This window comes from Heptranchias perlo, chromosome 15 (assembly GCF_035084215.1).
Source record: "Heptranchias perlo isolate sHepPer1 chromosome 15, sHepPer1.hap1, whole genome shotgun sequence".
NCBI lineage: Eukaryota > Metazoa > Chordata > Chondrichthyes > Hexanchiformes > Hexanchidae > Heptranchias > Heptranchias perlo.
In genome coordinates this window covers 52,480,714-52,552,802 of record NC_090339.1, presented here as the reverse complement: position 1 = coordinate 52,552,802, position 72,089 = coordinate 52,480,714, and the positions used below count along the sequence as shown (strand labels likewise).

Below are 72,089 nucleotides of genomic sequence, written 5' to 3'. Positions count from 1 at the left end.
TTCTCCAATCTCTCCACATAACTGAAGTCCCTCATCCATGGTATCATCCTGGTAAACCTCCTCTGAACCCTCTGCAAGGCCTTGACAGCCTTCCTAAAGTGTGATGCCCAGAATTGTACACAATACTCCCAACTGAGGCCTAACAAGTGATTTGTAAAGGTTTAGCATGACTTCTTTGTTTTTGTATTCAATGCCCCTATTTACAAAGCCAAGTACCCCATATGCTTTCTTAACTTCCTTTTGCCAACTTGTCCTGCACCTTCGAAGATTTGTGAATATATACCTCCAGCTCCCTCTCCTCCTGCACTTCCCTCAAAATAATACCATTTAGATTATACTGCCTCTCCATATTGTTCCTCCCAAAGTGCATCACTTCACAATTATCCGCATTAAATTGCATTTGCCAGCTGTTTGCCCATTTCACCAGCCTATTTATGTCCTCCTGAAGTCTGCTACTATCCTGATTACTATTTACCACGTTGCCAAGTTTTGAATCATGAGCAAACTTCTAAATTGTACTCCCTATACCCAGGTCCAGGTCATTTATACATAACAAGGAAAGCAATGGTCTCAATATCAACCCCTGGGAGACCCCACTGCATACCTTGTCAGAAAAATACTCCAGTCAGAAAAACATCCGTTCACCACTACTCTCTGCGTCCTATCACTTAGCCAATTATGTACCAAAGTTACCACCGTCCCTTTAATCCCACGTGCTTCTATTTTCTGAATAAGTCTGTTATGTGGTACTTTACCAAATGCCTTATGAAAGTCCATATATACAACATCTACTGCACTACCTTCATCAACCCTCACTATTACTTCATCAAAGAACTCAATCAGGTTCGTCAGACACGATTTGCCTTTAACAAATCTATGCTGGCTGTCTCTTATTAAGCCATGCTTCTTCAAGTGAGAATTAATTTTGGTAATGGTCTCTAATAGTTTTCCCACCATTGATGTTAGACTGACTGGCCTATAGTTACCAGGTTTATCCCTCTCCCCTTTTTTTGAACGGGGGTGTAACATTTGCAATCCTCCAGTCCTCTGGCACAACTCCCATATTCAAGGAGGATTGAAAGATTGTGGTCAGAGCTTCTACTATCACCACCCTAGCTTCCCTCAGCAACCTAGGATGCATCCCATCTGGACTGGGTGACTTGTTAACTTTGAGTGATGCAACCCTATTTAGCACCTCTTTTCTATCTATTTTTATCCTATCCAATATCTCTACTCGCTCCTCCTCTACTGCAACATTAACATCATTCTCTTCTTTTGTGAAGATAGATGCAAAGTATTCATTCAGTACCTCAGTCATGCCCTCTGCCACCACAAGAAGATTTCCTTTTTGGTCCCTAATTGGCCCCGCCATTCCTTTAATCATCCTTTTATCCTTTTACTTTTTAAATGTTTATAAAAGATTTTTGGGTTCCCTTTTATATCACCCGCTAATCTTTTCTCATGCTCCCTTTTTGCCCTCCTTATATCCTTTTTCAATTTCCCCTGCACTCTCTGCCTGGTTTTCTACTGTATTCTGTATAGAATCATAGAATCATAGAAGTTACATCATGGAAACAGGCCCTTCGGCCCAACATGTCCATGTCGCCCAGTTTATACCACTAAGCTAGTCCCAATTGCCTGCACTTGGCCCATATCCCTCTATACCCATCTTACCCATGTAACTGTCCAAATGCTTTTTAAAAGACAAAATTGTACCCGCCTCTACTACTGCCTCTGGCAGCTCGTTCCAGACACTCACCACCCTTTGAGTGAAAAAATTGCCCCTCTGGACCCTTTTGTATCTCTCCCCTCTCACCTTAAATCTATGCCCCCTCGTTATAGACTCCCCTACCTTTGGGAAAAGATTTTGACTATCGACCTTATCTATGCCCCTCATTATTTTATAGACTTCTATAAGATCACCCCTTAACCTCCTACTCTCCAGGGAAAAAAGTCCCAGTCTGTCTAACCTCTCCCTGTAAGTCAAACCATCAAGTCCCGGTAGCATCCGAGTAAATCTTTTCTGCACTCTTTCTAGTTTAATAATATCCTTTCTATAATAGGGTGACCAGAACTGTACACAGTACTCCAAGTGTGGCCTCACCAATGCCCTGTACAACTTCAACAAGACATCCCAACTCCTGCATTCAATGTTCTGACCAATGAAACCAAGCATGCGGAATGCCTTCTTCACCACCCTATCTACCTGTGACTCCACTTTCAAGGAGCTATGAATCTGTACTCCCAGATCTCTTTGTTCTATAACTCTCCCCAACGCCCTACCATTAACGGAGTAGGTCCTGGCCCGATTCGATCTATGATCAAAGCTCTGCAGTCCTGCCACATCCAGTCGTGAATGGTGGTGGACAATTAAACAACTAACGGGAGGAGGAGGCTCTGCAAACATCCCCATTCTCAATGATGGCGGAGTCCAGCACGTGAGTGCAAAAGACAAGGCTGAAGCGTTTGCAACCATCTTCAGCCAGAAGTGCCGAGTGGATAATCCATCTCAGCCTCCTCCCGATATCCCCACCATCACGGAAGCCAGTCTTCGGCCAATTCGATTCACTCCACGTGATATCAAGAAACGGCTGAGTGCACTGGATACAGCAAAGGCTATGGGCCCTGACAACATCCCAGCTGCAGTGCTGAAGACTTGTGCTCCAGAACTAGCTGCGCCTCTAGCCAAGCTGTTCCAGTACAGCTACAACACTGGCATCCACCCGACAATGTGGAAAATTGCCCAGGTATGTCCTGTCCACAAAAAGCAGGACAAATCCAATCCGGCCAATTACCGCCCCATCAGTCTACTCTCAATCATCAGCAAAGTGATGGAAGATGTCATCGACAGTGCTATCAAGTGGCACTTACTCACCAATAACCTGCTCACCGATGCTCAGTTTGGGTTCCGCCAGGACCACTCGGCTCCAGACCTCATTACAGCCTTGGTCCAAACATGGACAAAAGAGCTGAATTCCAGAGGTGAGGTGAGAGTGACTGCCCTTGACATCAAGGCAGCATTTGACCGAGTGTGGCACCAAGGAGCCCTAGTAAAATTGAAGTCAATGGGAATCAGGGGGAAAACTCTCCAGTGGCTGGAGTCATACCTAGCACAAAGGAAGATGGTAGTGGTTGTTGGAGGCCAATCATCACAGCCCCAGGACATTGCTGCAGGAGTTCTTCAGGGCAGTGTCCTGGGCCCAACCATCTTCTGCTGCTTCATCAATGACCTTCCCTCCATCATAAGGTCAGAAATGGGGATGTTCGCTGATGACTGTACAGTGTTCAGTTCCATTCGCAAACCCTCAAATAATGAAGCAGTCCGAGCCCGCATGCAGCAAGACCTGGACAACGTCCAGGCTTGGGCTCATAAGTGGCAAGTAACATTCGCGCCAGATAAGTGCCAGGCAATGACCATCTCCAACAAGAGAGAGTCTAACCACCTCCCCCTGACATTCAGTGGCATTACCATCACCGAATCCCCCACCATCAACATCCTGGGGGTCACCATTGACCAGAAACTTAACTGGAACAGCCATATAAATACTGTGGCTACGAGAGCAGGTCAGAGGCTGGGTATCCTGCGGCGAGTGACTCACCTCCTGACTCCCCAAAGCCTTTCCACCATCTACAAGGCACAAGTCAGGAGTGTGATGGAATACTCTCCACTTGCTTGGATGAGTGCAGCTCCAACAACACTCAAGAAGCTCGACACCATCCAAGATAAAGCAGCCCGCTTGATCGGCACCCCATCCACCACCCTAAACATTCATTCCCTTCACCACCGGCGCACTGTGGCTGCAGTGTGTACCATCCACAGGATGCACTGCAGCAACTCACCAAGGCTTCTTCGACAGCACCTCCCAAACCCGCGACCTCTACCACCTAGAAGGACAAGAGCAGCAGGCACATGGGAACAACACCACCTGCATGTTCCCCTCCAAGTCACACACCATCCCGACTTGGAAATATATCGCCGTTCCTTCATCGTCGCTGGGTCAAAATCCTGGAACTCCCTACCTAACAGCACTGTGGGAGAACCATCACCACACGGACTGCAGCGGTTCAAGAAGGCGGCTCACCACCACCTTCTCGAGAGCAATTAGGGATGGGCAATAAATGCTGGCCTCGCCAGCGACGCCCACATCCCGTGAACGAATAAAAAAAAAAATTCTGTACCTGGCATTTGCCATAAACCTCCTGTTTCTGTTTTGTTTTAACCTCTATTTCCTTTGTCATCCAGGGAGCCCCAGCTTTGGATGACCTATCTTTCCTCCTTATGGGAATATCCTTGGTTTGTACCAAACTATCTCCACCTTGAAAGCCTGCCATTGCTCATTTATTGTTTTATTGGCCAATGTTTGTTTCCAGTCCACCTGTTCTAGATCCCTTCTCAAATCATTAAAATTGGCACTCTTCCAGTTGGGTATTTTCACCGTTGATTTTTCTTTGTCCCTTTCCGTAACTACTTTCAACCTAATTATATTATGATCACTATTACCCAGATGTTCTCCCACTGAAACACATTCTACGTCATTCCCTAGAACTAGGTCCAGCACTGATTCCTTCCTCGTTGGACTAGAAACATACTGATTAAGAAAGTTCTCCTGTACACATTTTATCTTCACCCTCCTTGCCCTTTACACTGTATCTTTTTCAATATTTATTAGGGTAATTGAAGTCCACAACTATTACTGCTCTATTATTTTTACATTTCTCTGAAATTTGCTGAAAAATTTGCTCCTCCATCTCCTTCTCACTATTTGGGGGTCTATAATAAACAGCCAGCAATGTCACAGCTCCTTTTCTGTTCCTTAACTCTAACCAAATAGATTCAGTCTTTGAACCCTCCAGTATATCGTCCCTCTATAGTACTGTAATATTATCCTTGATCAATACTGTCAGCCTCCCTCCTTTCTTTTTTCCTTCCCTATCCCTCCTGAATACATTGTAGCCAGTAATGTTTAGCTCCCATTCCTGCCCATGTTTGAGCCAGGTCTCCGTTGTAGCCACTATATCATAACCCCGTGTGGTAACTTGTGCCTGCAGCTCATCAACCTTATTTGTAACACTCCACGCATTAACACACATGCATTCCAACACCACGCTAGTCTGCTTTCCTTTTTTCCTCCATCTAATTCCTGCTCTTTCTACGCTATTCTTTAATCTATTGCTATTTGTCCCTCCTAGTTTTCTATACACCTTGGGGTGATTTTACACCCTAAGAACGGGTGGGTTGGGGGCGGGTGGGAGTTGAAAATAGTTGTTTCTTTGGTTGGCAACCGCAAAATTTTCGGACTTTGCATTCCCAGTGGGAAGCCTGTACTTTTATGTGCTGACATTAAACCCAGAAATAAAGCCGGGTTGCGGTCGCGACCCAAAAAGCGACTATTTTCAACCGCCACCCGCCCCCAACCCACCCATTCTTGGGGTTTAAAATCACCCCCCTTGTCTCTCGTCTCTGCTGCTATGTCCTGGTTCCCCTCCCCCCCACCAAATTAGATTAAACCCTCCCCCACAGCACTTGTTAACCTCCCCGCGAGGACATAGGTCCCAGCTCTGATCAGGTGCAACCCATCTGGCTTGTACAGGTGCCTCCTGCCCCAGAACTGGTCCCAATGCCCCAGGAATCTGATGCCCTCCCTCCTGCACCACTTCTTCAGCCATGCATTCACCTGCACTATCTTCCTGTTTCTGTACTCACTCGCACGTGGCACTGGGAGTAATCCAGAGATTACCACCTTTGAGGGCCTGTTCTTTAATCTTTTTCCCAGTCCCTGAAACTCAACCCTTTTCCTACCTATGTCATTAATTCCAACATGGACTACCACTTCTGAGTGTTCCCCTTCCTCTCGCAGAATGTCCTGCACCAGTTCATTAATGTCTTTTAGCCTGGCACCAGGGAGGCAGAACACCATTTGGGACTCAAGTCTGCGGTTGCAGAAACACCTGTCTATTCCCCTATCGAATCCCCTATAACAACTGCATTTCTACACTTTCTTGTGCCCCCCCCCCAACCCCTGTGCAGCTGAGTCTCCCACGGTGCTGTGGATTTTCTCCTGACTGCACTCCCCCGAGGTGTCATCACTCTCACTGGTATTCAACACTGAATCACTGAATACCGGTTTGTAAGTGCCACACTCCCAGTGCATTCCTACACTGCCTGCCTGTTCCTCCTAATCTGCCTGGTGGTCACCCACTCCCTCTCCTCCTGAACTCTCCGTAGCTGCGGAATGACAAACTCCTGAAATGTGCTATCCATGAAACTCTCAGCTTCCCATACTGACAGCACCGTAGTGACACCAGCCAACCCTCAAGCTCTGAAACTCTGAGCTCAAGCTCAAGCAGTTGGCGGCACTTCCTGCACATGTGGTTTTCCAGGACACACAAAGTGTTCTGGAGTTCCCACATGGCACAGGATGCGTAGGCGATGTGCCCCAGCTGTCCTGCCATATTAGCTAACAGTTATTTAAAACTGTTTGTTTGGCTTTAAGGCTATTTAACTGTTTAGCTAACAGTAAAATACTAACACTCCAACCACTAAAAAAAACTCTAACCACCAAAAAAAAAACTCTAACCACTAAAAACACTAACCACCAAAAACACTAACCAATAAATTAAATACTTATCTGTAACTTACCCCCGCGGCTCCAGACCTCATTACAGCTTTGGTCCAAACATGAACAGACGAGCTGAATTCCAGAGGTGAGGTGAGAGTGACTGCCCTTAACATCAAGGCAGCATTTGACCGAGTGTGGCATCAAGGAGCCCTAGTAAAATTGAAGTCAATGGGAATCAGGGGGAAAACTCTCCAGTGGCTGGAGTCATACCTAGCACAAAGGAAGATGGTAGTGGTTGTTGGAGGCCAATCATCTCAGCCCCAGGACATTGCTGCAGGAGTTCTTCAGGGCAGTGTCCTATGCCCAACCACCTTCAGCTGTTTCATCAATGACCTTCCCTCCATCATAAGATCAGAAATGGGGATGTTCGCTGATGATTGCACAGTGTTCAGTTCCATTTGCAACCCCTCAGATAATGAAGCAGTCCGTGCCCACATGCAGCAAGACCTGGATAACATCCAGGCTTGGGCTGATAAGTGGTAAGTAACATTCGCGCCAGACAAGTGCCAGGCAATGTCCATCTCCAACAAGAAAGAGTCTAACCACCTCCCCTTGACATTCAACAGCATTACCATTGCCGAATCCCCCACCATCAACATCCTGGGGGTCACCATTGACCAGAAACTTAACTGGACCAGCCATATAAATACTGTGGCTACAAGAGCAGGTCAGAAGCTGGGTATTCTTTTTTTTTATTCGTTCACGGGATGTGGGCGTCGCTGGCAAGGCCGGCATTTATTGCCCATCCCTAATTGCCCTTGAGAAGGTGGTGGTGAGCTGCCTTCTTGAACCGCTGCAGTCTGTGTGGTGATGGTTCTCCCACAGTGCTGTTAGGAAGGGAGTTCCAGGATTTTGACCCAGCGACAATGAAGGCCGGTGCCTAGTGGTCCGATGCCGGGTGGTCCGTCCGGTTTTATTCTTATTATGACTTTTCGTAGCGAGATTTTACAACTGAGTGGCTTGCTAGGCCATTTCAGAGGGCAATTAAGAATCAACCACATTGCTGTGGGTCTGGAGTCACATATAGGCCAGACCGGGTAAGGGCGGCAGGCTTCCTTCCCTGAAGGACATTAGTGAACCAGATGGGTTTTTACGACAATCCGGTAGTTTCATGGCCATCATTACTGATACTAGTATTTTAATTCCAGATTTTTATTTAATTGAATTTTAAAAAAAAAATTAATTAATTGAATTTAAATTCGCCAGCTGCCGTGGCAGGATTTGAACTCCTGACTTTGGATTTTAGTCCAGGCCTCTGGATTACTAGCCCAGTAACATAACCACTATGCTACCGTACCCGGTGAGTGACTCACTTCCTGACTCCCCAAAGCCTTTCCACCATCTACAAGGAACAAGTCAGGAGTGTGATGGAATAGTTTCCATTTGCCTGGGTGAGTACAGCTCCAACAAAACTCAACAAGCTCGACACCATCCAGGACAAAGCAGCCTGCTTGATTGGCACCCCATCCACCACCCTAAACATTCATTCCCTTCACGACCAGCGCATCGTGGCTGCAGTATGTACCATCTACAGGATGCACTGCAGCAACTCGTCAAAGCTTCTTCGACAGCACCTCCCAAACCCGTGCCCTCTACCACCTAGAAGGACAAGGGCAGCAGGCACATGGGAACAACATAACAAGAGAGGAAGTACTAGAGGGACTGGAATCCTTGAAAGTTGATAAGTCACCAGGGCCAGATGGATTGTTTCCTTGGCTATTGAAGGAAACCAGAGAGGAAATAGCGGATGCTCTGAGGCTCATTTTCCAATCCTCACCAGATACTGGGGAGGTACCGGAGGACTGGAAGACTGCAAACATAGTACTATTGTTTAAAAAGGGTATGAGGGAAAGGCCAAACAATTATAGACCGGTCAGTCTTAACCTCGATGGTTGGCAAACTCTTAGAATCAATACTGAGAGATAGGATAAACTGTCATTTGGAAAGGCATGGTTTAATCAGGGACAGTCAGCATGGATTTGTTCAGGGAAGGTCAGCCTTACAAATCTGATTGAATTCTTTGAGGAAGTGACAAGGAGGATTGATGAGGGTAGTGCAGTGGATGTTGTCTACATGGATTTTAGTAAGGCATTTGACAAGGTCCCACATGGCAGACTGGTCAGAAAGGTAAAAGGCCATGGGATACAGGGAAATGTGGTGAATTGGATCCAAAATTGGCTCAGTCACAGGAAACAAAGGGTAAAAGTCGATGGATGTCTGCGAAAGGAAATCCGTTTCCAGTGGTGTGCCACAGGGCTCAGTGTTGGGTCCCTTGCTGTTTGTGGTATATATTAATGATTTGGACTTGAATGTAGGGGGCATGATTGGCAAATTTGCAGATGACACAAAAATTGGCTGTGTAGTTGATAGTGAAGAGGATAGCTGTGGACTCCAAGAAGATATCAATGGGTTGGTGGAGTGGGCGGAAAAGTGGCAAATGGAGTTCAACCCGGAGAAGTGTGAGGTAATGCACTTAGGGAGGGCAAACAATAAAAGGGAATACGCTGTAAACGGGAATATATTGAGAGGGGTAGAGGAAGTGAGAGACCTTGGAGTGCATGTGCACAGGTCCCTGAAGGTGGCAGTACAGGAAGATAAGGTTGTTAAGAGGGCATACGGAATGTTCTCCGTTATTAGCCGAGGTACAGAATACAAAAGCAGGGATGTAATGATGGAGCTGTATAGAACACTGGTAAGGCCACAGCTGGAGTATTGTGCGCAGTTCTGGTCACCACATTACAGGAAGGACGTAATTGCTCTGGAGAGAGTGCAGAGAAGATTTACAAGAATGTTGCCAGGGCTTGAAAATTGCATCAATGTGGAGGGATTGGATAGGCTGGGGTTGTTTTCCTGGGAGCAGAGGAGGCTGAGGGGAGACTTGATTGAGGTGTACAAAATTATGAGGGCCCTAGATAGAGTAGACAGGAAGTACCTGTTTCCCCGAGCAGAGGACATAGATTTTAGCTGATTGGCGGAAGGATTAGTGGGGACATGAGGAAAAACTTTTTTACCCAGAGGGTGGTGGGTGTATGGAATTCTCTGCCCGATTTGGTACCGGAAGGTGGGATTAGAATGGGCACCTGGTTGTTCTTCGAGCCGGCGCGGACACGATGGGCCGAATGGCCCCCTTCTGTGCTGTATCTTTTCTATGGTTCTATGGTTCTATGGTTCGAATACCACCTGCACTTTCCCCTCCAAGTCACACACCATCCCGACTTGGAAATATATCGCCGTTTCTTCATCGTCGTTGGGTCAAAATCCTGGAACTCCCTACCTAACAGCACTGTGGGAGAACCTTCACCACATGGACTGCAGCGGTTCAAGAAGGCGGCTCATCACCACCTTCCTAAGGGCAATTAGGGATGGGCAATAAATGCTGGCCTTGCCAGCGATGCCCACATCCCATGAACGAACAAAAAAAATTTATATGGTGCCTTTCATGACCTCAGGACGTCCCAAAGCACTTTACAGCCAATTAAGTACTTTTGAAGTGTAGTTACAGTTGTAGTGTAGAACTCCCCTTCTCTTCTTCGAATCGTGTCATGGGATCTTTTACATCCACCTAAGAGGACTGATGGGCTCTCGGTTTAACATTTTAATACAAAAGCAGGGATGTAATGATGGAGCTGTATAAAACGCTGGTAAGGCCACAGCTGGAGTATTGTGCGCAGTTCTGGTCACATTACAGGAAGGACGTAATTGCTCTGGAGAGAGTGCAGAAAAGATTTACAAGAATGTTGCCAGGGCTTGAAAATTGCAGCTATGTGGAGGGATTGGATCGGCTGGGGTTGTTTTCCTTAGAGCAGAGGAGGCTGAGGGGAGACTTAATTGAGATGTACAAAATTATGAGGGCCCTAGATAGAGTCGACAGGAAGTACCTGTTTCCCCTAGCGGAGAGTTTCTCATCCGAAAGACAGCACCTCTGACAGTGCAGCAATCCCTCAGTACTGCACTGAGAGTGTCAGCCTGGATTTAGTGCTCAGGTCTCTGGAGTCGGACTTGAACCCACAACCTTCAGAGGCAAGAGTGCTACCACTGAGCCACAGCTGACACATGTGGCCATCAAAAAATACTTTTGCCCCCTAGCACAAATCAGCACCTTCAGGAAAGCAGGGGAACAGAATTGAAGGGTGAACAAAGCTTTCATGAGGAGCATGAGGCCCCTAATTAAGGCTGCACATTTTTCTCGTTTATTGGAACCTGGTATAAGGGCGCATAATTTAAGCAATTGTTTAATAGTAAAGGAAACAGTTGGATTTCAGGATAAATTAGATCTTCCATCAGCCACTGAATTATGCTGCATTATATTGCAATATTTCAGATCAGTTTGACAACAAGGAGATGGTATCTTTCCAATGTTCTTAAAAACAATGACTGCAAATCTGTACTGCATTGAATAATGTGCAGACTAGCCACTAAGCCTGTCCTTCAACCCTGCAATACCAAAACTTGTAGATACGATTACTTCACAATCAAAACAAGGTCTCAAGTGAAAGAAAATGGCATAGGACCTTGATTTAGAATTTCTCAATGTGAAACATTAGCTTGGAAATTAAACTGAGAGGACCACTGTGTGAATTCTTAAAGCTTTTATTTGAAGTGGGTTCACGTCATCGTTAAAATAGTGGACTATGAATTTAAGGGGAATGCTTTAAACATTTGTGTTCATTTTTGCACAGCATAATTTCAAGGCCCAAGCCGATATTGTCCTCCCTCCAAAGAAACTTAAGGGGCTGAATTTCCGTGGGGGTTTGTCCCGATCGTTAGCCTCAACTTCAGTGGGAAGAGCCGCGGAAACCCCAGGAAAATGGCGTAAAAAGGCATTGTTGCCATTTCTTTGGGGTTTCCATAGCACTTCTGCCGATGTTCTGTTGAACAATGTGGAGAACCCTCGCGGAAATTCACCCATTTACAGTCTGTTATTTCTTTTCTAGACTCTTCCCTTCTTGGTTGTATTTGCTCTTTATGTATGAATGCATGGAAAGGGAATGTTACTCAGCTCTTTAAATCTACCCTTTCTACAGATCTACCTCTTATGTTAACTCTTGATTTCAGAAGTGCAGAATGCCTTATCTCCCTCAGTTTTTCTTCATCCTTTAAGCAGCAGATTTTTGGAAACCCAAGCTTGTCATTGGTTAGCCAATACTTCCTGATCTTTCTTGTCTTTGGTCCGAATCTTTTTAACCTTGGTACTGACCTGCTCTGTAGGCCCTGGCCATTCACCTAGGTTTATTAATTTTAAAAGATAGACAGTCCGCTTTGTTGTGTACCCTACCACTCTTACTTAATTGTCTGCGAGTGTTATCTCCCTGATATCAATGGGATGAAAATAGGGTGGGTTGTACAACATGCAAGCAATCTGCTCTGCCAGTCTCTCCTACTTTATCTTATTTTTTCCCATGACCTCTAAACAATGGAACTCCTACCTCAGTCTTCCTTTCCTTTACAATCTAGAGGGTTTAAAACTGAAGCTTTGCGTCATCTAATGGCTATACTTTGATTTAGCTCAGCTTCTCTACCAATCTTTTCAACTTTGGTGGTATAATACAACAACAACTTGCATTTATATAGCGCCTTTAACGTAGTAAAACATCCCAAGGTGCTTCACAGGAGCGTTACCTAACAAAATTTGACACCGAGCCACATAAGGAGCTATTAGGACAGGTCAAAGAGGTAGGTTTTAAGGAACATCTTAAGGAAGAAGAGTGAGGTAGAGAGGTGGAGAGGTTTAGGGCGGGAATTCCAGAGCTTAGGGCCTAGGCAGCTGAAGGCACAGCCGCCAGTGGTGGAATGATTAAAATCGGGGATGAGCAAGAGGCTAGAATTGGAGGAGCGCAGAGATCTCGGAGGGTTGTAGGGCTGGAGGAGGTTACAGACATAGGGAGGGGCGAGGCCATGCAGGGATTTGAAAACAATCATGGGTATTGCCCCTTCACTCAGTTTATTCAATAATATATGAAAAGAATGCCAGATTTGTGCCGCAACAAGTACAAGGTTACAACCCTAGTTTCGTTGCCTGCATCTGGTTGAATATGTGTCACTGCTGACATGAAAAGAAAGCCATTGCATGGTAATGGAATAACCAGTCTCATTAAAGGCAGGGGATAGAGGATTGTGAGACCTGTGTGATCCTCTTTGGCTTGTATCAATTTGACAATAGTGGGTGTTATTGTTTCATTAAAGGCTGTTTACATTGGCTGAGGGAGATCTCCGTGTCTCAGTTCTTTGCTCATGTTTTGGTGTCTGTCATGTCCTTTGAGTAACCTTCAATTAATAAAATAAATTATAGTTACATTAGAAAATTGTCAGGCTAAGGCTTGCTAGCAATTTCTGTCAGTTATTTTTTTCAAATAATTTTTCAAAAGCCTACCCTTTGCAATCAGTCACAAAAAAATGCAGGGGTAGAAATCAGTCCTCATTGCACCCATTTTCCGGCCAGAAAATTGGGGTAATATGGACTGATTCTGGGGCACAATGTCCCGCGCTGGATCTGCATCTGCATTACGGGCGCCTCCATAATGGTGAGGCAGCTTTGCAGGCATCTTGCACGGCCACCCAAAACAGACGTTAGACTCCTTGCATTTGTTAAAGAGGGATCTAACGCCTGTTTTTAGGACCCTTCTGCCAACGTGAACTGCCCTCAGCCGTACAGGCCTGAGGGCCCCAGGTTTTCCAGTCCCGGACGCGGCCTAGCAAGCGGCTGCCACCAAGAAGGTAAGTTCTTTTTCCTCACAGCTTGACGTGGAGCCAGGTGGAACGGGAGCGCTCCTCCTGGCTCCACATCACTCCCGAGGGCCGCTGCCGGTCCATGAATGTCCCCCCCCCCCCTTCCCCATTGTCCGCTTCCGCCACCTCCCCCTCCAACTGGGATTTACCTGAGGGCTGCCGTCACTGAGGCAAGCGGCCTGAAATTGATCTCGATGAGCTGCCTCTCAAGGCGCAACAGGCCTGCATCAGCTTGACAATAGTGGGTGTTACCGTTTCATTAAAGGCTGTTTACATTGGCTGAGGGAGATCTCCGTGTCTCGGTCCTTTGCTCATGTTTTGGTGTCTGTCATGTCCTTCAGGTAACCTTCAATTAATAAAATAAATGATAGTTACATTAGAAAATTGTCAGGCTATGGCTTGCTAGCAAAATTCTGCCAGTTATTTTTTTCAAATAATTTTTCAAAAGCCTGCCCTTTGCAATCGGTCACAATAAAATACAGGGGTAGAAATCAGTCCTCGTTGCACCCATTTTCTGGGTGGAAAATTGGGGTAATATGGACTGATTCTGGATGATTGAAATGAGGCCTGAGGCCTAATACGGGTGGGCTTCGGGCCTCCCAGTTGGGGTGCGCGCTAAGGGTATGCTGTTGGTTATACATCCAAAAACCAACTTCTACCCCATTTGTTCAAGCAGCATTGTCAGCGTTCTTCTGAAACCTTAGTGGGTAAATCCTATATCTGTAACCTCCTCCAGCCCTGCAACCCTCTGAAGTCTGTTCACTTCTCCAATTATGTCCTCTTGTGCATCCCCGATTTTCATCGCTCCACCATTGGCTGCCGTGCCTTCAGCTGCCTAGGCCCTAAGCTTTGGAATTCCCTCCCTAAACCTCTCCGCCTCTCGACTACTCTCTCCTCCTTCATGACGCTCCCTAAAACTTGCCTCTTTACCTCTTTTTGACCAGGCTTTTGGTCACCTGTCCTAATATCTCCTTATGTGGCTCGGTGGCAAATTTTGTTTGTTAATCGCTCCTGTGAAGTGTTTTACTACATTAAAGGTGCTATATAAATGCAAGTTGTTGTTGTTGTAAATGCAGTATGACATGTGGTACATTGCCTAACAGATCCAAAGATCTTGGGTTCAATCACTGGGTTGTCCCAAGTTAGATGAATTCAATCAGGGTAACTGTTGGCATCCTACAGCCTCTTCGGGTTAGAGAGGGAAAACATTTGTTAGAGCTCCCAAACCTGATTGCTATCAAGTGACCCCCCCCCTCTTGAAAATGGGCATGTATGTGTTGCTTAAGGACAGAATCAAGCTTAGCTGCAATGACTGAACTCAACAACAACAACAACTTGCATTTATATATCGCTTTTAACGTAGTAAAATGTCCCAAGGCACTTCACAGGAGTGTTATCAAACAAAATTTGACACCGAGCCACATAATGAGATATTAGGACAGGTGACCAAAAACTTGGTCAAAGAGGTAGGTTTTAAGGAGCATCTTAAAGGAAGAGAGAGAGTTAGAGAGGTGGAGAGGTTTAGGGTGGGAATTCCAGAGTTTAGGACCTAGGCGGCTGAAGGCACGGCCACCAATGGTGGAGCAGAGGAAATCAGGGATGCGCAAGAGGCGAGAATTGGAGGAGCGCAGAGATCTCAGAGGGTTGTAGGTCACCTGAAGCTGCTGGTGCCTGTGAAACCTTACCCCAGCAAGTGTCATTGCCTCAGGAGAATTATGTCACTGGGCGTATCATGCAACCCATGATATAACATCAGATTTATATTCAGACAGGTTAAAGCAAAACACACCATGCATAATTGATTCTCCTGCATATGCAGAGTGCCAATTTACACAAAGGCACAAATGAAACCACACTGGCAGGAATCAGCAGGCAGCCAGCGACCAGCCTGGGCAAAGTGTGGACCATGCTACTGGACACTGGCCGGTGACATTTTTCTTTTATTTATTATTAATTTCCAATGCTAGATAAAGTACAGATGGAAAATAAAGGAAAAGTATGTGAGAAGGTTACTAATGCTGGGTACTACTTGTCACTTGTGATTATTCTTTCAGATGTCAGAGTCTACGAGCTATTCTGAACCATGAATTCAGTTTGAATCTGAGCAAAAAATTATCAGCTACTGACAGACTAGGGGAGGCGCTCCTGCTTTGATTTGGGAAGAGGAGGGGCCAGAATAGAGAAAGCCTTATTCTGGAGGGAAAAACTTACTTGACCTCGTCCTCACCAATCTACCTGTCGCAAATGCATCTGTCCATGACAGTATTGGTAGGAGTGACCACCGCACAGTCCTCGTGGAGATGAAATCCCGTCTTCGCACTGAGGACACCATCCAACGTGTTGTGTGGCACTACCACCGTGCTAAATGGGATAGATTCAGAACAGATCTAGCAGCTCAAAACTGGGCATCCATGAGGCGCTGTGGGCCATCAGCAGCAGCAGAATTGTATTCTAGCACAATCTGTAACCTCATGGCCCGGCATATTCCTCACTCTACCATTACCAACAAGCCAGGGGATCAACCCTGGTTCAATGAGGAGTGTAGAAGAGCATGCCAGGAGCAGCACCAGGCGTACCTAAAAATGAGGTGCCAACCTGGTGAAGCTACAACTCAGGACTACATGCATGCTAAACAGCGGAAGCAACATGCTATAGACAGAGCTAAGCGATTCCACAACCAACGGATCAGATCAAAGCTCTGCAGTCCTGCCACATCCAGTCGTGAATGGTGGTGGACAATTAAACAACTAACGGGAGGAGGAGGCTCTGCAAACATCCCCATTCTCAATGATGGCGGAGTCCAGCACGTGAGTGCAAAAGACAAGGCTGAAGCGTTTGCAACCATCTTCAGCCAGAAGTGCCGAGTGGATAATCCATCTCAGCCTCCTCCCGATATCCCCACCATCACGGAAGCCAGTCTTCGGCCAATTCGATTCACTCCACGTGATATCAAGAAACGGCTGAGTGCACTGGATACAGCAAAGGCTATGGGCCCTGACAACATCCCAGCTGCAGTGCTGAAGACTTGTGCTCCAGAACTAGCTGCGCCTCTAGCCAAGCTGTTCCAGTACAGCTACAACACTGGCATCCACCCGACAATGTGGAAAATTGCCCAGGTATGTCCTGTCCACAAAAAGCAGGACAAATCCAATCCGGCCAATTACCGCCCCATCAGTCTACTCTCAATCATCAGCAAAGTGATGGAAGGTGTCGTCGACAGTGCAATCAAGTGGCACTTACTCACCAATAACCTGCTCACCGATGCTCAGTTTGGGTTCCGCCAGGACCACTCGGCTCCAGACCTCATTACAGCCTTGGTCCAAACATGGACAAAAGAGCTGTATTCCAGAGGTGAGGTGAGAGTGACTGCCCTTGACATCAAGGCAGCATTTGACCGAGTGTGGCACCAAGGAGCCCTAGTAAAATTGAAGTCAATGGGAATCAGGGGGAAAACTCTCCAGTGGCTGGAGTCATACCTAGCACAAAGGAAGATGGTAGTGGTTGTTGGAGGCCAATCATCTCAGCCCCAGGGCATTGCTGCAGGAGTTCCTCAGGGCAGTGTCCTAGGGCCAACCATCTTCTGCTGCTTCATCAATGACCTTCCCTCCATCATAAGGTCAGAAATGGGGATGTTCGCTGATGACTGCACAGTGTTCAGTTCCATTCGCAACCCCTCAGATAATGAAGCAGTCCGAGCCCGCATGCAGCAAGACCTGGACAACATCCAGGCTTGGGCTGATAAGTGGCAAGTAACATTCGCGCCAGATAAGTGCCAGGCAATGACCATCTCCAACAAGAGAGTGTCTAACCACCTCCCCTTGACATTCAATGGCATTACCATCGCCGAATCCCCCACCATCAACATCCTGGGGGTCACCATTGACCAGAAACTTAACTGGACCAGCCATATAAATACTGTGGCTACAAGAGCAGGTCAGAGGCTGGGTATTCTGCGGCGAGTGACTCACCTCCTGACTCCCCAAAGCCTTTCCACCATCTACAAGGCACAAGTCAGGAGTGTGATGGAATACTCTCCGCTTGCCTGGATGAGCGCAGCTCCAACAACACTCAAGAAGCTCGACACCATCCAAGATAAAGCAGCCCGCTTGATTGGCACCCCATCCACCACCCTAAACATTCACTCCCTTCACCACCGGCGCACTGTGGCTGCAGTGTGCACCATCCACAGGATGCACTGCAGCAACTCGCCAAGGCTTCTTCGACAGCACCTCCCAAACCCGCGACCTCTACCACCTAGAAGGACAAAGGCAGCAGGCGCATGGGAACAACACCACCTGCACGTTCCCCTCCAAGTCACACACCATCCCGACTTGGAAATATATCGCCGTTCCTTCATTGTCGCTGGGTCAAAATCCTGGAACTCCCTTCCTAACAGCACTGTGGGAGAACCGTCACCACACGGACTGCAGTGGTTCAAGAAGGCGGCTCACCACCACCTTCTCGAGGGCAATTAGGGATGGGCAATAAATGCCGGCCTTGCCAGCGACGCCCACATCCCGTGAACGAATAAAAAAAAATTTAAAAAATCTGTGCTATACCTGACCTGGCAATACTAATTGGGCACCATAAAGGGAGCTTTACTCCATACTTAATATGAGAGTGCTTGATGCTGACAGTAACCTAGAAATTCCAGTCAATGCACTAACTGAATGTTGCTTAAGCATGCTCATTAATTGTTCATTTTGTTGTTTATGCAGCTGCAATAAAACTTGTGTTTTAATGTCACACAGCAGGCCGCCCAGTGAAACAGCAGAATTATTGGATTAGCTATTAACTTAGGCTGCTCGGTGTAAACAGGGCAGCAGTCGCCCGAGGATGTCTTACCTCCCCGGCCACCTTCAAAGTGGCCCAGCGTTGGGCGTCCAAAGAGCCTGCCAGTTTCGGGCAGTCGGCCCTTTTAACATGAAAATCGAAGTCCTACGATTTTAGGACAGAACTGGGCGCAGCAGTGTTTTCCCTTGAGCCGGTGGTCCAGTCAAAGAGAAGCTCAAAATAAGTTTTTATTTGTTTATGTGCGGCCAGGAGGAGTAGGAGTGCACAAAACTATGCACCAGGTTCCCCCCAACCCGCTACCTTTTATCAGGCCAGGTCAGTCACCGGGTGCCCAATATTTCGGCGGGCTGCCCCGGGGGGCCTGTTTTCCACCCGCGACCCGCTAGGGGTATGATAATGAGTCCTGGCCCTCAAAATGCACTGGGCTTTCCATTGACGCAATCAGGTGGCTGGCCAGTGTGCCCCACCCATTGGCCGTTCAGTAGTCAAAATCTAGCCCAATAATGGTGGCTGATACTTGTTAAGTGAAATAAGCCACCATTTAAACCCTGAAAGAATGATGTCATAGGGACTGGACTGCCATTTTAACGTCGGCCTGCGGATGGATGTGGCAGTGGCTTCCCCGAAAGGCTGAAACCAGTGAGAGGAGAGCCAATGGGAGAAGAGGCCTCTCCAGGTAAGTTCATTGCTTTCCATTGTGGGGCCAGAAGAGAAGTATAGGCCTCTTCTGCCTGGACTCTCCCGTACCCCCCCTCCACCCCCTTCCCAAAAGCTGAACCCCCCGTAACCCCTGTCCCTCCCTGTCCCTGTACCTACCTTGGGCCCGACCACTGGCCCAATTTTAATGGCCAGGCAGCCTCTTCCTGCTGACTTCTTGATCGGGAAGTTGGCCAGTGGCATGTTAATGAGGCGCAGCCGTTAAAATTGGCTGGGCCTTCAGCTTTTGCTCCTGAATGAGCCGGCAGCTTGCTAGGCTGCTTTTTCACCCTGGAGTTAAAATTCCCCCCTTCAAATCAGTTTTAAAACCTGGGATTTTTCAGGATTTTGCGTGTTAGTGAAAGGAAGGCGAAAAAAATTGGACCTCAAAAATGCAGGTAAATTTGGAGACAATCAGTAAAAATCCGTTTTTATTTTGAATATCACTAAAACTCAAGGGCCTAAAAATCGGATCTCGCCCTAAAATGGGCGTGCAGCGGCGGAGTGGGGCCAGCTAAGGTCAATGTAGGCAGCACGCAATATTCTTGCTGCCTGCTAATTTTAATCATCCAGCCCCCTGGAAATTCCCAGACTTTGTTTCCACTAGGTGGTGAATTGGTAACAAGGGGTCATAAACTCAAAATTATGATGACAAGAACAAGGTGGGGAGGAGCTTGAAGACTTTTCTTTCACACGGTGTTATTAGGACATGGAGGGGTAGAATTTTGATAGTGCAAAACGAGCGGTATCGCACTGGCCGCCTGTTATACGACCCGTCCGATATTCAGTACGCTTGACTTCAGTGGAGGTGAATATCAGGTGGAGTGTATAACAAGCGGCCCCACGCGAGACCACTCCTTTTGTGCTACCATCCATGGAGAAATTCCAGCCCAGGATGCTTTACCACAGTAGATATTGTAGTAGAGACAATATCATTTTAAAGGGAATGGGATATGTTTTTGCAAAGGAAGAATATCAAAGAATTTTTTATATGGAGCGAACCTCAGAAAATTGGGTGCAATGCGCACTTCCACTTGAGTCTGTCTAAAACCCGCCACTCGCCACTTGGCGCTAACTTGTGGCCATATCAAAAAATCTAAGCTTTTATTGGGATAGCAGAGAGAGAGTCATACTCTGGATATAATCTGTACTACATCTGACTTGGGAGTGTTTGATCAGGCAGTGTGAAAGGTGTATTATTCTTACTTCTGAACCAAGAGTGATTGATGGCAAAACTATGTGAAAAAAGGGGAAGACTTCCATTCCCTAGCTCTGACACCTCTCATCTCGACAGGAATAAAAGATTCACACCAGGGAACTGGATAGAGACTGAAGCAAATTGATTACAAGTAGGATCCTTACATCCAGCAGAGAGAAAGGCTTTCATCCCATTAGGTTTATGGGCTGGGTTGGAACCCAGGTCCCAGAGGTCCCAATCTTCCTTACAACGAGATTAAAAACACTGCTGCAGAGCTTCACATATCTGTGTGCCAGCCTGCTACTGAATAAAGCAAATAGGACGGTGGAGAAAGATGCAGGAACTCACAAGAAAAGAAAATTTCTCTTTATTTAAAAAAAATGTTGAAGATGCATAGATCAGGTACGTAGACAAAGGTAAGATGTGACAAAATAACTCAGCGTGCGACATTCATGTAAACGTTGAGTGCCAAAGAGACTGATGTCAGACAACCGAGTCAAACCTGAAGGGCCAAAGTGTGGAGAATTCTGTAAATTCTTAGGCACAGTACGGTATGTACAGATGCATGGTGAATGTCAAATAGTTTGGATATGAGCCATGTGTGTGCACAAACTGCGTCTAAGAATTTACTTACAAATTTGAGGCTTGGACCTCCCGGGACCTGAGACTGCAAAAATTCAGCATCAGTTATTTAATAAATCCGATTCCTTGTTTCTGTAATCAGACAGTGCTGATTTGTATAATGATATTTCACCAAAGAATCAAATAATTACCATGGTGCATCTTGCACCATTAAAAGGGACAGGGTCCTGACTGCACAGGATTCCATGTCAGTTTCTGAGGTGCATATCAATTAATGCCAGGTCTCTGCACCTTCTGCTAAATGAGTAATCATCACTTCATCGCTATTTTCTGGTAAAAATAATTTAATCTACCTCTTAATAAGGTAAAGGCACAGTCTCTCCATCTACCGTTCACTGGAATAATTATATGGTCTCTCAAGCTAGAAGCACAGCGACAGAGACAGAAAAACAAAGGGAAAGAGAAAGGGAGAGAGAAAGACAGGGAGAAAGTTAGAAAGCACCAGAGAGGAAGGAATATAAACCTGAAAATTACTGTGAGCGATGTTATCGTATGCACTTGATTCAAATGACTCCACTATTTTAATGCAAATGGGTTTATGCCTCCACTAAAACAGTGGATAGAGGAATTTGATATGAATATGCTAAATATTCATATGATAACATTTCTACTAGGAATTTCCAAGCCGTAGGGAACAAGCAAGACTGGTGGGGCGTCAGCCGGGAACTACAAAGCCAAAGTGAGAGTGAGCCAAAGTGAAGAGAAATGGAGGAGCAAGGATGAGGTGAAGAGAGTGAGAAAGAGCTGGAAGATGGGTAGAAGACTGTGCAAAAACTCTCCATAATCACAAAGAAAATATGGGAACTGAAAACCTGTGGCTCATGAACTCAGCGGTTAGGCGCCACTACAAACGCATCTCCGGCATTCACCTGCCCTATGTGGCTGGAAAATCTGGTATCTGTCCATCATCGTGCCAAGGTCCCCCTCCCGAAGACCCCATCCATTCCCCCCCCACAGCCCCAAGGCAAGAGAATTAATCCAAATTCTTTTAAAAAAAATTGTCTTATCATTCTTCGTTGGTCCAGGCTGCACCCCCCCACCCCAATGGCATCCATCTTGAGGCTAGTACGCCTCACCTCTTGGTGTATTAGCCTCCAGTAATGGACTGTGTCCCTTCTGAGCTGAGCAAGTGGGAAATCCTGATACAGGTAATCACTGGGTCCTTGTCTTTCACTTGTGATTCTGCCAGAGTTAAAGTGGGAGTGGGAGTTGGGCGATATGGGCCTTGAATTTCAGGGCAGACTGGGGGCATAATCAGGGTGACAGTGACTAATACAGCAGGATCTTTTTAAAAATGTATTCTTGGGATGTGGGCAACACAGACAACACTGAGGGCATTAGGAGTAAACTATGTAGTGTGGGACTGTTTCACATGTAAGCCAGACCAGGTAGGTAGGGGTGGCAGCTTCCATCCTAAAGGGCATTAGTGACTCATGTAGGTTTTTATTTTAATCTGGCAGCTGTATTTTTGGAACTATTTTTATGAAAACCTGGCAGCTGTATTTTATAATCTGGCATGTGTATTTTTGCCATTCTGGTGCCAGCCCACAAATTCAATTTCATAACTTGCTGTGGTACGATTTGAAGTCACGACCTCTCGGTTAGTAGACCAGTGCCATAACTACTAGGCTACTGTACCCTCCTGGTTACATAGGGCCTCCTCCCATTATCTCTGAACTGGGGGCTCACTGAGCCACAGAGGGCAGGTGTTTTTTGCATCTGTCCCTTTTCCAGGTATTGCAAAATAAGAGGTGGAACTGTCAGGAATTGGAATTCCTGATAGTCCCATCTCTGGAGCCCCCAACATACTGTACACTTGAAATGTTCAAGCATACAGTACTTTAAACCAGTGGAAGTAGAGCCCACCTGAAACTGATCGGCCAATCTTTATGAAGAACCAGGGCAGGATCAACAGAGTATGGGCATCAAAGAGAGTGGAGAAGAGGTCTACCTGTAAAGGGGCACTTTGAGCTGAATCCACCATTTCTGCTGGATATGCCAGTGTCTAACGCAAGTAGTTGCCCACCACCATGTATTACTGCCTGCTCCCCAACTAGCGGGTCCCCCAGCTACACCTATACTGGCACAGGAGCCTGCCAACTATGTGTGAATGACCTGACCTGCCTGCAATGACCCAGATCCTTCTTTATCATCTATCTCACCTGTGAAAGCCTGTGATAAGGCTCTTTGAGCCAATCTCCATATCTTGTAATAAAATGTTAAGGTATAAAAAATTACAGAAACTGAGTTGAAACTGGCCTAACTTATTTCACATGGAACCCTTACGAGCCAATAGATGGCTCGTAAGGGTTCCAGTCTGAGGTGGATTCCAGTCTGAGGTGGATTCAAAACTAAATCTCAGAAGTGAAAGGATAATGACCAACTCACTCCACCACTCAGTCTTGTTATTTCTTTATTATTTGGTAAATTCTAATATAAGAGGATCTGCATTTAAATGTGTTCACAAGAAAATAGACAGGAAACTGGTTAAGCATTTATTGGACACATACTGGGAACAACGAGACAGTCTGTGGGGAAAATCATGATTTGGACTTTGGGTTGGGGAGGCTCTGAAAGCATTATCACATTAACACTACTGCAATCTGTGGTACAGCGATGTGCCAAAGCTCTTATAAGTAGTATTAAAGAGCAATGTATCTTCATCTTCATGATAAACTGTTCAATATATACCTATTTCTTTACAAGTGGGCAATGTAATGATGTAAATCACATAAATAATCATCATACTTATGTGTGACAAAAATAACTCACGGCTCCTCCCTCTTCACACCCCCCCCCCCACACCACCTAAGAAAAATGTCTGCTGAACACTATACCTTGTCCAGGGTAATACATTTTTTTCTTCCGACTTTTCCTCTCCTCTCATGAAGCCAGTAATTCATGCTGGGTAAAAAGAGAGACGTACATTTATGTAAAGCCTTCCATGACCTCAGGATGTCCCAAAGCCAATGAAGTATTTTTTTGAAATGCAGTCACTGTTGTAATGTAGGAAACCTGACAGCCAATTTGCGCACAGCAAGATCCCACAAACAGCAATGTGATAATGACCAGATCATCTGTTTTAGTAATGTTGGTTGAGGGATAAAGGTACAATCACATGGTCACCAGTCTCTGTCTGGTACCACACCCAAGTGGTCATTCTTCATGTGTGCGCTTAACTGTTGAGTGCCAGCAGGATATGTTGGCCAGTGAGGGAATTGTAGTGAAGCCTGATCCTGTCCTCACTTAACATTCACATGTGTCTTCCCAGCACTGGATAGTAATCAGGAGCGGAAATACCGTCCAATGTTTCTCCTACAGCTCAGTGGCATTGTGTTCAATTGTAGTGACCTTACTGCTAGCCTGACTGAGATCAGCTAAGTCAGCATAGACCAGAATTTGAACCTGGTCCAAGTTTCACATTGGCTAGTGCCTGGTGCCTTTGGCAACTGAACGATCGGGAGATCTACTAACACCTAGGTTGGCAGTGCCCAATCTAATTTCACATTGAACCCTTACAGACAAAAGAGACTTTCATCCTATCGGTCTGTACAGGACAGTGACTAACCCACTCCACCACTCAGTCCTGTTACTTATTATCTGGCAAAGTTTACTATCTGAACAATTTCATTGTTTCAATACTTTTTTTGCGCGTGTTTTCACTTAAACTGACAGGAAAATGGACAGCTATTTATAAGAAATACATTAGGAGCAATTGCACAGATTATAGGGAAAAAAATGATGGTGATTTGGGAACTCTGGATCTGGAAGGTTCTGAAATTATTATCATATTATCACTGCTACAATCTGTGCCAGACTGATGTGCCAAGATTCTTCTGAGTTTTATTAAACGAGCAATGTACAATCTTTGTGATAAAGTGCTCAACAAACATTTATTTCTTTGCAAGCACACAATGTATTGATGTAAATCACATCAAAATGAGCAGCGCCGTGCCCCTTCTATATAATCAAAATAGCCCCCAAACTCCTCTAGCTTCTAGCAGGGTTGTAGGGCTGGAGGAGATTACAGAGATAGAGACAGGTGAGGCCTTGCAGGGATTTGAAAATATGGATGAGAATTTTAAAATCAAGGCACTCCCGGACACGGAGCCAATGTAGGTCAGCGAGCACAGGGATGATGGGTGAATGGGACTTGGTGTGAGTTAGGATACGGGCAGCAGAGCTTTGGATGAGTTCAAGTTTATGGAGGGTGGAAGATGGGAGGTTGGCCAGGAGAGCATTGGAATAGTCAAGTCTAGAGGTAACAAAAACATGGATGAAAGTTTCAGCAGCGGATGAGCTGAGGCAGAGGCAGAGACGGGCAATGTTATGGAGGTGGAAGTAGGCGGACTTGCTGATGGAGCAGATATGTGGTTGGAAGCTCATCTCAGGGTTAAATAGGACACCAAGGTTGCGAACGGTCTGGTTCAGTCTCAGATAGTGGCCACGGAGAGGGATGGAGTTGACGTTTAGAGAATGGAGTTTGTGGCAATCACTCCATAATCTCCACTGTTCTAAAACAGCCCCAATTTTTCAAATCTTTATTTCTACTGTCTCATACTAGGCAGCATCCAAGTGAGTCTGCATTGAAGTGTCCTTACAGGTGTCAGGTGTGACTCAGTGGCAACACTCTCCCCTCTGGGTCAGAAGGTTGTGGGTTCAAGTCCCATTCAAGGGGCTTGTGTATAAAATCTAGGCGGATACTCCAGTGCAGTACTGAGGGAGTTGCTCTCAGGTGGATGTAAACGATCCTGTAGCACTATATTCTCAAAGAAGAGTAGGGGAGTTCTACCTGGTGTCTTGACTAATACTTATCCCTCAATCAACACCACTAAATACAGATGATCTCATTGTTGTTTGTGGGAGCTTGCTGTGTGCAATTTGGCTGCTGCATTTCCTACATTACAACAGTGACTACACTTCAAAAGTATTTCATAAGCTGTAAAGCACTTTGGGATGCCTGAGGTTGTGAATGATGCTATATAAATGCAAGTCTTTCTTTTCTTTCAGTGCCCTGACCGAGATCAGTTATCCCAGCGCAGGCCACAGATTGAATCTGGTACCTTTCCTGGACTGGGGGGTTGGTGTGTAGTCCCTTTACCAGTTGCAAACCATCAGGGGAGCCCTCCCAATAAGGAAACGGTGCAAAGCGAGTGAAATACCGTGCAACAGGCAAAGGGTTAAAGCAGGGCTTCGTACCAATCAGCAAGAAGGAGGGGCGGAGTTGCACTGCAAACAGGAAAGAGGGAATAACAGAAATCCACGAGAATCTGGGCTCCAGATATTGAACCTTGCACAGGAGTGAATGAAATACATGTTTAAAACTATATGATTGCAGTACTGCTCGCTCCGTGTGCAAACTGGAAGAAGGTAAAGAGAGAAACCAGGAGCTAATTCACAGCTTCCTGTTGAATGAAAAATTAATTTGCAGTCATACAGCTACTGAGCGATTCGCAATTTCAGATGCAATATATATATTATTGTCAAATACATCGATCGTTGCCTGGCAAGGAGATTAAAAAATTCAAACGTTCAAATCTAGGAAAGATCCATTTTGACAAAAGTTTTGCACTGAATGCACTTCAGTAATTATGCTGCAAAACAGTTGGACGTGTTTATAGAAAGGGGCATTTAACTGTAACTTACCATTTATATATAAGTAGTTGGCTGTTTTAAGCACGATTACACTCATATAGTTTGTTAAAATAAACAGGATGCGTGGGCTAATTCGCCCCTTTATTTTTCCATAACTCCAGCGCGGTGCTGTGTGGAAGTGGACAAGTCGGGGCATGTACCTTAGAGAGAGAATGGGCCAGCAAACTCACTGCTCATTTTACTTCTATTTACTAATGTGAAGGGGCCCTCAGCTATTAACGATGATGCTGGGTGGTGAGGTGGAGTTTTATTGCCTCCCAAAAACTTGGGGAGGACTGTGATTAATTATGTAACAGGTGGAGGAGGTTTAACTTCATAAAACTGACGAGCATCTTCCAGTGGGTGGATGAATAGAGGGACCGACCACACTTCTACTGAGCTATACATCGTTCCTATACATTTAATAGACCATAATTGCCCTTGAAAAATTATGAGGCAAGTCCTGTTTGTCCAGTATGGTGCTAAAAGTGATATGTGATTTTCTCTCTGTCCAAATGGTGCCAAACTATTTTTCATAGTGTGTAATCTCTTACAACAAACAATAACAGCATGCATTTATATAGCGTCTTTAACATAGTAAAACATCTCCAGGCGCCTCACAGGAGTGTTAACCAACAAAATTTGACACAGAGCCACATAAGGAGATGTGTCTTGGTCAAAGAGGCAGGTTTTAAGGAGCGTCTTAAAGGAGGAGAGAGAGGTAGAGAGGCGGAGAGGTTTAGGTTGGGAATTCCAGAGCATAGGGCCTGGGCAGCTGAAGGCACTGCCGCCAATGGTGGAGCGATGAAAATCGGGGATGAGGAAGAGGCCAGAATTGGAGGAGCGCAGCGATCTCGGAGGGTTGTAAGGCTGGAGGGTGACATACCCTTTCTTCATCCCTTTCCCAGCTCCCTGGGTCATATAGCAAGAGTTTCTATAGTTATATAAAAAGAAAAAGGGTGGCTAAGGCAAACGTAGGTCCCTTAGAGGATGAGACTGGGAAATTAATGGTGGGAAACATGGAGATGGCAAAAATGCTGAACAAATATTTTGTTTCAGTCTTTACGGTAGAGGACACTAAGAATATCCCAACACTGGACAAACAGGGGGCTCTGGGGGGGAGGAGCTAAATACGATTAAAATCACTGAGGAATTGGTACTCAGTAAATTAATGGGACTAAAGGTGGATAAATCCCCTGGACCTGATGGCTTATATCCTAGGGTCTTGAGGGAAGTGGCAGTGGGGATTGTGGATGCTTTGGTAATAATTTTCCAAAATTCTCTGGACTCGGCAAAGGTCCCGGCACATTGGAAAACTGCTAATGTAACACCCTTATTTAAAAAGGGTAGTAGGCAGAAGGCTGGAAATTATAGACCAGTTAGCCTAACATCTGTGGTGGGTAAAATTTTGGAGTCTATTATTAAGGAGACAGTAGCGGAACATTTGGATAAATATAATTTAATAGGACAAAGTCAGCATGGCTTTATGAAGGGAAAGTCATGTCTGACAAATTTGCTTGAGTTCTTTGAGGACATAACGTACAGGGTGGATAAAGGGGAACCAGTGGACGTAGTGCATTTAGACTTCCAGAAGGCGTTCGACAAGGTGCCACATAAAAGATTATTGCTCAAGATAAAGAATCACTGGATTGGGGGTAATATTCTGGCATGGGTGGAGGATTGGTTATCTAACAGGAAGCAGAGAGTTGGGATAAATGGTTCATTCTCGGACTGGCAACCAGTAGCCAGTGGTGTTCCGCAGGGGTCGGTGCTGGGTCCCCAACTCTTTACAATCTATATTAACGATTTGGAGGAGGGGACCGAGTGTAACATATCAAAGTTTGCAGATGATACAAAGATGGGAGGGAAAGTAGAGAGTGAGGAGGACATAAAAAACCTACAAGGGGATATAGACAGGCTGGGTGAGTGGGCGGAGATTTGGCAGATGCAATACAATATTGGAAAATGTGAGGTTATGCACTTTGGCAGGAAAAATCAGAGAGCAAATTATTATCTTAATGGCAAGAAACTGGAAAGTACTGCAGTACAAAGGGATCTGGGGGTCCTTGTGCAAGAAAATCAAAAAGTTAGTATGCAGGTGCAGCAGGTGATCAAGAAGGCCAACGGAATGTTGGCTTTTATTGCTAGGGGGATAGAATATAAAAACAGGGAGGTATTGCTGCAGTTATATAAGGTATTGGTGAGACCGCACCTGGAATACTGCATGCAGTTTTGGTGTCCATACTTAAGAAAAGACATACTTGCTCTCGAGGCAGTACAAAGAAGGTTCACTCGGTTAATCCCGGGGATGAGGAGAGGTTGAGTAGATTGGGACTCTACTCATTGGAGTTCAGAAGAATGAGAGGCGATCTTATTGAAACATATAAGATTGTGAAGGGGCTTGATCGGGTGGATGCGGTAAGGATGTTCCCAAGGATGGGTGAAACTAGAACTAGGGGGCATAATCTTAGAATAAGGGGCTGCTCTTTCAAAACTGAGATGAGGAGAAACTTCTTCACTCAGAGGGTAGTAGGTCTATGGAATTTGCTGCCCCAGGAAGCTGTGGAAGCTACATCATTAAATAAATTTAAAACAGAAATAGACAGTTTCCTAGAAGTGAAGGGAATTAGGGGTTACGGGGAGCGGGCAGGAAATTGGACATGAATTTAGATTTGAGGTTAGGATCAGATTAGCCATGATCTTATTGAATGGCGGAGCAGGCTCGAGGGGCCGATTGGCCTACTCCTGCTCCTATTTCTTATGTTCTTATGTCTCCTAGAGCCAAAAGCTGTGACAAATGTGTAAATGGTTTGTTCCCAGGTCAAGGTTAAAGTGGGCCCAAACAACCTGGCATATTGGTATGGCCCTTAAACTATTGTGCTTCATTCAGTTCCGCTTGTCTTGGTAAGACGGCAATTTTTTTTTGCATTGGCTGTTTGCGTCCTCACCATACTTGCTAAGAGATTTGAGCATGAGGTTAGAGTGAGCTTGCAGCCCCTCTCTCAGCTACGTTTGTGTATGCCATGCTCCTGCTTTAGACTGACCCTGCCTGCCTGCTGTTGCTGATGCCTTCTTTCAACTTGAATATGAGCAGGTAAATGTTTTCCATATCTTTGACACAAAAGTCCCAATTTTAACTCTGGACGTGAATCGGGCAGGTGGCAATTTTAACACCCGGCCTCACCTGCACGGGCCCAATCAGACTCCCGCTCAAACCCAGTGAGAAGGGCTATCTGGTCGACGGGTGGGAGCGAGATTTTGGGCAGCAGGAGGCCGCTGCCTGGGAACCAAATGAACAGTCTCTGGCACTCGAGTAAATACACAGGAGGCACGTTGGGAGTGCATTGCAGTGGGTGGAGGGGGAGCTAAATTCGGGGCAAGGGGAGGCCCAAGGTTTCCTTGTGGGGTCCAGAGGAGGATTCCTGCGATACTTAGTTATCGGGGTCGTAACTGCGTCATTGGTGCCCGATTTAAATATATTTGTGGGCCCCTTCCCTGTCTGTAGCAGGCGCCCGAGCCACCTCCGAAAAGGACGTGGTTAAATGGTGGCAGGCGGGAGCACCAGCGGGAACGCGGCAGTAAGAACGCTGCTGCTATTTTAACCACCTGTTTCCGGGCAGGGTTAAAATTGGGCATAAGGAGGCTGCACCACAGAGAGGGAAGAAGCAAACTGATTGGAGCATAGCCATGCCTGCTGTGAAATCACAGTCAGACCACATCCATGAATTGGACAAAACCAAAAAAAAAACATGAAAAGTAAAGGCAATACTACACCTTCATGTAAAAGTTGTGTAATAAAGCAAGGTCTTCCAATACAAATTCAAATTTTGACTTCCAACCAGATGATCTTCCAAAGTTCTCTAGATTCTAGAACGGTCCCAGTGGACTGGAAGGTAGCAAATGTTACCCTGCTATTCAAGAAGGGAGGGAGAGAGAAAACAGGGAACTACGGGCCAGTTAGCCTGACATCGGTCATTGGGAAAATGCTGGAATTCTTAAGGAAGTGGTAACAGGGCACTTAGAAAATCATAATATGATTAGGCAGAGTCAACATGGTTTTATGAAGGGGAAATCGTGCTTGACAAATTTATTTGAGTTTTTTGAGGATGTAACTAGCAGGGTAGATAAGAGGGAACCAGTGGATGTAGTATATTTGGATTTTCAAAAGGCATTTGATAAGGTGCCACATAAAAGGTTGTTACACAAGGTAAGGGCTCATGGGGTTGGGGGTAATATATTAGCATGGAGAGAGGATTGGTTAAAGGACAGAAAACAGAGTAGGGATAAACGGATCATTCTCAGGTTGGTAGGCTGTAACTAGTGGGGTGCCACAAGGATCGATGCTTGGGCTGCAGCCATTTACAATCTATATTAATGACTTAGATGAAGGGACCGAGTGTAATGTATCCAAGTTTGCTGACGATACAATGTTAGGTGGGAAAGTAAACTGTGAGGAGGACACAAAGAATCTGCAAAGAGATGTAGACAGGTTAAGTGAGTGGGCAAGAAGGTGGCAGCTGGAGTATAATGTGGGGAAATGTGAGGTTATTCACTTTGTTAGGAAGAATACAAAAACAGAATATTTTTTAACTGGTGAGAAACTATTAAATGTTAGTGATCAGAGAAACTTGGGGTCCTCGTACAAGAAACTCAAAAAGTTAGCATGCAGGTACAGCAAGCAATTAGGAAAACAAATGGCATGTTGGCCTTTATTGCAAGGGGGTTGGAGTACAAGAGTAATGAAGTCTTACTACAGTTGTACAGGGCTTTAGTGAGACCTCACCTGGAGTTATGCATACAGTTTTGGTCTCCTTATCTAAGGAAGGATGTACTTTCCTTGGAGGCAGTGCAACAAAGGTTTACTAGATTAATTCCTGGGATGAGAGGGTTGTCCTATGAAGAGAGGTTGAGTAGAATGGGCCAATACTGTCTGGAGTTTAGAAGAATGAGAGGTGATCTCATTGAAACATATAAGATTATGAGGGGGCTTGACAGGGTAGATGCTGAGAGATTGTTTCCCCTGGCTAGAGAGTCTAGAACTAGGGGGTATAGTCGCAGGGTAAGGGGTCGGTCATTCAAGACTGAGGTGAGGAGGAATTTCTTTATGCAGAGGGTTGTGAATCTTTGGAATTCTCTACCCCAGAGGGCTGTGGATGTTGAGTCATTGAGTGTATTCAAGGCTGAGATAGATAGATTTTTGGACTTTAGGGGAATCAAGGGATATGGGGATTGGGCAGGAAAGTGGAGTTGAGGTTGAAGATCAGCCATGATCTGATTGAATGGCGGAGCAGGTTCGAGGGGCCGTAAGGCCGACTCCTGTTTCTTATGTTCTTTTGTGTAACTGGAGCAGAGCAGAGAAGATTAAGAGGAGATTTAATGGAGGGTTTTAAAATTATGATGGTTTTTATTCGGGCAAATAGAGATTGACTGTTTCCTCTGATTGTGGAGTCAGTGATGAGAGGTCATAAATTCAACATTGTCAGTGAGCGTGAGGGAAGGGGTTAGAAGAAATGTCTTTAAGCAGCAAGTTGTTGAAGCATGGACTGCTTTGCAACAGGGAGTGGTTGAGGCAGAAACCCCTGCATCTTAAGGGAAAATTGGATAAATTGTTTGAAGCAGAGGAACAAACAGAACAGGATGTGTGATTAGTTTTGGAAGCCCCCCCTCCAAACAGCTGCCATGACCCCATGGATTGAAAGGCCTCCTGTGCTATAAAATTCTGTGGTACCCTGAAGCTTGTAATCTTAGAACTGCAATAATGGAAACTTGGGTTAAAATAAATGATTTTGAGGAAAACATATTTAAAAACAACTGAAGAATGGGGGAATCAGTGGTAAATTGAACAATCAAAATGACAAAGTGAAGGAATAATTTTAGTATTTTTAGAATAATATCAGTATTTTTGTTTTATCGACTGCATTGTAAATTAATATTTTCTGTGGTGAATTTGATGGAGTTGGTGCTTATGTTTTTCTGTGATCTATCTATGCAGGAAATTTACTCGTGCTCTCCCCTTGCCTTTTAAAATATAACAAAGAAGTTTACAGAATGAGTTCTCGTCTTTAAATCCTACAGTGATGAATTTCACGGGATGCTTTCCCCACCTTTTTAAAAACAAACCACAATTATGAAGTTTGCTGAACAAATGCTCTTCGATTTTCTAAAATTACACAGTGATGATCTTTTCCTAACTGGGCTCCCCTTGCCTTTAGGAATTTTACAAAACACTCTCCCCTTGACTTTTTTTTTAAAATCCCGCAATGATGAACTTTAGTGCATGTTTTCTCTTATTATTAAAAATAAAATAATCAGCAAAAGTAAAAAAATTGGTCGAGTTAAAGATTACAGAGTGGAGTCATAGCTTACACGGTACTCGTAGCTAGGTTTCCTTTCTTAACCAATTTCACTTTGACCACTACCACCAGGAAGTGTGCAAGATGACCTGGTGGTAACCCACCCCTCCCCATTCACATGGGGGAAGACACTTTGCTTTTACTTGACATGTACCCACATCAGCAACTCAGAGAGGAGGGGGTGACACAATCTACCTGATCGAGATGCTGCTCATTGGTGCTTCAAAGCACTGCACCTCTATATGGATGAAAAAAAATCTGTTCATTACTAAAAAGTAAGATAATTGCACAGAAACAACCATCGCAATTGCCCAATTTCCAAATATACATGAATTGTTATGTGTTTGATTTGCAGGCTGAAAATCCTGATCAGTTCTTGGATATGTGAGGAAGGAGCCATTGGAAATGGGAACAAGATTAGAGCTTCTTGTTTTCTTGTCTCTGGTATGTATTGTTCTCCTACAGAAGCTTGTTCACCTTAGAGATTGAGTGTTGTAATAAGCTAGAAGGCTGATCATTCAGCTCAGGGACTCAGTGGCACACTTAGTGTGAGCACCAGGTACTTTCCCAGGTAACATGTCGCAAAGGTTGGATGCAGAAAGAAGCTTTGGCAGCTGGGCTGCAGTGTTTAATCCTCCCGCCCCTCGCTACCCAAGGTGGCAGTGAAAACATTTTCCAAAACTGGTCTCTTCTGTACTACTGTCAGCATTAACTTGGACTTGACAATTTCGGATCGCCCGATTTAAGTGATTATGAAGAGGGATCTCCGTTCGGAATGTAACCTTGTCTGTTCTCTCCACGGATGCTGTGCAATTCCAGCATTTTCTGGTTTTCTTTCGGGGACTACAGCCCCGATTTTAACTCTGCCTGCACGGTGCAGGGAACAGTGCAGGCAGATTGCGGGGGTCGGGGGTCGGGGTAGAGGTTAAATAGATGGCCTGGATGCTACCCGCGACCTTCTCAAAGAGTTCACGAACGCACCCCGGCCATTTTAACTTCTGGGTTTTCAGGGGGCATCGAGGTCACCCACCACAGGCAGGTGTGTGGGGGGGGGGCCTCATAAATAATTAAACGTTGGACTTTGAATTATATCATGGGACTCCAACGCCAATTTAACACTGAGATACATGAATTGCCACACAGTCCCAGAGGCACCAGCAAAAGTTGGTGGCAATCAGGATCATGGCCAGAAGAGGCCCATGTAAGTTGTTTTAAAAAAAGATGTTTTTACTGTTTTCTTGTGGGCCAGGAGAAGCAAAGGTGCTCCTCTTGGCCAAACGAAGAGACCTTGAGCCTCCTCTGTTTTTGGCTCCCCTCCTTCCCTCCGGCCCCCCCAAAACCGTGATCATGTCGGACTGACCTCCCTCCCTCCCTCGCTTACTTAAGTCGCCGGGGACCGCACAGCCGCGTGATTTCTTGCTCCCACCAACCGGTCTCTCAAGACATTCTCCGCCGATGTCGGGCAGGAGTCAGTGCGGGGAAATTAAAACGAGGCCTGGGAGCTAAAATGGTCGGGGCCTTACACTGTGGGGAGATTGGTTGGGGGGGGGTTGCTGGGCGGATTGCCACCCGTGTCAGCCCCTGTATGCCACACTTAGTCCCTGGGGCTTCCGAGTTTCCCTCCTCTCAATCGACACACGAGCCCGATTTTTAATAAAATGAAATTTTAAATAAAGAATGTACCCGAGCCTCGTCAGGCCGCGATCCTCCTTGGTGCAAGCCGCCAGTTCCGGCAGCGTGCTCGCTTTGTGCAACTTATGGCATCCTGCTCCGAGTTAAGATATTGGACCCCGATATTTAAATATTTATGAGGTCAGCCTGTGGAGTGCGGCCTCTATGCTCCCAAAAACCTGAGAGTTAAAATGTCGGGGGGGAGGGGGGGGTGGTGACATTGTGGGAACGCAGCGTGTAGCGCCCGGCTGACGATTTAACCCCCTGCACTTACCGTTCCTGCCACGTGGGCAGGGTTAAAATCGGGGCTAGAGATTCATTGAATGCAGACCTTCTAATCCATTGCCAAAATATCCCACTGGAGATAGAAATAAAATACACACAAGGGTTGGTTCTGGCCTGAATTGTTATTCTATTTTGCTCCTTGGAGCAGCTGGCTATGTGATGGTCCATCCAGTCTATTTGGGTACTCATTTGTTAAGGCGCCCTTAATCCAGTTGGATCTTATGAATGTTGCTCGTTTTGGAATGGTGTGGTGGTGTCTTCTTATCATATTTCACATCTCATGTTGGAACTGCCAATGCTCGATGTTTTGTAATTGGAACTGTCATCACCATCAAAGAATTGATTTATTCTTGTTTGCTTTGTCTCAATGTAAAATCTTAAATCAATATTTTTTTGAAAAAGAAATGGTCCAACTCCTGATTCAGCAGTCAGTAGAGGGATACTTGCTTTGTGCCAAGAAAATTCCTGGAGGACAATATAACATCCATCATTTGTGTTTTCTAACTCCTCCTTTAGCCTCTCGGTGTTCTCACCAATATGAGGGACTGCCAGGAAAATGAGTTTTGGGCTGTCGATGGAAACTGCAAATTTTGTAGAGAGTGTGGACCTGGAATGGAACTATCAGAGGTATGGAATTCCACAGCCAGCTGGTGATTGAGTCCACTCAAATATGAGGATATTTCACAACTACTATCGATGACTGATGGAGTCTAATGACTGAGATAAGGCAAATGTAACAAAACAATAGTCATGACAGCCTAACAAGTTTACGCTTTAAGAGAATTATTTCTAAGAAAGAGCAGATTGCCTGCATTCCCTTTTCTTCTTGAACTGTGCTAACAATTAAATGATTCACTTTCGATTGTGAGCTAGATATAAATTTTGTTAATGCTAGATGTAGTTTCACATTACAGTTCCCACTGCTTATAACGGTAAATGGTGAGAGAACATATTGGAGTAAGTGGTGCGCGTCTTTGCTATAGTGCTTTGAGCTATTTAAAATGGCAAATTAAATAAATTGTTAAAACTGATATACTATTAATCATTGTATCTATTGCACAGTGTACAGGTCGCTGAAATATGCTGGAGCAGTACAAAAGTTAACAGCATTATCCTGATGGCAACTTGTGAACGTTAACATGGCAAAGCCTCCCATATCTTGTCTCTAGCCACGTACTCCAATATCACAACAGTGAGAACTATGTAGAATTGCATAGAATTTCCAGCACAGAAACCGGGCATTCGGCCCAACTGGTCTATACTGGTGTTTATGCTCCACACGCGCCTCCTCCCACCTTCATCTAACCCTATCAACATGTCTTTCTATTCTTTTCTCGCTCATGTACATATCTAGATTCCTCTTAAATACATCTATGCTAATTGCCTCAACTACTCCACTTGGTAGCGAAATCCACAGTGTCACCACTCATAGATTCATAGAAATTTACAGCATAGAAGGAGGCCATTCGGCCCATCGCGTCTGTGCCGGCCACAAAAGAGCCATCCAGCCTAATCCCACTTTCTAGCTCTTGGTCCCTGGCCTTGTAGGTTGTGGCACTTCTAAGTGCATACCCAAGAACTTTTTAAATGTGATGAGGGTTTCTGCCTCTACCACCCTTTCAGGCAGTGAGTTCCAGACCCCACCACCCTCTGGGTGAAAACATTTTTCCTCAACTCCACTCTAATACTTCTACCAATTACTTCAAATCTATGCCCTTTAGTTTTTGACCTCTAATCTAAGGGAAATAGGTCCTTCCTGTTCACTCTATCTAGGCCCCTCATAATTTTGTATACCTCAATTAAATCTCCCTGCAGCCTCCTCTGTTCCAAAGAAAACAACCTCAACCTATCCAATCTTTCCTCATAGCTAAAATTCTCCAGTCTGGCAACATACTCGTAAATCTCCTCTGTATCCTCTCTAGTGCAATCACATCTTTCCAATAATGTGGTGACCTGTACTCAGTTCTCTAGCTGTGGCTTAACTAGTGTTTTATACAGTTCCAGCATAACCTCCCAGCTCTTATATTCTATGCCTCGGCTAATAAAGGAAAGTATTCCATATGCCACCTTAACCACCTGTCCTTATCTACCTGTCCTGCTACCTTCAGGGATCTGAGGACATGCACTCCAAGGTCCCTCTGCTCCCCTACACTTCTCAGTATCCTACCATTTATTGTGCACTCCCTTGCCTTGTTTGCCCTCCCCACATGCATTACCTCACACTTCTCCGGATTGAATTCCATTTGCCACTTTTCTGCCCACCTGACCAGTCCATTAATACCTTCCTGTAGTCTACAGCTTCCTTCCTCACTATCAACCACACAGCCAACTTTTGCATCATCTGCAGACTTCTTAATCATGCCCCCTACATTTAAATCTAAATCATTGATTGATACTACAAAAAGCAATGGACCTTGTACTGAGCCCTGCGGAACCCCACTGGAAACAGGTTTTCAGTCACAAAAACACCCGTCAACCATTATCCTTTGCTTGCTGCCACTGGATCCAACTTGCCACTTTCCCTTGGATCCCATGGGCTTTTACTTTTCTGACCAGTCTGCCTTGTGGGACCTTGTCAAAAGCCTTGCTAAAATCCATGTAGACTACTTCAAACGCGCTACTCTCATTGACCCTTCTTGTTACCTCCTCAAAAAATTCAATCAGGTTAGTCCAACACGACCTTCCCTTGACAAATCCATACTGACTGTCCTTGATTAATCCGTGCCTTTCTAAATGACGATTAATACTGTCCCTCAGAATTTTTTCCCATAATTTGCCCACCACCCAGGTTAGGCTGACTGGCCTGTAATTACTTGGTCTATCCCTTTCTCCCTTTTTAAACAATGGTACAATGTTAGCAGTCCTCCGGCACGATACTTGTAGCCAGAGAGGATTGGAAAATGATGGTCAGAGCCTCCGCTATTTCCTCCCTTGCTTCTTTTAACAGCCTGGGATACATTTCATCTGGGCACTTTCAATTATGCTAAATCCCTTAATACTTCCTCTCTCACTATGTTTATCCCATCCCAATATTTCACACTTCTCCTCCTTAACTATAATATCTGCATAGTCTCCCTCTTTTGTGAAGACAAATGCAAGGTGTTCATTAAGAACCATACCCACGTCTCCCGCCTCCACACACAGGTTACCTCATTGGTCTCTAATAGGCCCTATCCTCTTGCACTTTATGTATTTATAAAACATAGAGTCATAGAGTTATACAGCACGGATAGAGGCCCTTCGGCCCATCGTGTCCGCGCCGGCCATCAGCCCTGTCTACTCTAATCCCATATTCCAGCATTTGGTCCGTAGCCTTGTATGCTATGGCATTTCAAGTGCTCATCCAAATGCTTCTTGAATGTTGTGAGGGTTCCTGCCTCCACAACCCTTTCAGGCAGTGAGTTCCAGACTCCAACCACCCTCTGGGTGAAAAAGTTCTTTCTCAAATCCCCTCTAAACCTCCCGCCTTTTACCTTGAATCTATGTCCCCTTGTTATAGTACCCTCAACGAAGGGAAAAAGCTCCTCAGTATCCATCCTATCTGTGCCCCTCATAATTTTGTACACCTCAATCATGTCCCCCCTCAGCCTCCTCTGCTCCAAGGAAAACAAACCCAATCTTCCCAGTCTCTCTTCATAGCTGAAGCGCTCCAGCCCTGGTAACATCCTGGTGAATCTCCTCTGCACCCTCTCCAAAGCGATCACATCCTTCCTGTAGTGTGGCGACCAGAACTGCACACAGTACTCCAGCTGTGGCCTAACCAGTGTTTTATACAGCTCCATCATAACCTCCTTGCTCTTATATTCTATGCCTCGGCTAATAAAGGCAAGTATCCCATATGCCTTCTTTACCACCTTATCTACTTGTTCCGCCGCCTTCAGGGATCTGTGAACTTGCACACCAAGATCCCTCTGACCCTCTGTCTTGCCTAGGGTCCTCCCATTCATTGTGTATTCCCTTGCCTTGTTAGTCCCTCCAAAGTGCATCACCTCGCACTTTTCCGGGTTAAATTCCATTTGCCACTGTTCCGCCCATCTGACCAACCCATCTATATCGTCCTGCAGACTGAGGCTATCCTCCTCGCTATTTACCACCCTACCAATTTTTGTATCATCAGTGAACTTACTGATCATACCTTTTACATTCATATCCAAGTCATTAATGTAGACCACAAACAGCAAGGGACCCAGCACCGATCCCTGTGGTACCCCACTGGCCACAGGCTTCCAGTCACAAAAACAACCTTCGACCATCACCCTCTGCCTTCTGCCACTAAGCCAGTTTTGTATCCAAAGTGCCAAGGCACCCTGGATTCCATGGGCTCGTACCTTCTTGACCAGTCTCCTGTGCGGGACTTTATCGAAGGCGGCACTAACGGCTTGCCTTGGGTTTGCCTTGATTTTACTTGCCTTGATTTTACTTGCCAATATTTTTATTCACGTGTAAAGAAGCTTCTCCTGAATTCCTTATTGGATTTATTAGTGACTATCTTGTATTAATGTCCCCTAGTTATAGTTCCGCTTCAGCCCAAAATAACCGACGCGTTTAATGTATTATAAGCGACACCTTTGTAATTGACTTCATTGGTAACGGCAAATGGTTAGCACCATTTGCCCGATTTGGCGGTTGCCCATGATAAGCGTGCACAGATTAAGTGGTGGGGACTGTATTAATTAATTTAGAAACACATCTTTAAACTCCAGCCGTGAATTCTGCGGAGGTTCTCCTGCTTGTCCGCCATTACTTAGACAGAAGAGCCGTGGAAGCCCCAAATGTAAAACGCCTAAAAGCCGTTAGTGCCGTTTTCTTCCAGTTTAACCGCGGCTGTTCCAGCAAAGTTACGGCGAGCAAACAAGAGAAACCTTTGTAGAAATTAACCGCCACATTCTTTCAGAGGTGAAAGCAACGTTCGGCCAGAGGTGACCCATCACCTCCCGGAGGAATCAAAACATTGTTGCCGTCTTGTGAGCGGAGAGAGCTAATCCTTCATTACCCTTCATGTTGCAGAGCTCCTTATTTGGAGGTTTACAAAGTTGATGATTGTTGATTTATTCTTGCAGGACTGTGGTTTTGGAGTTGGGGTGGATGCGCAGTGTGTGACCTGCAGACCCAACAGGTACAAGGACAACTGGGGACAGCAGAAATGCAAACTGTGCCTCTCTTGTGCACTTGTGAATCGGATTCAGGAAACCAACTGCACAGTTTCTAGTAACGCTGTGTGTGGGAAATGCTTGCCAGGGTAAGTGTGAAGACAGAGACTGTCATCCTGTTCTTCAAGGTTTATTTTTCTGTGTTCGCTAATGTTAGCAAAAAAAGTTGCCATCCAATCCATTTTATACCTGGCAAGTTTTTTGCTAACAGCAAACAGAGGACTGGTGGATTGCAAATGTTACACGCCCGTTCAAAAAAAGGGAGTGGGATAAACCCGGCAACTACAGGCCAGTCAGCCTAATGTCGGTAGTGAGGAAATTTTTAGAGACAATAATCCAGGACAAAATTAATTGACACTTGGCAAAAGAACGGGTTAATAAATGAAAGCCAGCACGCGTTTGTTAAAAGGCAAATTGACTAACTTGATTCAGTTCTTTGAAGAAGTAACAGAGAGGATTGATGAGGGTAGTGCTTTTGATGTGTATACGGACTTTCAAAAGGCATTTGATAAATTACCATATAATAGACTTGTTAGCAAAATTGAAGCCATGGGATTAAAGGAGTAGTGGCAAAGTGGATACAAAATTGGCTAAGGAACAGAAAGCAGAGAGTAGTGGTGATCGTTTGTTTTTTCAGACGGTAAAGAAGTGTGCAGTGGTGTTCTCCAGGGGTCAGTATTAGGGCTACTGCTCTTTTTTGATATATATTAGTCACCTGGACTTAGGTGTACAGGGCATAATTTCAAAGTTTGCAAATGACACGAAACTTGGAAATGTAGTAAGCAATGTGGAGGATAGTAACAGACTTCAGAAGAACATAGACAGACTGGTGAAATGGGCAAACACATGGCAGATGAAATTTAACACAAAGAAGTGTGAAGTGAGTCATTTTGGTAGGAAGAATGTGGAGAGGCAATATAAACTAAATGGTACAATTTTAAAGGGAGTGCAGGATCAGAGATATCTGGGGGTGTATGTACACAAAACTTTGAAGGTGTCAGGACAAGTTGAGAAGGCTGTTTAAAAAGCATACGAAATCCTTGGCTTTATAAATAAAAGGCATGGAGTACAAAAGCAAGGAAGTTATGCTAATCATTGGTTAGGCCCCAGCAAGAGTATTGTGTCTAATTCTGGACACTACACGTTAGGAAGGATGTCAAGGCCTTAGAGAGGACGCAGAGGAGTTTCACTAGAATGGTATCAGGGATGACTTTAGTTATGTGGAGAGACTAGAGAATCTGGGGTTGTTCTCCTTAGAACAGAAAAGGTTATGGGGAGATTTGATAGAGGTGTTCAAAATCATGAAGGTTTTGATAGAGTAAATAAGGAGAAACAGTTTCCACTGGCAGAAGGGTCAGTAACCAAAGGACACAGATTTAAGGTAATTGGCAAAAGAGGCGACATGAGGGAAAAAAATTTACGCAGTGAGTTGTTATGATCTGGAATGCGCTGCCTGAAAGGGTGGTGGAAGCAGATTCAATAATAATTTTCAAAAGGGAATTAGATAACTACTTGAAGTGGAAAAATTTGCAGGGTTATGGAGAAAGAGTAGGGGAGTGGGACTAATTGGATAGCTCTTTCAAAGAGCCGGCACAGACACGATGGATTGAATGGCCTCATTTAGTGCTGTATCATTTTGTGATTCTAGAGGAAAATATATTCATAAACAGAGGATTAGGAGGGACTTATTCATTGTGAATCACACAGGCTGTTTATGCACAATTATATGGAGAACAATCATTACATAGGGCTGGTTACAAGGCAGTAATCTCATAGGATTGAGTAAGTGCATATTAATTGCTTAAAAATAGGTATGTTTGCAGTTAACTAAGTGGGGGATGTCTTTTCTGCAGAACAGAACACTTTTCCAATTTGGGCACTTGATCTGAGTTTCAAGGACTCCCAGGTCAGGTTTAGCACAGCCAGCTGCAGAGTAAGATTCTGTGCACTGACGCAACAATAGAGCAGGGGGAGGAGGAGTTGTACTGGATGTTACATAAATGTGTTTGTGAAAATGTTCTCTGGCTGTTACCTTTAGCAAAATCATAAATGCATTTTTTTGGAACTTCCTCAAAGTCATCTTACTCTTCCAATCTCCAGGCTTTTAAAACTCTAGGTTAGTGTTAACCAATCACTAGTTCTTGGTTAACCTCGTATTCTCTCCTACCCATTTCAGCCTTGGTTGAGCCCCTGTGCTATGGGCCTTGGCCCTCTCCCAAGGTTTCTCAGTAAAACTGTGTTTGCCTTTTGCAGATTCTACAGGAAAACACGGCTTGGAGGATTACAGGACATGGAGTGCATTCCCTGCACAGATCCAGCTCCTCCCAGTGAATCTCAGTGTAAGTGACAGCTTCTCTCTTCATGTCTCGTACAGGGCTCGAGAATGTGCATAGTCCCGTGTGTTGTGAGAAACCCTACAAGAGATTGTGATGTGAAGCTGTGCACTGTGTGTGGTGGGGGTGGGGGTGGGGTGGGGGGGGGGTGGTGGTGTAGGGTTGCCAACTCTGGATGTATTCCTGGAGGTTTCATCACACGACCTCCTGCCTCCAAACGCCCAGCCCCCACATTCCCATCATTGGTTGCCGGACATATCCATCCTCACAGTGCACCACCTTCCCTATGATTGTTCTCTTGCGTTGCTTGTAGCAGTGTCCTGGAGATTAATCTTCAATTACTGGAAATTCCAGGACAATCCTGAAGGATTGGCAACCCTAGTTTGGTGGGTGGTAGGTGGGGGGGGGGGGGTTGCACTGCATTGTGCTGTAGAACAATAAAGACACAGGATCTGTGCCTACAATTCCCCCATATGGCAGGCTATTGACCTCACCTCCCTAGTACAGGGAGGTGTCAAACAGAGGTCAGGGCATTTCCCCACAGGGAGCGAGTGAAAACCACTATCATGTTTTGCAGTGACTATTAATAGAGTGGTACTGGCAGAGGCCTGGGAACAGGTTGTACATCCATTCTCTCAGCCAGGGATGGTACTTGGCACAGAGAGAAAAAAAAAGACAAAAATGTAAAACAGTTAATATCGGCAGCAAACATTTCTTGCACAGTTATCTTTTGAAAATTTTTTTTTTGCCAAAATGGAAACTTAGAATCACTTTGCTTCTGAACTGTGTTCTTTATGGGTAGAGGGCGGTGTCACAGAGGCTAGAAAAACCACAGGACAGTGTGTTAAATGGTTGACAGGCAACTTTCACCAATGATTTGAACTTCCTGCCATCCCAGTTCATACATAATGACCAAATGAGGTGAAAGGATAGTATCAAGCATCATGTTCTGCCTCTCTGCTGTCTACAGTAGTACACAGGTCCTGAGGCGCTTGGCTGAATGTGCAGGGAGTAATATTCATGTGACATCTAATATGTCAACATGATTATTCCAATATGAAATTGGGTGCACGGTGAGCGGTTTGCCGTTCTCAGACAGTAGTATCGATTACATATTTTTAAATTTACACATCTTTTAAGACATTGGTCATACCCTACCTATAAGGATGTGAGCATTTTTAAAAATATGTGTAAATAGTATTTTTGATCCCCTCCATTTCACATATTATCCTTGGCTGACAGAATGGATAGACAGCCTGACCTCCAGGCACCTGTTACAGGTCACTTGGAGATACACACGAGCAGCCGCAGAGATGTGGGGCTTGATTCACTGTGATCTTGCCCGAATTTGGTAAAAGCTGATTTTAAAGGTCCCTAAGTATGAAGGAAACTGGCTAAAAATGATCCTGATCAAGCTATACTCCCTCAGTGTCTCCGTGGGTAACTGCAATGTATGGAGTCGTACCAAATCGCACAGACCAGGAAAGTTCACTGTTCCATCTCTGGTCTGTGCTGAGTTAACGGATCTCAGCTGGATCTGTAATGGCCACACTACAATTGTCTTCTGGTGAGGGAGGGAAGAATCGGGCAGACATCCCACCCATGATTACTTTTCAGAGGCCTGTTAGAAAATGTAGGCTAAGTGCAGCCATTGCACGGAGACTCGCTTGATGGCCAGAGCATGGCCAATTCTGTGACTCACACCTCAGTCGAGTGAGCTTCGGTTTCAGTGAACTTACCCATGTGTGTTTGTGGGTCACGAGTAAGGAAAGGATCCGACTCAGCAGCAAATGGCCTGTCAACAATTACTTTCGAAGCTTGGGCAACGTAACGTAAGGTGCTGACACCCATGGAACTGGATGACATGAGTCACCAGCTCAGTAGAAAGATGAAGAAAATTGAGGAATTCAAAAGCCTGAATTTGGATTTCCTGCTCCATCTTACAGTTTCATCTCTGCTTCACAGGCACCTCCAGAACAAATGTGGTGAGGATCTTGAGTTCTGAACCACCTCCCTATGATGCCGCTCTCGTAGCTGTGATCTGTAGTGCCCTGACAACTGTCCTGATGGCCGTCCTGATCCTCTGTTTCATCTACTGCAGACAACTGATTGCAGAAAAGCAGAACAACGGTAATTAAAGTTAATCACTGCGTTTGCTCGTACTGGAAGTTATAGGTACTGGCGTCCGCTATGGCTCAGTGCTTGCACTCTCGCCTCTGAGTCAGTTCCTCTTAAGCCCCAAATACACTATCTTTCATGCTTTTCCTCATCGTAGAATCTTCACTGTGTTGAAATGAAGATTTACTGCACTCTTCGAATGCATTCGTTCCCAGGACATCTAAGCAGTCAGTCCCTCTTCCTTACAATCTACAGTATTTCAAACCCCAAGCTTGGCATTGCCTGATCACTATTTCTTGTTTTATTTTGTTTTCTTTCCTAGTCCTTTGGTCCCTTGATAGTGCACAACAGTGATTACACTTCAAAAGTACTTCATTGCCCGTAAAGCGCTTTGGGACTTCCTGAGGTCATGAAAGGCACTCTATAAATGCGAGTCTTTTTTCTTTGTTCTGCACTGAGCCTCTCTTAAGCCTCTCAAATAAAAAATCTTTCCACTTGGGTACAGCACTCTGGAACTTCAGCAGAATGCATCATACCACTGTGCCACCCAATGTGAATTCATTCATACAAATGCTTCACCTTTCAGGGCAACCGAGACCGCCAGTCGCTGAGAGAGCCAGAGTGGAATCTTCATGTTCTGAGGGACAGGTAGATGACACAAACATTGAAGGTTTGATTAAACACTATCAGAAGATCAGTGCTGGCAAGAATGCAGCACAACCTGCAGGTAAGAGAAGTCTATCATTCAATAATATGTCTAAGATGGCAGTCAGAATGTCTTATTACATGATATATACGGAAGTTCATACTCAGTTAGGCACCATAATCAGGCCCTGAAATTACGCTGTAGGATACTAATGTACAAACACTTGGCATGTTTGTATGAAATTCCTCTCTCTGCTATTTTAGCGGAGGTGTTCATGTATTTGGCATAATATGCTAAAGAAAGAGAGAATTTTACATTTATGTAGTGCCCAATCATGTTCCCAGCATGTCCCAAAGTGTTTCACATAAGCAAATGTGACAAGTCAGTTTGTGCACACAAGGTCCCATAAACAGCAAATGAGAGGAATAACCAGTTAATTTGTTTTTGACGACGTTGGTTGAAGGAGGGTTTTTTTTTTGTCAGGACGCAAGAAGAACCCTCTGATCATCTTCAAATAATGGCATGGGGTCTTTAACTTCCATCAGAACCTTGGTTTAACATGTCATTCAAAGGTTGGCACCTCCAAAAGTGCAGCATTCCCTCGGTACTACATTGAAGTTTCAGTCTAAATATGGGCTCCAGTCCTGGAGTGGTACTTGAACCTACAACCTTCTACATCAGAGGTGAAAGTATTGTCAACTGAGCCCTGTTGACACTTGGTAGATTTAACTAATAACTAGTGGATATGCTGTCGTTTTGCTCATAGGAGGAAATACTTTTGTCATTTAATCATTTGTGTGAGATGCTAGAGCATGTTATTACACAATTGTGCACTGAAATTGTAAGACTAAGCTCCTAGCTTGGAGTCTCACTCAATGGGAGCGCAGATTAGAGAATCAGAAGTGGAGGTCAGCACATCTGGTTTATGGCACTCCTAATTTTCTGACCATTGAAATAAATGTCTGGACAATCAGGATTGGGATCTTGTAGTATTAGGGTTTACAATTGGAAGTGTAAGTGTCACAAAAATATGAATTTTTCTTTGTATTTCAAAGGAGAAGTTTTCCAAGTACAGTCTCTTCCCTCGAATAGTGCCAACGGGAATAGGCCAAAGCCAAGGCCTATCCACTCTTGACTTTAGGCATGGAATGAAGTAAAAACAGCACAACCTGGAAACTCTAGCAGGTCAGGCTGTACCTGTGGAGAAAGAAAAAGGTTAACATTTCAGTTCTTATGACCCTTTGTCAGACCCTGAGTTTGTTAACCTTTGACCCTTTTCCACAGATGGTGCCTGACCTGTGTTTATTTCAGATTTCCAATATCTGCAGTATTTTGCTTTTTGCATGGAATCAAGTGAAAGTTTTGGAGGTTTAGATGCAGATTGCATTGGGATCTGTCTTTTTTGGGTGTTGCTACTGGCATTGCTCTGTTTGCACAAGAGAAAGAAGATAAAACTTTATTCCCCCACTTGTGTAGGTGCAAGACACCCAGAGACTAACCATTGGAAAAATGAGCATGATTCCCAAAGTTATGGAAGATGTAGTTTCAGGATATAAGGAAGCCACATTCAATTGAAAATAGATATTACCAAGTCTGATGTAGCTGGGTACTGAGGTCATGCATACATGGAGGCCTGAATATTTTAGGGCGCAAAGGTCCAGCAAAACAAGTAAGCTCCAGGAAAGGAGAAGAATTCTAATTCCGAGATCCTTAAGAGTGGGAAGGCTTCTTGGGAATACTTACTAGATGGGTTTTGAACAGGACAAGGACAGTTTTACGGATAAGGATTTCTCTGTGAATGGTTGAAGTGTTCATGAGACCTTGCAAAATTTGCACTTTTATATTTTAGCTCTATATCTAGTTGGCTGAGTGAGGAAACAACATGACCATCAAAGGAATTGGAAAAAACATTTGTGATTTTGAATGCTCCATTTTGTCTCAATTGCTGGTTTCTGATAGACAGCTTTGAAAAAAAAAAGGATTGGTTGGTTTTGTTTGAGTTGCTGGCTCATGATTGGTAACTTTTCCTATCTGTCCATATTTGAGCAAATCAGTATGGTTGCTTTAACAGATAGTGTTTAATCAGGTACAGTTGTGGGCACGTGGGGTGACACATGTGCATGTGTCTCACTTTGAAGTATGACTGACACTGTTCTTTGCCCCGTGCAGCCATGTGAAAAGCAAAACTTCTGTAGATGGATAGATAGAGGATTGTTACAGTGTGCTGAAAGCTATACTACACCATTGGAGTTTGGATGGTCATGATCTTGTTACTCTATCCTGCGTGCTCTTCCTCCTCTTTGCATCCTCGCATATGTTGAAATCAAGACGGAAGGTCCTAGGTTTGATGTCCAGTATGTGACGAGTTAAATGATCTCAAATGGGATTAACATGCAGGTGCTACATTCAACCTTGGGCTGGAGGAATGGAAAAATCACTCCCTTGTGATGGCCATTCAGAAACGTCGGCTAGAAAGTGCATCTGTGTGGACACTGATCAGAACAGGATCAGACTCGATGTGATGTCGCCCTGCTGTTAAATAGCCTGCTTACGCTGACTGTCTAGGCTCAGACATGAGGAATGCCTACTTGAATCAGGTACTGGAGGGTATCTGACACCCACTGAATCATATTCCCAGCAAGGATTAGGGTCTGCAGGAGGGCGAGGCAGCAAATTCTGTTGGGAAGAGTTACTGAGGCTACTATTTCTGGCCTGAAGTTGTCTGTCTGTGGGGCAACTGAATTAGCGTGTCTGGTCACCAGAGACCAATGTAACTACAGAATGTCACGTCAGTACAGTAAGCCCTTGTGTTCTGCTTTTACACTCAGGACCATCAGATGCGATTCAGCCTGAAGATACTCTGTGCACCTTAAGATCATGTTTCGTTGCCTATCTGTGTCCATCAGGATCTGAAGACCAAGGCAGGAGGTAAACTCGGAAAATTCCTTTTCCTTTAAAATGCAGCAGAGTTAAAAAAAAACACAATAGTGGGGTGATGTCACCTGGGTGGGGGGTGGGGAGGAGTTAAACTTGTGACCCAAAGCAATTGGTGATTTTTAATACTTTGATCATTAATGCACTGAGGGGGTAGGTGACGATCAAATGGGATTTTACAAATCCGGTTTTCACTAAGTTGCACCATGAGCAGAATTAATTTTCCATCAAAATGCTTGTCAGCCTTTCAAGTTATTGGAATGCTGATCTCCCAGTGTGCTGTTTTACTGTAATAAATGATTCCATCCCTGACTTAATTCTTAAAAGTGTAATATGTAGCTGTTTTAGTAATTGTATTGCAGTAGCAACGTACCTAATCGAATAGGTACAGCTGCAAATAAACTAACATGATCAAACTGAGCAAATGACGGTGTAGCACCTGGGACCAAAATTCCTTGGGGATTCCATCAGTCTCTGACCAGAACTCCTGTGAGAGATTGGCGAAACCCTCTGGAAAACAGCGGAGACCCGGTTGCGCCAGGCCTCCACCCTTTCTGGGAGTTTCCAACTTTCCTTGTAAGCAACGGAACCTCTGCTTGCTTCTTACAAGGCATGTGTCTTAACGGGGCTGGAGCCATGGGTAGCAGCTCCCTGTAACAGAAGTTCCTATTCCAGTAGCTCAGTCATGACCCAGCATATCTGTGGAGGCTGGTACACACAGTGAGGTGAGGTGCAGCGGCCTCCAAATGGGCAAATGTGGCCCGCAGGTGAGGTCCAGGCCAGGGAAGGAGCCTGGACCTCCTGAAGGAAGCCATCATGTTCTTTTAAATTCCAGATCGGCCCCTTACTTGGGGCTGTGGAGGATGGGGCTGGGGAAGGCCTGGACAACCTGGAGCAGGTGTTACCAGCCACATGGAGCAGGCAGGCAGGCAGGCACTAGATATGTGCCTGTAGCACCCATCTGCCCCATGCTAATTAGGTGCCCTCCCACTGACCCCACATTATTCTGATGGGATCTGCATTGGAGGGCTCCAGTGTGCAAGATCCCAGCATAATTGGAAGGATCACGTTCCGAGGAATTCTGGCTTCCATGTTTTTTTCAATGCGCATATCCAAGTTTTGTTTTTTAATGTAATTTTCCTGAAGACACTGGGCACTAAATTGGGCCGTGTAGTGCCCGTTGTTTCAGCGCTATGCAGCCTCCCAAAGTGCCAAGATGGCGTCATGGCTTCGCTGGAATGTTTCCAGCGTGACGTGCACGGATGCCATCTTTGTATAGGAGTTAGCACAGGCGCAGATAACGAATGCTGGAAGCATGTAAAATAAGGAGAAAATGGATACAATCAATATGCAATGCTGATTTAAAGTGATAGTCACCATTTTGGGACTTAAAGCTCAAAACTCAACGCACACTCTTAACCCCGACCATCTGAACGTATCTTAGAGTGCCTGGAGGACCCTCACCAGCGCTATTTAAAGGGACTATGCAGGATTTACAGGTTAGTGGCTGGATTATTGCTTCTGGCTGCTGAGACATTCGTAACTTTTTTTGGAGGTCTCCTATACTTGAATACTAGGATGCATGGACATAGCCTAACATTTAGAGCCAGGACGTGCAGGACTGAAGTTAGGAAATGCTTCTACACGCAAAGGGAGGAGAACGTGCAGATGGTGTTGTTCCCTTGTGCCTGCTGCCCTTGTCCTTCTAGGTGGTAGAGGTTGTGGGTTTGGGAGGTGCTGTCAAAGAAGCTTTGGTGAGTTACTACAGTGCATCCTGTAGATGGTACACACTGCAGCCATGGTGCGCCGGTGGTGAAGGGAGTGATTGTTTAGGGTGGTGGATGGGGTGCCAATCAAGCGGCTGCTTTGTCCTGGATGGTGTCAAGCTTCTTGAGTGTTGTTGGAGCTGCACTCATACAGGCAAGTGGAGAGTATTCCATCACACTCCTGTGTTGTGCCTTGTAGATGGTGGAAAGGCTTTGGGGAGTCAGGAGGTGAGTCACTGGCCGCAGAATACCCAGCCTCTGACCTGCTGTTATAGCCACAGTATTTATATGGCTGGTCCAGTTAAGTTTCTGGTCAATGGTGACCCCCAGGACGTTGATGGTGGGGGATTTGTCAATGGTAATGCGGTTGAATGTCAAGGGGAGGTGGTTAGACTCTCTCTTACAACAGTGGTAATGTGTAAGGGTGAGAGAAAGCATCTGATTGGAAGAGTTGAGTACTGATGGAAAGAGTTTGTTGGTATGTGGGTGATGGGGGGTGTAGTGTGTGGAGCAGTGGATGTGGGTAGTTGGTAGGAGACGCCACTTGATCTCACTCACCTTGACCACTCGTGTCAAAGCATTGAACTTCTTCCTGCACTGCATCCATGTTGGTGGTGCTGCACCTGACATTGAATTTGCCCCCCTGCTGCCTCCAACTGCCTTATGGGTATATGTCTGGAGGGCCTCTTCCCCCCCCGTGGATATAGGATGTCCCTTCTTCTGCCCACCTCTTGCACCAAAGCCTCTAGTGCATCAGCAGAGAATCTTGGTGCACGCACTCTCGCAGGCCTGGTACAAACTCAGATCATCAGATTGGTGAGGTCTGGCGTGCAGATTGGAGGATGTGGGATTTAGTAGCGCGCAACCTTCATTCAATGTTTTAACATAACTCATCAGTGTGTAAACATAGGGATGGGATCTGCATCTATGTTTTACATATGTGATGTCTGATCTCTGTTCAGAATCCATGCAGACAGCAGTCTGTTATTTTCAGCAAATAACATGTACAAGCTTCGTCTTAAGAGATTTCTGACAGCCTGCCTTTGAGAGATTGGAGCTCCCCTGCTGGTGGAAAGTGTGAATTGCATGGTATCCTCTTTCATGCTGATTTCCATCGCAGATTGCAGATAAGTCCTCAGGCTTGACGAAAGTCTCATCCTGCCTGCACAGGGGCCATTGGGCGCGGGTTAATAGTAGATCGCGTTACCCCTGCCCAATAACAGGCCCTATCCAATTTTTCTCTCACTGACTTATGCTGGGTTAAGGTTCTATGGACATCAGCCATGCATCAATCATCAGATGTGAACCTGGACATTAAGAGTTCAGTCAGCTTCTCAATCAGAGGGGCATCACAGCTGAGTATGCATGTGTCCTCATCTGACATCCACACACGCATTTTCCACCAGGAATCATTAAATAGTAGTTGAAAGTGGGGATCGTTCCTGGTTTTCCTCTAATTAGCTAAGGGCTGTGAGTCTATTGGCAGCTCTCCCTACTTAAGCCCCAACTGAGATCAGCTCCCTCAGCAAAGAGCAATGATGGAGTTTGGGATCTAGTTGTATTTTTATGGCTCTATACCAAATGCGTTGTGTTTACCAAACCGAGCCAGTAAAGGAGCTTTTTCCATTTCCTTCAGGGAGAAAATAAAACAAAAAACAAAGTCAACACATTTCTTTGGACTTGCTTTCAGGAGTGTCACAAAAGCCACAGAGTTAATGAATGCAATTTACCATTCAAATAATTTCAATCGAACAAAAACTGGCAATGAATATTTAGGTTACTGCATCAGAAGGAATGAAATTATTTGTTGGCCTTTGGTTGCCCTGCTCTGAATTCCATTCAGTACCATATCAACTGGTCTGAGCTTGTGGTTACTAGAATGTCGTTCTTATGATACTCTTTATGATACTCTATACAGATTCCATGTGCAGCCTCTCATTGGGCTGTTGGAATGTCCAGCCTCTTGGCTACTAGTCCTGTTACTTAGACCCTGCTCACGCTAAAATAAAGTCTCTACAGAGTTTCATCTGATGCCCTAATATAGGTATAGTAGGTAGACAGATAGTGGTGAGTATCAGAGCAAACAATGACACCTATTTATATTTTACCAATACCACTGAAGTCATTGCTCCCCTCAACTTTGTTCTGTTGTTCTTTCTGAGCTTCAAATTCACTGTCTTAAATGCTTTTCTTCTACCTGTATCCTCACAATATAGAAATCAAGATTCATTGCATATTCTACTCTACTCTGGAACCTCAAAACTGTGGAACTCCTTACATATCTTACTCCTACAGCCTGCATGTTTTTAAAAGAAAGAACCTAAATTTATCTAGCGTGTTTCATGACCTCCCAAAGTGTTTTACGGCCAATTATATACTTTTGAAGCGTAGTCACTGTTGTAATGTAGGAAGTGCAGCAGCCAATTTGAGCACAGCAAGGTCCCACAAGCAGCATTGTGACAATGACCAGATAATTTTGTTTTTAGTGATGTTGGTTGAGGGATAAATATTGGCCAGGACACTGGGGAAAACTCTCTTGCACTTGTTTGAAATATTGCCATGGGATCTTTTAAGTCCACCTGAGAGGGAATATACTCTGGTTTAATGTCTCATCCAAAGGATGGCACCTCTGACAGTGCAGCAGTCCCCCTGTACTACACTGAAGTGTCAGCCTAGATTTTGTGCTCAAAAGTCTGAAGTGGGACTTGAACCCACAACCTTCTGACTCAAGAGGCAAGTGTGCTACCACAGAGCTAAGGCTGTCCCCCAAGCATGATTACTTGATTTGTCTTGTCATCTTTCCTACCTTTATCAACCTTGATGGTGTCCTGCACGACCGGGCTTTGGCCCCTCTCTTAGATTTCTCATCACTGGACTAGCAATTGAAGATCAGATTCCATCTGAGACTTGCTGAATTCTGACCTATGGTATGTGGTGTGACTATCGTCATTTATTTGTGACAAATTGATCCAGACTTCAATGAAACAAAGCTTTGAGATGGGTTTCATTGAAGACCAATATAGAGGCACAAGTGATTTTTCCCTCCTTGTTCCTGCATAGGAATGTATGCAATTGGCAAAAAAATAAAAATAAGACCAATTGGAAACCAGCAGTAAACTCTTCCTGCATGAATCTGCACACTGAGAGTAGATAATGGCCACTAATATTATTAGCATAAAACTATGATCTGAAATGATATACGAGATTACAGATTAAGTCCACCATTTACCGAATGGGTTGGATAAAATAAAACACCTGAAAGGAGAGGTGGGAAGAAACCTGGAGGTAAAAAGCAGTTCTGAACAGAAGGTATTGAGGATACATGATACTTGGTTTTAATTTAAAAATGTGAATAAAGTACTGCTTCATATCAGATTTTGTGGGCAATTATTTTAAACTATTTATTAATTACTATTGCAATATGTTTTCACAGCGCAGTTACATGTCCTGTATTCTCCAGCTCTCTTCCACAAAATTGCTGTCAGAGTGGCACATCTGAACTCCAACCACTGGTCCAGATATCTGGCTGCATTGACTGCTCTGCTAGTTGCCCAACTACAAGGGCTTCAAGCTGTGGGATGGGCGATGAGCTCTTCCCAGAACCTGATGAAGGGGCCAGTGCTCCATCAGGAGAAGGAGCCTGCAAAACCCCCAAATTGCATTGTGCCTCAACGTGCCACTTTAGACAGCAGCATGTTCCAGTGGAATGCACGGAGCTAGACCTTCAGGAGTATCTGATGGATGTGCGGGGTGAGCGCAAAGTGGTAGAGTGGGAAACTGCAGCGTGCAACCAGCCCTCGAGACCACATGAAGGGCGAACTACAGCTTCCTGTAGCGTTGGACCTTGCCCTTGTATAAAAGGATCATGCATGTGGGACCATGGTGAGAGCAGACCAGAAGAATGCTACAGCAGTGGATGTGGTAACTCTCAGCATTGCAATCCACCCACTGGGAATAACCGGGTCAGTTATTGTTTCAATTAAATTTAGTATTGTGTGTGGTTTGATGTCTGAGGCACATTTGGAAATAATTGCAGACTTATTTTTTATTTTCTTTTTTAATACGTTTTTGTCTTTTTATCTTCCCATTTATACCAGGCACCATTTTCCAGCTGAGAAATGAGCACATTTATAACTCTTTGTGTGCATAAGTGTCAAAGCTTCATTTTCTGCACATGTTTCTCCTCTCTCTGAGGAAAGTACTTCTTCCCCACCTCCATCGCTACCCCTGACTTGGGTCTGCTTTACACCAGTACAGATTCCAAACTCATAAGTTCATGTAGTTATACAGACATATAGAAAGTCAGATATTGGGATGACTTGAGCCTGTTTCATCACTAAAATTAAATATTGTTTGTTTGGCTATCTTGCCAGACTGCTCCAACAATGTGCCTTAACTCCAGCATCAGGAAAGGACCTCTTACTATGGAATAGATCTAATCAAAGCCTACTAATGCTATATCAATTAACTCCTTTAAAAAGGAGCTGTATGAATGTCTAGTTATGAAAAAAATCAAGTGTGCACTGATAAGAATAGACAGACAAGTATAGATAGGCCATTATTTAACAGTGACTGAGCAAGTCAAATTGTGTTTTTATTACATGGGATTCTAGGGTTTAAGGGATCAAATTCCCTGATTCCATCCATTATAATTAAGGATGTTGGTTAATGGTGACTGAGTAAGTCAAATTCTATTTTATGGGATTCTCCTGGATTTCTGTTGCTGTTTTGAAGATTGCATTCTGCGATTTCATCTATTTTTCTGTGAAGATTGCAAATCAGTGGCCTTGGAGATAATCAATTGCTGTGTAGACCATACCATTCCTGTTTGGTACATAAAAGCATCATTTGTAGAGTTCAACGGAGCAGGGTTAAATAATGTTATATTGATATCCTGGAGTGTTCTGCTGTATTGCCTTTGAGGTCAGGGATAACTTTCAGAGTTTTCTCCTCTCGGAAATGTTACCTGTGGTTAGTCATCTATCTGAGTTGGGGAGAGTTCATGACTACACAAATTGGTCATCTATTGGAAAGAATGGCTCAATGAGCTGAATGGCTCTTGTTCATTATTTTCTTTGTTCTTATCACATAGAATTACATAGAATGTTCAGCACAGAAACAGGGCATTTGGCCTGTCAGATCAATGCCAATGTATATGCTCCACACGAGCCTCTCCCCCCCCCGCCCCACCCCCACTACTTCATCTAACCCTATCAACCTTATATATTGCACCAGTGTGATATTTCCATTTCACAAACTATTTGTTCATGTAGCTCTCTGAGTCATGCTACCATGGACCTTGGTTGACTGCCCAAACCTATTACATTAGAGAACTGTCAGCAGTGAGATTTATGATCAGTATGAGTGACGCCCATTGCAAACCTATTTAAATGTATGGAGCTGCATTGAGTTATTAACGGTGACCTATATTTTTAAAGCAAAAATAAGACAAATTCACTTTGTGAGTGACATTTGGCAGGCTGCATAGGGCATGCTCTCATGGATGTCAAAGTAACTAAACATCTCCAAGTTTTGTCTAACAGGGAAAACAGACAAGCAAAAACTTGTCAACTGATAGCTGATCCTTCTCTCACCTCTGGCCAGCAACCTCTCTTTCTATCTCCGTCCTTATTATCTCCATTTTATTCTTTATTATCTCTATTTTATTAATGATACTACGATCACTGTCCCTCTGAATTTTTCTCTTTGTTCCTCCTCAGCTCTACATATGCCATCCTGGGCTGGATTCCGCGACTGGAGGGTCGGGTCGGTTATTCTGTCGGCCACCCTAACTCTGCTGTGGCATTGGCCCAATTTTCTCCCTTGGGCCTGTTTAAGCATGCAGGGCGGTCTCTTGGCAAGACCGCCACTGGTGCAAACGGAGTTTCCGCTGATCTTCCGGCAGGTGATCGGGAGAACCCCGAGGAAATTCCTGGCGCAAGATTCATCGTACAGTCTCCTGAAAACCGTGGAGCTCCTTGACTCCCTCATTCTCCACTCCTTTGCACAATCAATAGGCTTTTAATACTGAAGCTTGGTGTCACTTGACCACTAACTCTTGATTTGCCTCATCTTTCCTCCTACCTTTTTCAACTTTAGTGGTATTATGGGCTTGAGTCCTTCTCCTGGATTTCACAAGGCCCATCTGTACAAAAACTACATTTCTCCAAAATTCCAATCTTTGTGAGAGATTAAGTCATTTAATTTTTCTTCAAACACATAATTCTGTGATGTTTTTGTATTTGTTTTTGGGTCCTCCTGAGGGAAGTGACTAACCATAGGTACAACTCACAAAAATGGAAAGGGTCTCACATCTCTCCCTGAACTCAAAAGACAATTGAGCCAAACACTCCAGGATATCAATTAGATTATTTAATCCTTAAGAACATAACAAATAGGAGCAGGAGTAGGCCTTATGGTCCCCCGAGCCTGCTGCGCCATTCAATCAGACCATGGCTGATTTTCGACCTCAACTCCACTTTCCCGCCCGATCCCCATATCCCTTCATTTCCCTAGAGTCCAATAATCCATCTATCTCAGCCTTGAATATACTCAATGACTCAGCATCCAGAGCCCTCTGCGGTAGAGAATTCCAAAGATTCACAACCCTCTGCGTGAAGAAATTCCTCCTCATCTCAGTCTTGAATGGCCGCCCCCTTATCCAGCGACTATGCCCCCTAGTTCCAGACTCTCCAGCCAGGGGCAATAATCCTTCAGCATCTACCCTGTCAAGCCCCCTCATAATCTTATGTTTCAATTAGATCACCTCTCATTCTTCTAAACTCCAGAGAGTATAGGCCCATTCTACTCAACTTGCTTTTTGAATCTACAGGTGACATTCCTTTGTTTAGAACAGGACCAGAGCCACAGTGGCCTACGCAGTATTTGATAATCTCTAGGTATATTTACTCGTTTATCTTCAGTCCTTCTGCATCTAGGTAATCTCCTGTTCCTTTTTATATATAGAATTAATTAGCTTTTATGGGAGTTTTTTTTCTGCAGCACAGTGACCATCTTGTAGAGTTCCTGTTCCTTCTTGGGCAGTCTACCATGAGCTTCAAAATCTCCAGGGTGATCTTATTTCTTGATTGTGCTCATGCACCTCTGTGTGGAGCTTAGATCCAGATCATTGTCACTTGATTAAGTTTGTCTATTTAATTTATATCTTTCTATATTAGCTTGCTCATTTAGAAAATCTGCTCAACCAAGCCTGTGAGCTGACTTGAGGTGAGACGTTGTTTTTTCTTTATTTCGCCTCTTCCCCACCCAATGGGCTTTCCTCTTTGTTCTCCCTGGCTTTTCCTCTGAATTACGACCCATTATGGGATGGTAAACAGAGGAAAATGTGTTTTTAAAGGCTACTGCCTCAAATTCACCATAAAAACAATGCATCTGAATAATCCTCCCAAAAAGCACCCACTTTCCCTAGAGGCCAGCCCCAAACCCGTTCTGCCACATTTAATTGGCATCAAGGGAGCATGACTAACCCCTCTGCCCCATTCCCCTTTATTTCTGCCCAAACATGCTAAAATAATTTACCACCACTATATCAGTGGCAGTAAGAGCTGCTGTAAGGTATGCATGAGGTGCATACCACTTTGAGGAGGCCATTTACTGAAGATTGGTGTTTCTTTGCCTGAATTGTCGTTTCCTCCAGGTAAACAGTGGGAAGACCAAAGCCATCATCTTTAACCACTGGCAGAAACTCTGTGCCCTTGCCACAGACTGCATCCCTCTCTTTGGCCATGGTCGTGGGCTGAAGCAGATTTTTCACAACCTGTTTGACCCTCAGATGACTTTCCGACCTTATATTCACTCCTATCTCAAACATTGCCTACTTCCACCTCCATAACATTGCTTGCCTCTGCTCCTACCTCAGCCCATCTATTGCTGAAAACTTCATGCATGCCTTAGTCAGCTCCGAACTCAAATACTCCAATCACCTCCTAGCTAGCCACCTATTCTCCACTGACTTTAAACTTCAGCCCATTCAAAACTGCTGCTTGTAACTTATGCCACACTAAATCCCACTCATCCATCACTCTTGTCCTCACTAACCTACATTGGTTCCCAGTCACCAACACCTCAAATTTAAAATGTTTATCCTTGTGTTTAAATCCCTCCAGGGTCTCACCCCCTCCCTGTCTGTTTAACCTACTTCATCCCTACAAACTCTAATTTCTTCTGACTCTGGCCTCTTATGCATCACCCCCTCCCTTTGCCTCATCAATGGTGAGCATCCTTTCAACTCCCTAAACCCCACACTCTGTAATTCCTTCCCTAAACTCCTTTGCCTCTTCACTTCCCTTTCTTCCATTAAGACCCTCCTTAAAACCCATCTCTTTGACCAAGCATTTGATCACATCTCCTAATCTTTGGCATAGCCAATATTTTATCCTTGCTCTGTTAAACATTTTTCTATGTTAAGGGTATTAAATAAATGCAAGCTACTGCTGTTAAGGATACAGGCATGAAAACAGTAAAACAGTAAAATGTGCACTTTTAATACAATTAAGAAATTGTACTCTTGTTCTTACTTCAGAGATCGCCTTTTAGAGGTTTTTCAATAAGATTTATTGTTGTAGCTTAGTGGTGTATAACATCTTAAAAAGTAATAAAAGATACTTGCAATTACTTGTGAATTACTTTGAAGTACAGTATCAGCTATTCAGTGTCAGCAATGTCCTACAAACAGCTAAGGGATAATTGATCAGTTAATCTATTTTTTAGCAGTATTGGTTAAGGGGGAATTGTTGGTCAGGACACTATGACACCCTAATCTTCAAATAGTGCCAGTGAATTGTTAATTTCCATATTAACCACTGAAACATGGTCTTGTTTTAAGCTCTCATCTGAAATGCAGAACCTCCCGCAGTACTGCACTGGAGTGCCAGCCTAGATAATGAGCTCAAACCCTGGTGTGAGCTTTGAACCAACAAAGTTTTGCTCCAGAAATGTAGTAGCATCCATTCTGCTCTGTGTACAAACTAGATGCTACCAACTGAGCCAAGCTGATGCACGTAAGCTTGCTTGCCAAGACACTATCACATTTAGAAATATCCAGAGGCCAGTTCCATTGACATGTTTGGGTTAACTTTTCCAAATTTGGCCTGTGTTACTTTTATTGGCACAGTGGATAAGCTTTCCATGGTGGACCTTAGATAAAATAGGATCAGGAGTAGGCCATTCAGCCTTCTCGAGCCTGTTCTGCCATTCAATTAGATCATGGCTGATCTATATCTTAACTCCATCTACCCGCCTTGGTTCTGTAACCGTAATACTCTGGCCTAACAAAAATCTATCAATCTCAGTTTTGAAATTTTCAGTTGACCCCCAGCCTCAACAGCTTTTTGGGGGAGAGAGTTCCAGATTTCCACTACTCTCTGTGTGAAGAAGTGCTTTCTGACATCACCCTTGAACGGCCTAGCTCTAATTTTAAGATTATGCCCTCTTCTTCTGCACTCTCCCATCAGAGGAAATAGTTTCTTTCTACCTACCCTATCAAAACCTTTTATCATATTAAACACTTCAATTAGATCACCCCGTAATCTTCTGTAAGGGAATACAAGCCTAGTCTATGCAAACCGTCCTCATAATTTAACCCTTTGCGCCCCGGTATCATTCTGGTGAATCTGCGGTGTAGATAAGTCACAATGGGCAAGCATTTCTGCCGCAAGGAGATTCTTAGAGAGTTCTCACACTGGTAGAAGTTCCTATCAAGAGCTGATGCTGGAAATGGAATGGAGGGAAAGGTGGAAGAGGCCTAAAAGATGCAGAGACAGAATGCAAGTGGTGGAAGATCAGCATTGTTAATTTGGGGACAAACTAAGGATTGATTAAGAATGAAAATGCTCTAATGAAAATGCTATAAGTTGTCTTGATAGTCAACTTTTTTTTCTTCCATGTTTGTCTCTAGTTGCAATATTAAATTGTCACTGTTTCCTGATGTCCCTTCTGCAGGTGTGCACACTTAGCTCCCTCAGACTTTGATCGAAGCTCGGGCGCTCAAACTGGATACCTCCCCAGTGAGCATGAAGAATTACAGACGTTTAGAAAATGGGAGTTCCACAGGAGATGATGAATGACATGAAGAGGGTTGGAGCTCTTTAGTTACCTCGGCTCTTGTACCCTGATAGCGGTGCCTGAACCTATGAAGACCCTTCATTAACTGCAGCGATTTGATATCATGGGTCTCCTCTGTAATTACATCAACAGTACAGAGACTAGAATACATCCACTTATGGAGTGATGGACATTGGTTGAAACAAATAATTTGTGGCACTAGGGATCCAGTTTAAATTCCTCGCTAATATGATGAGGTAATGGTATCTGGAAGCCTAGAAGGGATTTACATAGCTTACAGTAAGTCTTTTGGACCAATTGATCCTTAGCAAGATCTTGTTACATTCTAAGATTAAAAGATGCACATTGGCCACTTAGACAATTAAATTGAGGATTGTTACTGGGGTATTAGTTCTGTCTGTGCTATTCCTGTAATGCCTTTCTGTAATGGGTTTACTTTTAGGATGATGTGGCCCTACATTTGTCTACCTATTGTTGATATTTAATGCATAAAAGATCAGCAGTACTGTATATGCACACGTTATGGCAGCACCTAGAACAAGTCTTCAGAAACTCTTCAAACTGCCATAAGAAGGCTAATATTCCTCATAAATCTAAAGGTGAAAATGCAAGATGAGATACCTTCTAGGGCGAAAGCATGGAGAACATTACATATAAAACAAATATCTGAAAGGTGTGCGGCTGTGTAATTAGAAAAAAAAACTTAATATTGAAATCTAACACTGCAGAATTTTATATTCTGCCATATTTTACCAGGGAGGTCTTGAGGTGAGCAGCCTGTTTACCTGTATTTGTGACTAATTTGTTAGCATTAGGCATTTGCAAAATATTTTGGTAATTTTACACTAACATTGAGATTGAAAATCCAATTTTGATCATTGATTTAACTTTTTGAATTAAATGGCAATTGGTTTTATTTTCCAGTATAAGACTTTTATATTCTTCAGTTTTCTTTAAACAAAGAAAGCAGTCAGGTCGAAGCTCAGTCACAGAAAGAGGAGAATTTCTGACCACTCATCAGAAAATCCAATCCATAATATCATGGCCCTGAAATTCCTGGAGAGACCTTGGGAAGGTGGAACTGGGATGAACCGAGACTCTTTCCCCCCGCACCCCCCCCCCCCCAATTGATTACGTCCCTGACCCCGCAGCCCTGTCTGAAACACTAGGGTCAGACCCATTTGAATAGCTGTGAAACCAGGCTTTGGAATTTTTTAAACTCCCAACTTCCTTTCTCAGGCATCTCTGTTGTTCAGCATTGCTAATGGCAGAACTGAGGGAAGTACATCTTATGATATGCCTGCCAATTTGTAGGTGGGTGTTTATGGAATCATCCCTCAGAATTGCCAGGTTTTTGACGGGACCGAAAAGGGGTGGCAACCTGCCAGACCCAGGTTCTGCCTCAAGTTCTACCCTCTCCCCGGCTGCCAACATACCATTATGCTAACCTTCTCCCCATCACCTCTAATTCCTGGAATTTCAGAGCCTATGGGCCCGATTTTACCAGGGGTGTGGGTTCTGGGCGGGTGGGCCAGCGCGCCCGGTGAAATTAGTGGGTTGCCCGCGCGATCGTAGCAGGCAACACACTAATTGGATCCACTTACCTGCTCCTCCGGGTTCCCCACTGCTGATCTGCGCGTCGGGCGGGCTGCGCATGCGCAGTAAGATCTGTCAGCTGGAGGCGCTCCATTTAAAGGGGCAGTCCTCCACTGACAGATGCTGCCACAAACAGCAAAAATTACAGCATGGAGCAGCCCAGGGGGAAGGCTGCTCCCAGTTTAATGATGCCTCAACCCAGGTATCATTAGATGGGGTGAGGAGGAGGGGGAGGACAGAGATCTTCCCCCCGGCGGGCGGGAGGAAGCGGCCTGCCTCTGCCACCAAGAAGGCCTGGCTCGAGGTGGCAGAGGGGGTCACCTGCGCCACCAACATATCGCCCACCTGCATACAGTGCAGGAGGCGCTCCAATGACCTCAGTAGGTCAGCCACAGTGAGAACACTTACTCATTCCCCTACACTCCGTCTGCCACAACACTGCCCCCACCCCACATCTCCTTCGGCACTGCCAACACCACTCTGTCACATGACCCCTTATACCCACTCAAACCTCATCCTCATCTTACCTGCACCTACTCACCTCGTGAGTACTCATCCCACCACTACCACGCAACCCAATCCTCATACAATCTCATGGCTCTATCCCATACTCACCCTCTCGTGCATCTCTCTCACGGCCAGCCTCACTCAACCTGCCACCACCTGTGCTGCAGCCACAGGGCATGCATCACATATGTGCAGTAGGCAGCGTAAGGCAAACGTGTCGTAATAATGCCCGCTCCTGGGTATCCCTATGAGGACCCACCACTGATGCCACCCAGTGTGTCACTGCAGAGTGGGTGTAGGTGTATTTGCAGGGCTCTTCTGCGCAGACGACTGAGAGACATCGGGGATGTCCCCGGTTGCAGCCTGGAAGGCTGTGGAGCAGAAGTTCGGGAGGGCAGTGGTGACTTTGACAGCGACAGGTAGGAAGATGGTGCACGGGCCAGCCAGGAGCAGCTCGGCATGAAAGAGGCTGCAGATGTCCACGGCTACATGTCGACTGACTCTGAGCCTCCGTGTGAACTGCTGCTCAGAGAGGTCCAGGAGGCTGAGCCTCGGTCTGTGGACCCTGTGGCGAGGGTAGTGCCCTCTGCGACGCATCTCTCTCTGCGGTAGCCCTCCCTCCTGCTGTACAGGTGGATGTGTCACAGCACTCTGTTGTGGAGCTCCACGTGTCAGAGGTGGACGGCGTGGATGGCGAGGCTGGTGAGGCTGGTGATGCTGTTCGCCCTCCGAGGAGGTCATGACTGCAGCTACGGCGGCCCCCATCCGCAAGATGTACATCTGAGGGGGTCCGCAAGGTAGGTACATGTCTCCGGACCCCGGGGTGAGTGTGCAGGTTGGTGACTTCGACCATCAGGAGGAGGGTGGTGGAGGCCACACTTTGTCCCAAGTGACAGAGCGGCCTCCTGCAATGGGTGAGGGTCTCCCCCTCCCCCCCCACCTGTCAAATGGACCTTTGCAGCTGCCACAGGCTGACGGCTGCAACACGTCCATTTCAACTGGGAGTGTTTCCCCCAGTGTGTGAAACAGTCCTATGTTTATCCAAAATCACACACAGTCCCTTAATCAGGTCAGTTAATGACCTGAACAAGCAAAGTAAATACTGTCAAGTGGCATCCCGCTGGCTTTAATTGCCTGCGGGATTCCCACCAGCGGGGGCTGCGCACGCACCCCCGCACGTCAGCGCGGAACCCGGAAGTGGGCGGGATCGAGGCGGGATCCGGTCACGCTCCGGGATTTCGCGATTTTCGCGGCCCCCCCGCCGAGAACGCACCCGATAGCGGGTGCTAAAATCGGGCCCTATGTTTTCAGGCTTCAAGTTGGTAGTTCTGATTAAGAGATCATTTGCCTCATGGTAAATTGTCCATACGCTCCTTAAGGTTCTAATTATATATGTAAGCCTGGATAGAGAGTGGTGGAGAAGATTATTCAATCATAGAAGCCAATATAACTGAGCTTGATCCTATTCTTAGCTAATATCTGCACACATGCTCTTCCATGCACTGCATTCCGCACCAAAAGTGCGAGTCCTGCCTAATCTTTCCATTTCTTAGCTCAGCCACATGAATGCCCCAACCAGGCAACACATTACAAATCAGGGATCAAATCTGGCACCTTCGTAGTCTGTATGGCCTGGTGCTACACTACAAGGTTCATTTACATTACTTCAGCTAATGGCATTTCTCTCTTATACATCGAAATTCTTAATATCTGTGAACGACAGTTCCTGAGTAATTGGTCTGCTCCTGGCTTTGGATATGGAATTCCATAAAGATCAAAGATTTAGGACCCAAGATATATTCAAATTATAATTACTAATGGAATCATCTGCTGATGTTGTTAATGGCCTCAGCAGTTGTTTGCGCAACAGTTTTTTTGGCTCTGCCTGTTGCTGAAAGCTCTGGCCTCCTGTTTGCACTAGACATTGTGAAATGATGAAGTTAGGCAATATTTCAAGACAATTGCTATTAGTTAATTATGCAAAATGTGAACAGAGCAGACGAGCAAGCAGTTAACTGATCAACACGGGTTGACTGATTGTAGTCTGGGTGGCACTGGCCCCTTCATATACATGAAGCTGATGACCTCTCGAAGTCTGCAAATGAAATGACTACTTGTAGCCTGACAGGGTAACAACCCACCTCTTGGTTTTACAATTTCTGTGAGATGGAATGAATTGATTTCATTGTACCTTCTGGTTTTTGAATAAGTAAGCCTGTCATGTCACCAAAATTTCTGACTTTAGACTAAACAAGCCTACAATGAACCTAATTCACTAGTGCAAATGTTGGACATCATTGAATTGGCAGGCGGATCCAGGGTTGCTGGTCCAGATCCAACTAATGTCCAAACTCTTGTTCCTCCTGTTACCCCTCTTCAATACTGATAGCTGTGGCCTCTGCAACCCATATGGTTCTGAAAATATTAATGCCATTTCCATCAACCCACAGCATCATAGAATATCTGAGTCAATATTACTGGCTTTAATAAGTCAACTCCTCTGCCCCCTGTCCATAAGTGAGTAAATAAGCATCAATGGCACCTCTGCAGATGACTCCTTTTGGATTCTTCCAAATTTTCCAGGCCTGCTTCTGAGGATGCTCTAGAATCCAGGATCGAATTTCTGCTCTTCTCCTAAAGGGATTGACTCCAATGTGGGTACTGTTTCAGGGGCATGAGCAACATTGTAACATTTCACCTGAGTGCCCATTCCTCATGTCAGAGCCTAGAGAGTGAGTCAGCAAGTTACTTGACAATGGAAAACATCACAGACGAGCCAGATCTTGCCTCCACCTGATATGCACACCATTGTTCTTTTTTCCCCCACTCCTTAACCCATGATTGGTGAGACCAATTGTGTCTTAACCGCCTCCTGAGCTGAACACAATTAACTCAGATCCTGGAACTTTCCTGGTCCATATGGCTGAGAGCCACATTGGGTGGTTCATTTGCCCAGTGAGTCATCAGGAAGCACTTCAGCTCAATTTTCACCGCTCCACATTTCTGAATTAATGCTTTAATTTTCTCCTGATCAATATTCCATTCTATCAGATCAGCACTCTAATTGATCATCCTAATTTCTCAATGCAATTAAAGCTCCAGAAACACAAACAAAACCTCCTGAAATCATCGGATTGCAGTTGTATCGTTATAGTGAGAACCTTTGTCTGGATGACTAAATGCTACTTTATAGATCCACTGGGATATCAGCATTTATATGAAGAGTGTTGAATCAGTCTCAAATATCAGCTCCATCTGAGCTTCTTCGTTGGGTCTAATCAAACTGTTCTTAAAATTAAACAGTATGAGATTTTACCATGTTCAGGAGACCTTATTGTGCTCAAAATATTACATTAATGTATGCTAAGAAGAAAACATGGACTGTGATAAGGTCATTCCACCTACCATGCCCATTCCTTGATCCCCCTGGCCTGGAACCATCATGTTCTACACGGCATTTGATATCTGCACTTATTCTTGTAATCCTTAATCCTGTTCCTAACCAGATATTCATCGAGTTCTATTTCTAAAGCTGTTAATTGACATAGTATTAACTGCTTTATGTGGCAGTCTGTTCCGTGTATCCATGACTCTGGAAAAAATCTGATGCTTGTTAGTTTCTGCTCGCCTTCAAGTTCTGCACTCACCATCCAATCCATGGTGAATAATCTGTTTCATATACATTATCCATTTTCCTATCATTTTATAAACCTGGACTGTCCTTAATCTTTTTTCTCCAATGAAAATGCAGTTCTGCAAGTCTCTATTCATTATCTGGCGTGTAATCATGCTCCCTTGAACCTTCTCCAGTGACAGCATTTAAGTTTTTTTTTTGCTAGAGAAACAGTAGTATGCCGATACTTTTGGCCAATAATGTCAATTAGTGCAAGAGTTGTATTAATATTTAGAGTAAGTGACCGGGAGAAAGGTGTGTGCAGAAGAAATGGCGTGCAACATCAACTCGGGAAACCCAGCTTCTATGTAAGAAGTATATATTTGCATTAATTTGGTGAGTTTGTGGTGGGGGAGGGATGCTGTCGGAGGATAAGCTTGCTACAGTTCAAAACAAAAAAAGACCGGGAGCTGTAAGCCTTCAGGTGAAAGATAGACGTCTGTTTTTTAGATTCACCTTTAGGGATATGCATTCGGACAGTGGAAAGGGTAACTGGAGCCTTGTAGGGTTAAATCCTTCCATACTTTTTTTTCAGGATTAATGTTTGGAACATCAGCGTTCCGGGGCGGTTGAGTGGAAGAAAAGCTGGCTTGGTCTCTAGGCCGGTGCCATTCCCAGCCAAGAAGACAGGCTGGAGACATGCTCTCAGGTCAAAACCGGTGCTGTTCTATAGCCAGCTGCTAGGAAGTGAGCAGGGATTGCTAGAATGGTTAGCATTTGATCTTTCTCATTCCCAGTTGGAAAGTATCGGTGTGTTGGAAGTTTGAAAATACTGTGGATTGTACTGCCTTGTACTTTGGTTTTCATTTTTATTTCTTTTCCAGTCGATCCCCCGCCCTCTTCTGCAGGCAGTAACTCAAGTCGGAATGAAGTTCCGCTTGTGCTAGCAAGCCTTCCAATACCATGCCCAAGTGGCTGTTCTTTGTGTCTGAGCCTGGCCAGTGAGTGAAATAAAGCTATTTGACCCCAGATCTGCCCTTTCCGACATCCACATAAGCATACTTGATAACGATCGGGAGCAGAAACTTGCTCTAACGCATGAACAGCAAAGCTAATTATAGTTTTGGTACCACTACCCAAGCTGAGATCAGTTAACATAGTACAGACCAGGGGACAAATTTGGACCTTCGTGATCTGTACAAGCCAGTAATACACCACACAAGGCATTTATTAACAAATTCACTGGGAGAGCTGCTAATTGCCTCTTGAACTTTTTTTCAAGTTTCTAATTCTTTTTTGCCGGGTGGGTCCGCAGTAGATGATAGTCGAGCTTTACAAATGTACATTCTTTGTCTCACCTCATTATAAAGGATGCGAGGTGGCAGCACTTAACAGGACTTCCATCTGCCAGGGAACACTGGAACGAAACTAATGTAGTTCTTGTGCCAAGTGCAATCCAGATGGAATTTCCATTGTAAAATGTTAAGATATATAAGCACTCTAATTTTATTTCATTTCATTTGATTAACAAATATTTTACCACTGGGACTAGCTTAGTGGTATAAACTGGGCGACATGGACATTTTGGGCCGAAGGGCCTGTTTCCATGTTGTAAACTTCTATGATTCTATGCTCTTGAAAAAATATGCATTGCTTCGTGAGAGGGAGGCTACAACTTGCTTTCTGAAATCTGCTCAGGGCATTTGTTCCATCTCAATCCCCTGCAGTGAAACAGTTGCTCGAATAGGACTGCTTGCTGTTGGTTAAAGTGGCACTGTCTTCAAGAAAATGTTTGGCAAATGGTTTTTCCATGGGCCCGAATTTAGCAGGCCTGCGGGTTCCCAGCGGGTGGTCCTCCGGGAGCGTGGTCAACACGCTCGGCGAAATTAGTGGGTTGCCCACGCGATCGTAGCAGGCAACCCACTAATAGGAATCAATTACCTGCTCCTCCGGGGTCCACGGCGCTGGCCTGCGCGTCGGTCGGGCTGCGCATGCGCAGTACGATCTGTCAGCTGGAGGCTCTCTAGTTAAAGGGGCAGTCCTCCACTGACAGATGCTGCAACCAATGGGACAAATTGCAGCATGGAGCAGCCCAGGGGGAAGGCTGCTCCCAGTTTAATGATGCCTCACCCCAGGTATCATCAGATGGGGTGAGGAGGAGGGGGAGGACACAGATCTTCCCCCCGGCGGGCGGGAGGAAGCGGTCTGCCTCTGCCACCAAGAAGGCCTGGCTCGAGGTGGCAGAGGGGGTCACCTGCGCCACCAACATATCGCCCACCTGCATACAGTGCAGGAGGCGCTGCAATGACCGCAGTAGGTCAGCCGCAGTGAGAACACGAGGTCTTTCCCCTACACTCCGTCTGCCACAACACTGCCCCCACCCCACATCTCCTTCGGCACCGCCAACACTATTCTGTCACATCACCCTTCATACCCACTCACACCCCATCCTCATCTTACCTCCACCTACTCACCTCGCCAGTACTCACCCTGCCACTAACACGCAACCCAATCCTCATACAATCTCATTGCTCCATCCCATACTCACCCTCTCGTGCATCTCCCTCACGGCCAGCCTCACTCAACCTGCCACCACCTGTGCTGCAGCCACAGGGCATGCATCACATATGTGCAGTAGGCAGCGTAAGGCAAACGTCTCTTCAGCATGAAGGGGGTGCACAAGGGTGTCTGAGGGTTTGTCATGGGTGTTACCCATATTGAATTTCAGAGCAACAAACAGCACACATTATATTGACACCACCACTGCCATGTCTCCGCGAATCCTGTCCGTTGTGTCCAATAATGCCCGCTCCTGGGTATCACTATGAGGACCCACCACTGATGCCACCCATCGTGTTACTGCAGAGTAGGTGCAGGTGTATTTGCAGGGCTCGTCCGCGCAGACGACTGAGAGACATCGGCGGTGTAGCCGGCTGCACCCTGGAAGGATGCGGAGGAGAAGGTGTGGAGGGCAGTGGTGACTTTGCCAGCGACAAGTAAGCAGTTGGTTCTGGGGCCAGCCAGGAGCAGCTCGGCATGAAAGACGCTGCAGATCTCCACGACTACATGTCGAGCGAATCTGCGCCTCCCTGTGCACTGCTGCTCGGAGAGGTCCGGGGAGCTGCGCCTCGGTCTGTGGACCCTGTGGCGAGGGTAGTGCCCTCTGCGACGCGTTTCTCTCTGCGGTAGCCCTCCCTACTGCTGTGCAGGTGGGCGTGCAACAACACCGTGTTGGGGGGATCCACGTCTCTGCGGCGGACGGCGTGGACTGCGAGGCTGCTGGTGCTGGTCATGCTCTTCGTCCTCCGAGGGTCTCCACACACCACCCAACTGGCAGGTGTTGGTCTGAGGGGTTGTGCAGGGTAGGTGTGTGGTTCCTCGGACTGGGGCTGCGGTTTCGTGTCGGTCTGTCCTCTGGCTTGGCGGGGGGTGGTGGAGGGCAGGGGTTGCCCTATGTGACGCGGTGGCCTCCTGCGTGGGTGAGGGCTCTCCCCCGTGGAGCGCACCTTGGCACCTGCCACAGGCTGCTGGCTGCAACACGCCTGGTTGGAGGGAGACTGTTTCCCCCAGTGTGGGAAACTCACTGCCTTGAACCGAAAATCCCACACTTCCTCTTTTGACAGCTGCTTCAGCTCATTAACTGACCACAACGAGCAAGGTAAGTACTCTCAAGTGGAACCCCGCTGGCTTTAATTGCCTGCGGGATTCCCACCAGCGGGGCTTGCGCGCGCAGCCCCGCATGTCAGCGCGGTACCCGGAAGTGGCCGGGATTTCTTCGCGATCCGGTCACGTGACCGGATATCGGGATTTTCGGGGCCACCCCGCTGGGAACCCACCGGAAACACGATCCTAAAATCGAGCCCCATATGTTTGCAAAGGCACAAGGCAGTCACCTGCAGTATACTGTGGTTTCCCCTGATAGTTCAGTTGGTAATTGCACTGACCAGTATAGGACTGAGTTCTACAGACCAGGACATTTCTGGGTTTGTCCTCTTAAGTTAATTTAGCTGGGGAGGGATGGTTGGGGTGGTCCGGGTTAGAAAAAGAAAAAATTAGTATGGTTTCTCAATCCTGGGGGGTGATTTTAACCCCACCCATCCAGAGGAAACTGGGCGGGTGGATGTTAAAACCAACCAGGTGACCAACCACCAATGTCCTGCCTTGGATTCCACTGTCTTCCAATTTAACTTGATCTTCTGAGATGATCTAGGACCAGAAGATGCCGTTTAAGGTAAGTTATTTTGTCCTTGTGAGGCCAGGAGGAGCATGAGTACTTCTCCATGCTCCACAAGGAAAGTTTAGGCCTCTCCTGCCTTGGGCTCCCCCTTTCGCTCCCAAAGCTTCCTTCCCATGACTATCTTCTTGAAGGTGAGCCCTCATGAGGTGCCTGCCGGTGGACTCTTTCTGCCCAAACCTCTATTCCTGCCCACTGGCCATCTGCTGCTTCCTGCTCATTTCAGGTGGGCAGCTGACTGGCAGCATACAGATATGGCCAGGGAGTTAAAATCGCCAGGGCTTCGTTTTACCAAGGTCGGGCACAACTGGCACTTGCACTCATCCCTTGGTGGCCTGAATCCTGCTCTCAGTTGAAATTCCCCTTCTGATGACTATCCATTAATACAACTGGAAAATGAGTGTATATGGATATTCCATCCCTGCCATCAGGTGGATGATTCCAGTGATGGGAATCTATAGACTTGAGATGCTAGGAGCAGAGGAGGGTAAGTAGAAATTAAATTGAGGTTTTTAGAATTGTGAGTAGTTTTTATAGAGTGAACAGGGAAAGACTATTTCCTCTGATTTAGGAGTCAGTGAGCAGAGGTTATCAAAGAAGAGAAAGGTTAGAAGAAATGTCTTTGCACAGAGGGTTGTTGAGCAAAACATACTTTATCATAGGAAGTATTTGAGGTTGAGACCATTGCTTTTAAGGGAACATTGGATAAATATTTGAACAGAGAAAGATACAAGACTATGGGGGAGAGCACGAGGCAGCGGGATTAGTTTTGGATCGCTCTGGCAAAGAGCTGGCACACACACAATAGGCTGAATGGCCTCCTGTCCTGTAAACTTGTCTTGTTCTATCTCCCCACAGTCAAAGAAAAGAGGGGGCACTTGTGCAAGATACTGAGGGGTGGCTGGTGCCTGTGGAACTGTAGCCCGGGATGAGTCATCACCTACCCTTTAAGTGCAGTCACTGTTGTCTACATAATAAGTGACTACTTTAAAAGTAATTCATTAGCTGTAAAGTACGTCGAAATGTCCTGAAGATGTAAAATGTGCTATGTAAATACAAGCTCTTTATTCCTAAAGAGGAGGCGAGAAAAAGGAAACATGCTGAATCGACCAAACAACCTTTTCCTGTTGTGCTCCACGCTACTGCATGAAACACTATGTCGATGTGAAGTGGAGGGGACAGTCCAACACTGCAGAATGTCACATTTTATTGTTGTCTGTTCTCTGTTGGTTTATGCTCCAGAGTTATAATTTTTCACAGGCCGTGTGGCTGAGGCAAACTTCATAACAGCTGCAAAAATCTAACAGTTACTGTGATGTTTACCAGCTTCTGATATCTGATAATATAATAGTTATAGCAGAAAGGTCCATTCTCAGGGAGGTATCTGTACACTGAGTAGTGTCCCTCAGTCACATTGTCAGGCCAGCCCATCCTCTTGTGAACTTACAAAAAAATATTAAAAAATAAATGTAAAAAGTACTTCATGGTTTTTGCAGCTTAACCCATGAAAATGTCAGGGATTAGGTTCTGGCTTGTTTTGAATAATCCTAAAGAGATATCTATACACTGACTGACTATGGCTTCCTTACTTCTGTACTTCTGTACACCGAGTGGTGTCTCTCAGTCCATTTCTCAGAGAGATATCTGTACACTGAATAATGGCTCAGTCCATTACTCAGGGAGATATCTCTACACTGAATAGTGTGTCAGTCCATTTCTCAGGGAGATATATGTACAATGAGTGGTGTCCCTCAGTCACACTGTCAGGCCAGGCCATCGTATCAGCGGAGATGTGTGGGTCGCATGAGGCAATGGCTTCTTAAAAATGAAATTATACTGTTTTACATTGCTTGAGTTTTTCCTGTATATTACATGTCAAGTTGATTTCACTATCATTATTGAATGATTATTGAGAATACAGAGGTATTTTTACATTTAAGAAATGTGGTTTTTAGTAGCTCATGGAAATTGTATCTTGATTAAATTTACTAGATGCGTTTATAGTATGAAAGTTTCAATTATCCTGTTCATTGTGCATGTATGTTTTCTGGTCAATTATTTATTAAGAATTGAAATATATGCACTTTTTAAAAACTGATCAATATGCCTACGCAGCAATTTTCCTGGCTTGGTGGAGAGGGGAAAGGGAGACAATTCAGTCATGGATTTGCCCCTTTTGCCTCATTCCCCTGTTGGGGAAAAAAGTAGAGCTATGCTCATTGTCTCATGAAGGTACAATGGTAAAGATTGGAAACTTGAGGGGGAATCACTCGCCCAGATTTGAGTCTTGGCACATTATGGGATGGCACATCAGAGTGCCAGTGTATCATGCTGCCATGCCAACTTACATGGTAATGTGCAACCCAAAGATTTTACTACTTGGCTATGGTGACAAGTGGAATTGAACGGGTCAGCAATGTTTAGAAATGTATCACACAGTATGTTTTAAAAGTAAGACTGACTTGCTTTCATATAGCCCCTTTCACGACC

General features: G+C 45.1%; 1 protein-coding gene across 2 annotated transcripts; it reads left to right on the top strand.

The window, feature by feature from the left end:
* The first annotated feature begins 20,362 nt into the window (after window positions 1-20,362).
* On the top strand, window positions 20,363-60,545 carry eda2r (ectodysplasin A2 receptor). Of its 2 annotated transcripts, none has more exons than XM_067996696.1 (10): window positions 20,363-20,450; window positions 33,019-33,107; window positions 35,136-35,246; window positions 39,680-39,858; window positions 42,023-42,108; window positions 44,068-44,232; window positions 44,807-44,947; window positions 47,695-47,794; window positions 53,000-53,528; window positions 59,527-60,545. In XM_067996696.1, exons 2-10 carry the CDS (start codon window positions 33,069-33,071, stop codon window positions 59,554-59,556), a joined length of 1,380 nt encoding a protein of 459 aa, XP_067852797.1. In that variant the 5' UTR covers window positions 20,363-20,450; window positions 33,019-33,068; the 3' UTR covers window positions 59,557-60,545. The 2 variants fall into 2 exon arrangements, with proteins under 2 accessions (XP_067852797.1, XP_067852796.1); XM_067996695.1 differs by lacking the exon at window positions 20,363-20,450 and adding an exon at window positions 25,911-26,046.
* Window positions 60,546-72,089: the final 11,544 nt, after the last annotated feature.

Excerpts from the sequence above, each read along its gene's own strand:
- eda2r (XM_067996696.1), top strand. The coding sequence starts at position 33,069 with ATGGGAACAAGATTAGAGCTTCTTGTTTTCTTGTCTCTG. Across the intron at positions 39,859-42,022 it reads TGTGGGAAATGCTTGCCAGG|ATTCTACAGGAAAACACGGC; the intron begins GTAAGTGTGAAG and ends TGCCTTTTGCAG. Across the intron at positions 47,795-52,999 it reads TCTGAAGACCAAGGCAGGAG|CGCAGTTACATGTCCTGTAT; the intron begins GTAAACTCGGAA and ends ATGTTTTCACAG.